Source organism: Prunus mume, linkage group LG4 (assembly GCF_029339155.1).
Source record: "Prunus mume cultivar Tortuosa linkage group LG4, ASM2933915v1, whole genome shotgun sequence".
NCBI classification, from domain to species: domain Eukaryota; kingdom Viridiplantae; phylum Streptophyta; class Magnoliopsida; order Rosales; family Rosaceae; genus Prunus; species Prunus mume.
Window position 1 is genome coordinate 6749551 of NC_142701.1, and position 72089 is coordinate 6821639.

Genomic DNA, 72089 nt, shown 5'->3' on the forward strand with positions numbered 1-72089 from the left:
TTTAAATGGTGTTTCAGCCCAAAGCAATTCCTTAAAAAGGACAAGATCTTACATACGCTGTTTTTAAAGAACAAAGAAGAATATATCATTTAACTTTATGGACTGTTAATGCAGGGGAGCGATTGGGCAACCGAGGCTATTGGTTCCTGTTGTACTAGTCATGATCTTTAACAGGTGGAATGGGTAAGCATCTGCAGTGGCATGTTCCTCTTGCCATGTACTGTACTCATCTTCTTTCTTTAATAGACACTTCCATTGGTGGTTTCTGCGAGTTTCTATTAAATGCTTTCCCTATTTTTATTGGAAAATTTTTACAGTGAAATTGGTATCAAATAACCATTTGTGATTATGCTTTTATCTACAGTGGTTTTGCCTAATACTTCTGTGGATATGGCTGAAGACAAGAAATTCAATAGCCATGACTCTTTTCATTGACTAACAGTGTTGAGTTTGGGTGCAGGCTCGTCGTTCCACAATATGGATTTATGCAACTGGAATTGATACCAATGTTAGTGGGATTCTTCACATACAAGATTGCTACTTTTATCCAAGCTATAGAGGAAGCACTTCCTGTAGCTGAGAAAACAGACACAAGTTCAAGCTAAACCTTCCCATCTTCATAGATCAGCAGAATATCCCATTGATAGTTCTGATGCAGCTTTCAGAGGTTTGTTTTGCTCTCAGTTGTTTCCAGCTGGTTAGCACGCTCTCACTCTTTTGGCTGAAATTGAGAAAACTATACGGCCAAACTTTCACCAACCTAACATTTTTCGAATTTTAAACTATGCGATTGAGTTTCAAATTACAAATTTCCTGAATTTTGTATTATACTCGCATATAATTGATAAATGTTAAGAAAGATGGCCAACTTTCCTCCAATAGAAACTAACTACATAGGAATTACTCTGGGTGGTGTGATCCCATATTTTCAAGTTACAACTTACAACTTGAAAACCATTGAAAAATTATTGTGCATAGTTTCTATTTTTGATTCTATTTTTTTATCTGTTTTTTCATTTAATTACCTGAATGTACAGATGAGCTGCTTGGAAGTGAAGACGTGTAGTGAATTGAACAGAACTCTATACTAGTTAGTTTGTCTTTTGTTCTGTATGAATGTTGTAAAACAAGGGAAAAGAATGTATTTGTCTATAATTTGCCTCATACCATTTGTAATATTTTCAGATAACTACGATTTTTTTCCTTTTTTGAATTTACTGGAGGGGCAAGCATTGAACTCTTGTCGGCAAGCAATACATGTTCCAGTCAGAGCTAAAATCCTCAAGATTTGATTACTTAAACTGTTTCAGCATGAAAAACCTTTATTATTATTTTGATACAATTTTTTTTAGGAAGAAACTTGATAGAGACTTTTAAAAAATATATGAAATATATTATAGATATATTTTGAGGTTTTAGGAGAAGGAACAAATATGCATGAAGGGAAATATAAGTGGAGAGAAAAATCATTATCTAAATTCTAATGGACTAGACATGCCTCAAGAACTATCATCCAATTTAACTGTATAATTCTTCCTATGTCAGGATTTAATTGTCTATGTAGATTTGGATAAAGTCAAGAACAAAATAAAGGTTTTTCAGCAGACATGGTCTTAGCTTCCCCACTCTTCACCCGAGTTCGAATCCCTCCCCTCATAGTCTAAATTTGATTATATTAAAGTAAAATATTACTTGTATAAAATAATAATAATAATAATAATAATAATAATAATAATTGAAAAAATTCACCATTTTGGTATGAAGATTTATCTCGTATTAAAATAGCAATATTTTAGGCTTTTTATCATGAATGGTCACTGAGGTTTGCGAAATTATCACCTTTCACCCTTTATTTTTTTGTGATACTCGAGCACTTCCACCCATTTGTCATGGCAAAGGGCAAGACAATTACTATTCATATAAATAGTGACATTGCAAATCTGTGGTGTTTCTATCCATTACGGCAACTACTATTTACATGAGATATGAGGAGAGAATTTGTATAGAGTTTTGGTGTATGAAGTAAATAATATGACTAAGTATTTATTTTTTTAAAATCTGAAATTTTTAAGTTTTTTGGGAATTTTTTTCTATTTTTTATATAAAAATAAAAATTGTTGGCGACAAACCCTAGCAACAACTCATGCTATTCTTGCCTTTGGGCCTAGGCTTGTGGAGCCCACCAACAGCCATGGCAGCATTTGTCCGAAAACCCTTTTTGGGCCTAGGCCCTCCCCTCTGCCCAAGAAAAGGGTAGGGCGTTGGAATCGCTCTAGTAGTCCTTAAGATTACCCTACGCACATCAAAATTATCCTTTCCTTGGTTTCCATCAATTTTTCTATTAAAATGCTGACATGGCACATATATCAAATCACACATCCAATAGAATAGAGGCTTAAACAAAAGGTATAATATTATATTAAAAAGTGTTGAGGCCCAAAAAAGTCCACGGTTGGGCCCAAATAAGTTTTCGGTCCATATCCGACGCTATACGAATGTATATAAGGCTAAAAATCAAAGAGGAAAGAGAAAATATCTGCCCAGCCCGACCCATAGGTACGAAAGCCCATGGGCTTTTAGTCGTCATAAAATACTCAATAAAGTCACACAACTTAATAAGATTTTCTACAAAAATAATAAAACAAAGTATTATTTTTGAGGTTATTACATAATTAGACCATAATACGTTTTAAGAAATAATTTAAAAAAATAATAAGTATCAAAAAGATATTTTTTTTAAAGGATGGTATAAATAAATATGTAAATGTTTGGTGATGTGTTCAAGAAAAACATGATTATATTTGGTGGTAGTAGTACGATTATGTTTCGTGATATGATTATGTTTAGTGATATGATATATTGTTCATCTTATATATATATATATATAATTGTTGTATTAATAATTGACACAAATTAATGTGCTAATCATCAATTATAAACTAGAAATGAGTAAAGAAAAGTAAATGAAATGAAACAAATTATATATGTGATTTAAGTGATATAATCTTAATCCTAAACTCTTATTTAGCAATAATAATTGAAAGCATCTCAAAGCCCATAGCCAATGGATATGAGCCATATACGAGTCACACCACATGCGCCATGCCAAATACATTATCTTCACAAATCCATGGTAATTATCCCGCCAATAATAATTGAAAGCATGTTGCAAGCGACATATGGAAATCATTATTACACACCCACCACACTACAAGCCTAAGTGGGCCCAAGCCACTCGAATGCCCGGGGCTTGCTTGAGTAAGTTGTGGTATGGATGGTAATAAATCAATATGAGGTCCATTGATGGGCCGAGAAATGGTAAGTTTTGAGTTGCTTGGGAGCCTAAAGACTCAAGCCCATTTCTTAGGCCCAAACATGTGGGTGAGCACAAGAGAGAAAAGTAGCCCAATAGCTTAAGCAAAATAATCTAACCAAAAATAACCCAACCAAAAATAAGCCCAATCAAAATAGCCTATTGACTCAACTAAAAAGCTCAAATGTTTTAAATAGCCAACTTGCTTGATAAACCATCTTGGCCCACCATAATAGGCCACAAAGGCACCAGCACCTAGCTAGAGGAACAAAAGCCAGGAAAGGGAGGTCTGGAGGTTCCAGCACATGGAGGGAGCAGGTTCCAAGCAAGAAACATTCAGAGTACCAAAGAATATTAGCATGCGAGCTGCCAGAAGCACCCTTTGAACCAGCATGTATATTCAATTCCTTCCCTCATCAGACGTAGCCTTGGAAGAGGAAAGAAAAGAAGGAAGAAAGATGGCTGAAAATAGAGTCTGAAGCCGTGGGAAAGGGGGCCTTGAGCTCCAAAAAATCCCTGATTTTGTGCAAATAGGCAGAGAAGATTTCACCAAAAAAGGATGATTGAAGGGATGAAGGGAGAAAGGAAGGGAAAGACTTGACAAAATGGGATGGAAGCCATTAGGGTTTCTTGGGAAGTGATGGTTTCCAACTGCTATAAATTGAGGCCTCTTCAACCCAACGAAATGAACCCACATCTGAGAGCAAGCTTCATCTCTCACCATGAAATCTCTGCAATTTCGTGCCCTATTCCTCCATCTCCTCCCACTTTTCATTCTGCCATGCCATTCTAGAGTATGACATAGCTTTTGTTAGGCTGCTGGAAACTTACCCAAACCACCAAATACTTCACCATTAGCCACAACTCAGACCTAGAGAGCAAGCTTTCTCTCTAACTTACAAAAACCCAGCAATCTTGTGCACTGTTCATCTTATTCTCCATTTTGCTCTTCTGGCAGCTGCTGGAAGAACTCTGCTCTTCATTTTCCCTTTCCTAGCCAAATCTCTTACAAAACTTCTCCTTCCTTACCCTAACACTTCATTTTCCCTCAAAGCAAGCCTAAATTTTCTGTTAGTGCTAAACTCATGTTGATTTTACTCCCATGCCGCATGCCACTCACGCTGAGCTTGAGAGTTTATCTGTAAGCATGAAGAAATTACCTGTAAGCTGTCATTATTTTGGTTGGTGAAGGTAACCTAAATACTTCCTAAGGCTCTACTGCCCTTTCGAGGTATTTTGGTGCTTAATTTTCGAACTCAGGCAAAGAGGACAATTTCATCAATCGCCTTTTACAGAGCTCCACCATTTGCAGCTACTAGAGGAAAAAGTCCCCTACATAAATTGGCGACTCTGCTGGGGATTAGGCCATTATCTTCATCGATCCCTCCAAAGAAGAAGACCAGAAGCGACAACATGACTTCCCAAGACGAGCTGGACCACGGTGACTAGGAGTCAAGACAAAATGTCTCAAATAGAAAAGAAGAACATGCAAGTGAGGGAGCTTTCACCCTTATAGACCTTGTTGCAGCCTTCCATGCCATGGGGAAACCTAGAGGAGGATGGTGAACACAATCAACGAGCTAAAAGTTCAGTCTCCAAGCCAAGCAAAGAAAACAAAGGACCACTCCAAGAGGAATGTGCTGCTGCCGAAAGGGGGTCTGAACAAAAGGGGCCATCTTTTGTCGCCCATGAAGATGTCATCGCCATGCTGGAAAATAAACTAAGCCAAAACCAGGAAGATTGGAAGTATGTCCCTCAGCCGCCATATCCATCATGCCTATTCCAGCAGCCATATCCTAATGGCTATGAAACACCAAGCTTTGTCCTTTTCGACAAAAGGAAAGGGAGCCCGAAGAAGCACGTCAACCGTTTCATTGATTTCTTGGGACCACATGTTGGTGATTATAATCTCCAGCTTCAAAAATTTTCAAAAAGCCTTACCGATCATGCTTGTACGTGGTACATGAGGTTGGCACCAGCTCTGTTTGTTCTCGGAAGATTTGGCAAGGGTTCTCTAAGAAATACGTCCAATATGAAGAAAGAGTTACTACCACTCAACTCAACAACATTCGCCAAAAACAGGGGGAAGATCCTGTGGACTTCGTGCGTAGGTTCCGGGACCTATCTCTAGATTGCTATGATGAGAAGGATGAAGAAGCGCTCGTCAAAATTTGCATCAAGCAACATCGTAGCAGATTACATGAGTTTATTCGGAAAATATTGGCATTACCCAATTTTCTCTCTGGAAGCAAAGTGAGGAAAAAAGCATTTCAGTCAAACTAAATAGGCAGGAAGCTTGGAAGGGTGAAGAGGAAGAACGCCACTCGGGGGCTTCATTTGATCAGCAAGATTATCGAGAGACTGCTGCCGTAACCTCTCATAAGAGCCGCAAATCACTCTTTGATTAGTGGGGTCATGAGTCGCATGCAAGTAGATCAGCAGCTGTGGCTCTGTTAAATAATTCTACAGAGCATGGCAGCCTAGTACAACACATGCCAAATACATGCCAACATAAGCCACAAGCTTTCATGCTATTGCAAGTCATGCACGCTCCTTGGCCCTTTCATACTTGGGGGCTTAATTTGATAGGGGTATTTATCAATGCAAATGGCTCAAAGCCTTACTACTGAGCTGCTTTTGCACCTATCCTTTTGTTTTTGGCTTTTCAAATTTATTTCAAAGATGAACTCCTTTTGTGTTTTCACCATATGCTTTCACAACTTTGGTAGAATGCACCACCATTATTGCATGCCAAGGTGTAAAATGATATTTGCAATGAGAATGGAGTATTTTGGAAAAGAAAAAAACCTCTAGAATTCTTTCCTTACTTTTATCTTCTTCTGTTTTGCAAAACATGTTCTTTGAAAAGAAAAAGAAAATAGACAAGCAAACTTCCCTTTAAAAAGCTAAGCCTCTCAGCAGTAACCATGCCAAGCAAAGTCACTTGAATGGGGTCCCAAACCATCAACAAGCATCACGATTAAGAAAAAATAGTATAAGGCACGAGAAACCGATCTATTCCAAAGAAGCACGCAATCTTGAGGTGCTGGAACAACATCTGGGAGTTTTATAAAACCTTGGTAAGAATCATGCACATGCTAGTTTGGCCCTTTTTAAGGAAGGTAAGAAGCTGCTTTTCAAACCCAAAGGCTAGATAAACCATGCAAAAGAAACTTTAGAAATTCCGCTCCTGTCGAAATTTTGGCAGCATATACCTTGTTTTTAAGGATATCTAACATATCAGAAAATCTCAAACAATTCACAAAGACGAATTTTGCCAACCAAGCTATATATATATATATGAGACATGCGAATTACAACCTGCCTTCAGCATTCAAAAAATTAATACAAGCTTCAGTGGTTCAATGCCAAATTACAAAGTCATAACAACGTAGTCGTTAGAATGTCAAAAGAAAAAAAAAACTACAGTCAAAGCACGATAAAACTATACATGCTAAAGATCCATGCATCCTATAGTCTCAAAGGAATACAGAACCATGCGATGATTTCATGCTATGAGTAACACCATCATGAAAGAAGGCTTTGAACGTCATGAAGGAATTGTCCCAATCTTGCCAAGACATGCTTTTCTCCGATAAATGCCCCACGGAGGTGGAAACATCACCATCCTTATGGCTGTCATCAATAATCTCACCACGAGGCGGCATTGCTGGAAGCAGTGGAGAGGTGCCAGTTGTGTCGATGTGCTTAGGAAATGAGGAGTAGGAGGCAGACTTGCTAGAAGCTTTGGAGAGGTGCCGGCAGTTGTGTCGGATATACTTAGAAAAGGAGGAGTAGGATGCAGCACTACTGGAAACTGTGGAGAGGTGTCGGAACTATGTCGAGTGTGCCCGAGCAATGAAAAGTTGGAGGCAGACCGCTGGAAATGTGAAGAGGTGCCGGCAGCTATGTTGGGTGTGCCCATGCAAGGAGAAGTTGGAGGCGGGGAAGTCTGCGAAGAGGTGCCGGCAGTATCAGTGTCCCAAGGGGAGGGGAAGGAAGCGTATCCTCTGCCCCTTGTGAGATGCTCTTGATCTAAAAGAAAAGAAGGAGTTCAAACAAATATGCAATTTCTAACCCAAGTTCGTGACAAGCAAAGTTCTCATCCTGTGAGTCAATAAGCATGACAAGAAAATTCTCTTTCGGAACAAAAATCAAGCATTGCAAGACATGCATTCCTACTTCTCGCAACCGAGAACAAAGTCTACAATTAATCAAGCATATGTTCACAAGGGGAGTAAGCCTAGGCCATGCACCAGTCTATGCTTATTCCTGGAACATTCAAATTGGCGGAGTTACTTACCAAAAGATTAAAGCAGAAGCCCCAAATATCCAAGTTAGAAGGCTAGAGGATTTGAAGGTTCCAGCAGCAGAAACGTCAAGGTTTCCAGACCTGCCCCACCTATGCCTGAGACATGTGCACTTGCACACACACACACACACACACACACACACACACACACACACACACACACAAACAAAAACAAAAAACAAACAGAAGGTGCTAGAAGCATATTTTCTTCCATTCTTCCAGCTCCTACTCTACAAGCAAAGAATTTCTGGCACTTGCCTTATTTCAAATCTTCTTAGCCCCTGCCTTATTTCAAACATCATGCTAGTGTATATGCTCATTAACCCCAAAAGCTCAATTTATCCTTGCAACAATTCAACAAACTCATTACATCCGTGAAAGTAACCAAAAACTCACCTTTATTCTATCAAGTTCCCAGCAAATCAGTAAGAAAATTACATTCCTCATGCTTTGGAACCTCTCAATCAAGCATGAAAAAGAAACAAGGGAGTACATTGACCAGATTAGGCACTGGAAGGGAACTCGTAAACGAAAAGGGGTTGCCGGAAGCATAATCATTATTGAAGCATAATTTTTTCCAAAGACAAGTCGCAAGCAGCCAAGACTCACTTTCATGTTATCAAAATCCTAGAAAATTAGACTTCTCATGCTTTATCATGCTTTGGAGCTTCTAAACAAGAGACTACGTTAGCCAAAATCATACGTCGGAAAGGTACTTATACACAAAGGAAGGCACTGGAAGCATAAATTTCTCAAAGTGCAAGCAAACTCATCTATCAAGCATTAGACAAAATTCACAGGGCATGATACCAATCCACATACCAATAAATTTCATTTCATTCAAGCATTCTGTTCACCCGTTTTGCGTTTACTCCAATGATGGAAGGGCAAAGTTCCCCACTGCCTTGAGAACCATAGGCTGGTCAACAAGTCAGCTTTCTTTGGTGTGCGAGCGTGCCACTACTAGTAATAAAAATTCTAGCAAACTTAGTTTGGAATGGATAACTTGCGCCCCAAGTTACTGATTTTTGCAAACAAACGATTGTGAATTTGGGTGAGGAATATCTCCCAAGTAAGTTCTTTTCTTGCCTCAGACTGGTGAGGACTTTAACAATTTGTCTCAAAGATAAAGAGGTTGTTCTCGCTGTAATGGTTGATGGAATTTAAACTGTTTTTAGGCGGAACGCTTTTACAAAACTATAAAAATAAATACCAACGCTAGAAAGATAAAAAGATGGTTGGAACTCCATTTTGCCTGGATGGGAGGCTCATATGGGTTGACCGAAAATGCCTGGCCGGATCGAACGCTGACAACTTTGACGCCTTGCTTTAACTATAAATCGATACCAAAGGTTGATTCGCAGAGCTTCAATGTACCTTAAGCTTTTGTGAAGGGCGTATGGGCGAATCGCGCTTCTTCACCGAAAAGGCGTATGGTCGTTCTTGAGGACATCGATGGGCTAGAGACTGCACTGCGAAATTTGTTGAGGTTTTCCATATTTGGAGAGAACTCAAGCTCTACCTATCTTAGTTTCTGCTGAACCAAATTTATAACGGGAGAAATCTCGTTTTGAATGACTTATTACTTAAGTCTAAGCCTTGGGAATTCTGATCTGAAGCTGGTTTTACTTGGAATTCAAGTTACTTGAAATTCAAGTGGGCTTGTTGGTTGATTTTGAGTTGTCTATTTGACTGATGGTTTCCTTGTGTAAGATTTTGTTTGATTGGATGATGAATTTTTTGTGTGTCTCTACCCTGTTCACTCCTTCTTGTATTTATAGTAAAAATGTTTTCTGGAGTAGGGTGATTCTGTTTAATATTGGGCGGCAAAAGATATCTCCCCCTTTTTCTTCTTTAATGGAAAGAAAGAAAATAGGATTTCATCAGTTTTAGCAGATAGGCTTTCAAATAGGCAATCACTTCCCTGTTTTCTTGAAAAAGAACCTAATCTCTTTCCCAATTTCAACTGCCCCTTGTGAGATTTCACCCGTGATGGTTAGTTTGACTTCTTTTCTAGACAGCTCCCTGCTTTCCTGCTTATCCTTCTCTGAGATTGTAACTTGCTTATCTCCTTAGGAGAATTACCCTTTTCTGTAAACATAGAAGAAAAAATCTCAAAATATATATACATGTAAGAGGGATTTGATCTTCAGGGTTTTCAGTGCTTTTGAATAGCTTGATGTCATAAACCTTTCAATCACTTCTTCTATGGCATTGCCATTGTTGACTTTTCTTTATCCCAGATGTCACGTGGGATTGTTCTGCTTTCTGGCTATCCCCTTATCATATCGGCCCGTGAGGCCCATTAGCCTTGTTTGCTTTGATAAGTTTTGGGCTGGGCTGGGTGTGTCAATTTTTAGGCCCAAACACATTCCAAGCAATTCGGGCATTTTAAGCAAATTGAAGAACTCATGCTCTTACGACAATACCATTCCACTTCATGCTCTCACGACAATATTGCTCAAGAACATGCTCTAGCAATGCTTAGATCAGCACTCAATGCCAACAGAAAGGACATGCTAAATTCCCAAGCAAAAGCAACATGCTAAGCAAAACTTATACACAAGCTTTCCAACCATCCTAGCTAGAATATCTCACCTTTAGAAAATCACTATAAATCAAGCTTACAACCAACAAATCCCAGACTTTCCAGATTAGAACTAGACATATCAAGCTTCATTTTCCCAAAATTTCGTTGCATTTCGAGCTAGGGAAGCATGTCAAACAGATTTCTAAGACAGCCCACGCAGCAGAAACTGTACAGTTCCAGCACCTTAACCCTTACTTTGAAATTCCACCGAAAATTCATTTTTTCTTCAAGTGATGCAAGACCAATTCCAACATAACCACTGAGAAGTCCATTTTTATGTCTCAAAAGCTCCAACTCAGATTCGAAAATAAACATTTCAAAAGTTCAAAAAGCAGCCAGCAAGCTACTTTGAGATATTTTGACAAACACTTGGCATGCATACCCAAGTGAGCTTGTTTATTTATCACCAAGCTAGAATCCTAAATCAAAAGCTCAACCTTAGAATTCAATTTCTAGTTCACAAATTCTGGGAAATACAGAGGAACTCAAGCATTCAAGCATAGAAGACAAGCATGCAACAAAGGCATCAACATCAACTCATGAACATGCTTTAGAAAAATGGAGGCAGAGAGCACTAGAATGGGTGGATGATCCTCAATTTTGGATATGTTATAGAAAACATAATTTCAAGCAAATTTTATGAAGCAAGCATAATCATACGAGCATCATAAGTTAAAGACACATGCAGAAGAAAAATCTGCAAAAACTCACCAGCCATGGATGAATGCAGAAGTTGCAAACCAGCTTTGAGGTATCAGAAAAATTCAAAAAATTCTGCAAATTTTACTGGCTATAGTACTCGAGCAGATGAACAACTTTGATCAAGGAAGTTTTCTGATTCGAGCTTCCGAAATATGACTTATGTATTGATGCACAATACCCACGGGTTTGAGTCTTGAAGAAGAAGAAGAAAGAAGAGAATGAGAGAAAATCAGAAAATAAAGCACATCATGCCAAGTTCAGCCTTTTCATATACAAAAAAGAGGTCGGAGCAAGATTAAAGTAAGAAGAGGAATAGGGAGAACCCATACCAACAGTTTTGTTCTCACGGAAATTGGCACCCTTCCAGCAACTCGAGCAAATCAAACAAAAGGGAATCCCAGAAGATTAGTGCGAGCCCTTCCTTGCTAGCACCCACGTTGTAAGCACTCATGTTGCTGCAATAACAAAATAGGTCAAAAGAGGGTTTGGTGCTTGACTACCAAAACAAAGGGCCCAGCAAATTCCTCAATAAATCCAAGAGAAAGCTAGAGAAGGGACATACCTTGCTAAAATCCCAATGGGTGACTTTGAATATACCAAGAAGGGAGCGAAATTGAGAATCATAGAGGAAAACCCACACAAAAAGGTCCCTCCAGCAACAGTAGAAGGGCTTCTTCAAGGGAGAAGGTGAAGGCGTCGAAATCGACTTGGGCTCTTTTCCTAGCTGGAGGCAGATGTTTTCCACTTGATCTTACTCCCTCACTCAGTTTTGAGCTGGGGGAACAAGGGAAAACGAAGAAAAGAAAAGTAGGAAGAAGTTGGGTCTGGTGCAAGAAAAGGGAAGATAAAGAAAGAAAATAATAAAAAAGAAAGGAAGAAGGCGTTTGGTGTTGGGAAACTGCAAATAACCGCTAGGGCCAATTATGACACGCAGTCATTTTGCACTGGAAGAAAAGAAGTTCTCTACAAATACAAATCTGATTTTTTGGGTCGGGTTTAATTATTTGGCACATTCCAGCACCTGTCCCTGCTTTCAAATATCCTTCCAGCACCTGCCATGTTTTCAAACATCCTTCCAGCACATGCCCTATTTCAAACACCTTGCCAACACATGCTTTATTTCAAATATCCTTCCAGTACATGCCAATGTCAAGCATCCAAGCATACAAGCCAAAATCAAGCATACACGCCAATGCTAAGTATCAAGCCAAAATCAAGCATACATGCCAATGCTAAGCATCAAGCCAAATACCAAATATACAAGTCAAAGCCAATCATGCAAGCCAAAATCAAGCATACATAACTAATATTAGATACACAAGTCAATGCAACTCTTGCAAACCACAATCATGCAAAATCAAGCATCTCTAGTCACTCAAGCAAATAAATCACGCAAGCTAAGTAGTTATCTTGGGCTAATCCATCAAGCATTTTCTTCTATATCATGCCACAAAATAGATCAACTCTTGGTAACTTTAGTAAGTGACCTCTAAAATTACAGTGTTTAGGAAAATTCTTCAAGGCAACACCCTCGGTGTTTAAGAAGGACTGGGTTTTAAGCGGGACCATTGCGACCCCTCCAACCTTCCCGGAAAATATCTGGCTGTAATTTTAGAGACCCTTAACTGGTCATCCTTGAGCTGCTCTTAAACTCAAGTCATGCCAAGCCACTACAATTTATTTTGGGCTGAAAATTGATTATTCGGACCATTTCAATACACATTCATGGCCCCAATAATCAAGCGAGCTAATATTGAGGCCCAAAAAAGTCCACGGTTGGGCCCAAATAAGTTTTCGATCCAATTCGCCACTGTATTAAGAAAAATCACATATCTGAGTACACGAAGTCTCGTCATATACGAGTCACACCACATGCGCCATGCCAAATAAATAATTCATCATGTTAGGAATCGAGATTAAGATTATAAAATGCATTATCTTCGCAAATCCATGCTAATTATCCCGTCAAGCATAATAATTGAAAGCATGCCAAGCAACATGCCATGCCAAGCGACATGCCATGCCAAGTAGGAAATCATTATTACACACCCAACCACGCTACAAGCCTAAGTGGGCTCAAGCCACTCGAATGCCCGGGGCTTGCTTGAGTGGGTTGTGGTATGGATGGTAATAAATCAACATGAGCCCCATTGATGGGCCAAGAAATAGAAAGTTTTGGGTTGCTTAGGAGCCTCGAGACTCAAGCCCATTTCTTAAGCCCAAACATGTGGGTGAGCACAAGAGAGAAAAGTAGTCCAATAGCCCAGGCAAAATAACCTAACCAAAAATAAGTCCAATCAAAATAGCCTATTGACTCAACTAAAAAACCCAAACGTTTTAAATAGCCCACTTGCTTGATAAACCATCTTGGCCCATACAACTACCATAATAGGCTACAAAGGCACCAGCACCTAGCTAGAGGAACAAAAGCCACGAAGGGGAGGTCTGGAGGTTCCAGCACATGGAGGGAGCAGGTACCAAGCAAGAAACATTCAAAGTACCAAAGAATATTAGCCTGCGAGCTACTAGAAGCACCCTTTGAACCAGCATGTATATTCAATTCCTTCCCTCATCAGACCTAGCCTTGGAAGAGGAAAGAAAAGAAGGAAGAAAGATTGCTGAAAATAGGAGTCTGAAACAGCCGCGGGAAAGGGGGCCTTGAGCTCCAAAAAATCCCTGATTTTGGCAAATAGGCAGAGAAGATTTCACCAAAAAAGGATGATTAAAGGGATGAAGGGAGAAAGGAAGGGAAAGACTTGACAAAATGGGATGGAAGCCATTAGGGTTTCTTGGGAAGTGATGGTTTCCAACTGCTATAAATTGAGGCATCTTCAACCCAACGAAATGAACCCACATCTGGAGAGCAAGCTTCATCTCTCACCATAAAATCTCTGCAATTTCGTGCCATATTCCTCCATCTCCTCCCACTTTCCATTCTGCCATGCCATTCTAGAGTCTGACATAGCTTTTGTCAGGCTGCTGGAAACTTACCCAAACCACCAAATACTTCACCATTAGCCACAACTCAGATCTAGAGAGCAAGCTTTCTCTCTAACTTACAAAAACCCAACAATCTTGTGCACTGTTCATCTTGTTCTCCATTTTGCTCTTTTGGCAGCTGCCGAAAGAACTCTGCTCTTCATTTTCCCTTTCCTAGCCAAATCTCTTACAAAACTTCTTCTTCCTTACCCTAACACTTCCTTTTCCCTCAAAGCAAGCCTAAATTTTCTCTTAGTGCTAAACTCATGTTGATTTTGCTCCTATGCCACATGCCACTCACGCTAAGCATGAGAGTTTATCTGTAAGCATAAAGAAATTACCTGTAAGCTGCCATTATTTTGGTTGGTGAAGGTAATCAAAATACTTCGTAAGGCTCTACTGCCTTTTTGAGGTATTTTGGGGCTTAATTTTCGAACTCAGCAAAGAGGACAATTTCATCATCTTTTACAGAAATTTCAGCTGGAGGAAAAAGTCCCCTACAAAAAGAAAATTAAACTTTTTTAAAATAAATATTAAAACTTAAAATTATAAATTTTTTTTTCAAAAAACACAAAAGACCTGCCTGTTCTACCACCACCACCTCCCATGATCCCATCATCCCACCCACCAACCCCATATTACCTTCCTCCAACTTACCCCCAGCCGATCCAGCCCACACCCACCACCACCGCCACCGCCACTCTCCTCTCCAACACAGCTAAACTCCACCTCACCCAGATTATCGCGAGTTGAGTCGCTTGAGTTGGCACTTTCATTTTCAACTTACCCAACCCCAACTTCAGCAGAGATGAAAATTGGGCAGCAAAATATTACCAAGAAGAAAGAAAAGAAAAAAGGGCGGCAACAACACCTTTTCAAGATGCCAAGATGGAGAATTCAAAATGCAAATCTCAATGTCCAGAGAAAAAGAGATGGGCGCCGGAAGGGAGGTGCTGCAGGGATGGGTGTGGGGTGCCAGGGCTCAAGAGGAGGGGGATGGCGTGATTACTCTGGTTTTTTCTTTTCTCCATTTTAATGTGCAGAGTGTAACCTTAATGACTATTGGTGTTACAAAAAACAATTAACGACAAAAGGCGATAATTTTGCAAACCTCAAGACCATTCATGATAAAAAGCCTTATATATTTTTCTTTTGAAAAACAAAAGGGGAATACAAATAACAAAAATTTGAACAGATGGAGAAGCACAAAAGTATGAGCATATGGTTTGTATCATAACTGAATGTTCCCTGCTGCTGTTGCAAAAAGAAAACCTAAGTAATAAATTTCCACAACATGAAAGCCATAGAGTGAAAATTCCAGTTCACACAAACCAAAGCGCTATTTTTATTAAACTTAGTACATAAGTTTTTATTCGATAGAGGTTTAGAGCGCTTATAAGCAGAGAGCATCCATTTCGTACAATACTTCATATGTTCCAACATAAGTTACTGAAATACAAGATACCTAAACTTCATCCGGTATTCTGCATGCCAGCAGCAATACCCTTCATAGTCAAAATAAGTGTGTCTTCTAGTCCAGGAGCATACTCGCTAGTTGGATTAAGCTTTACGAGCTCTGCCGCTGGCTTGCTTGTTGTTTCCATGTACTCCTTTGACAAGTGTGGCCTTACTTTAACATGGTAGTTCGGATCACGAATCTGCTTCAGTGTATAGGCTTGGCACACATTAAGTGTGGTGATGTAAGAGTCACGGAGAAGGAGTCTCTGCCTCAAATAAGGATCTCCTTCCAGAAGAGCCCTATGTCCAGCAACCTACAAAATTAACAGAAAATGATATTAGTTTCTTAAGATACCTGCATGTGCAGTCAAACTAATTACATTCGCTCAAAAAACTTTAAACTTGTAGAAATAAGTAATAAAACAACACCAATAGCACTTCAGAAATTTTTTCATAAAATTGATAGTTTACATTTTTAAATTAACATTAGCCTCAGATATATGCTCTTATGGGTTTACAATCAAGTTAAGGAAAAAGTAAAAAGGTGGTTATGGACACAGATGATGAGTAATTTAATTTGTCCTTTGCAGAAGTTAAGTGTAAAGGGCTGCCTAAACTGTATTACCTGGAGGACAAGGCTCTTAGTTTCTTCGTAGTTGGCCCTCAATCTCTCTCCAAATGACCATAGGTCTTCTGACACAAGCAGCTTGTCATACAGAGAGGCAATACCCGGGTCGCCCTTGGCAAACACCATCTCAATTAAATCAATCGACACTCTGAAGAAAGGCCACTGATTATACATCTCTCGAAGCATATGGAGATTTTTCGCATCCTTCTCAATAGCTTGCTTAAATGCTGCCCCAAACCCAAGCCACACTGGTAAATGAAATCTTGTTTGGGTCCAAGCAAATATCCATGGGATTGCACGTAGTGATTCAATGCCTCCACTTGGCTTTCGTTTTGAAGGACGACTCCCAATGTTCATCCGGCCATACTCCATCTCTGGTGTTGCCTGCATTATCCAAGAGAAAATTATTACAGAACAATCTTCATCAGCCAATTCTGTCCTGATCGGATAGGTAGCTTTAAAACTAATAATGAACAAATTTTATGTTAAGGTAGGCAAAGCATGTAAGAGGAAGACAACAGAAGAATGATTCTTGAAACTCAATTTCGGGATTCAACACACTATCTTTCATAAAGGATTAAATTAGTAACTAACATACCACTGACCCAAAAGAGAAACTAATACATTGTTGCTAAAGCGTCAAGGGGGATTCATGTTATTGAAATGGTTAGTTTATACACACGCACACACACACACAAAAGTACATATATATTGAAAGGACGATCACGTTGGATAAGTAGGATACTTACACGGCGAAAGTATTCAACAAAACGAGGTTCCTGGAAAACTATTGAACGGTATTCCTTTGTTGCAATGACAGCCATCTCATCCATTAGTGCACGCCATTCAGGCTTTGGTGAGACAGGAGGATGCATTCCGTGCTCAAGTGTAGCTGCTGTGAAACGCTGGAGTGTTCTAAAGCACAAGTGCTCCTCCCCAAATGATTGTTCAATAACTTCACCTTGAACTGTAACACGAAGTGAACCATGAATTGTGTCGGGTGGCTGAGACAATATAGCAAGATGGGTGGGCCCTCCTCCTCTTCCAACTGTTCCACCTCGACCATGAAACATTGTAAGCTTAACCCCATATTGTTTCGCAACCTTTATGAGCTCTTCTTGAGCCTTGTATAACTGCCATGCTGCAGATAGACGGCCAGCATCCTTCCCTGAATCTGAGTATCCTATCATGACTTCTTGCTTCCCATTGATCCTGTTTTTGTACCAATCTATTGAAAAGAGACGGCCCACAGCAGCAGGAGCAGCCTCAAGATCAGCAAGCTTCTCAAACAATGGGACAACCCTTAGTGGTTTCTTCACACCACATTCACGTTGCAAAAGCTCAACAGCAAGCACATCAGATGCCGCTGTCGCCATTGAGATAATATAAGCACCAAAATTGTCTGAGGGAAGTTCTGAAATGACATGGAATGTGTCCAGCACATCAGCAATTTCTTCAGTCTTGGGAACGTCAGAGCCAAAAAGGGGGCGCTTGCCACTAAGCTCAGACAAGAGCCATTCTTGTCTACGTTCCTCGGACCATTCTCGATAAGACCCAATCTCCAGGTGCCTTGTTATAGCATCTAGGACATCAGTGTGCCTGTCTGATTCTTGCCGTATGTCTAGTCTCACAAGAGAGAGCCCAAAAGTGGAAACTTGCCGTAAGAAATCAAGAAGGCTTCCATCAGCAATTGGCCGATCGCCACAAGAGCAGAGTGACCGGTAACACAATTCGAGAGGCTCCAGGAACTACAAGGGAACAAAAAGACAAAATCAGCTCTAATACGAAACATTGTTACATGAGCATGAAAAATGGGGAACAATCAAACATGATTTCAATACTGAATGTCAATTGTAATTTATTCAAAGACTACCCCAAGTTTAAAGCTGACCAAATCTTAAAATTAGGTAGACTTTGGCAATTAAGTTTGTTTTATAACTCTACAACCAAATACATAATGCTTGTGGTTAGGAGAGACCTGTTCAACATTTGTAAAGGTTGTTTCCTCGGGAATTTCAGAGATTCCATTGGCCAATAATTGGCGAGCACGTTCACGTGTACTGTATAGCTTGTCTCTTACATCACCAAGAATAACGCGATAAGGCTCATTTGGAGGAATTTGCTTCCAAAACTCTGCATCCAAAAAGCATAGTTAATAAATAAATCCATTGCACACTTGAATTTTATAAAAAAAAAGTCAAAAAAGTTAATAGAAGTAAGAGAATTTTCAGCTAGTTTCAATGATTAGGCATGCCATTCTGCTAAAAGTTCAACTTAGTAAGCCAAAGATTTGAAGTTTTACCAACTATTGAAAAACTTTCAGGCAAGGATGATAAAAACATGAAGTCATCTCTATTGCATACCTATATAGTGTTTCGCATCCTTCTTTGAAGACCTATGAAGTTCATGAGCACGAGAAAGAAGCTCATCATTGCAGCGCCACATAGATAACTGTGAAAAAAAAATGGTAATAAGAAATACAATATGCAAAAGAAAAAAAAAAGTATTCAAGTACTCTGAACAGAAGAATCATATAACAAATCTAAGTGGAAGTAATGATTCTTTTGACACCTCAAACATAAGATCCTCTATCTGGGAGAAGTACAAGTTAGCAGCCATCATTCTAGCCAATAAACATACATCCCGTGTAACTTCAGGAGTGACCCTGGGGTTTCCTGCAGTCCATATCAAGCAGATGTTAAGGTACAGAAGCAACAAAATCATTCTAAGGCATGATTTTAGAGTGAGTGCGGAGAGATATGCCATAGAGATTATTATAAAATAAAATAAAATAAAAAAGAATTTTTTTTTTTATAAAAAAAGGCACTGTGTAAGGACAGAATAAGCTCATCCAGTACTAGCATGAGATGAACATACCATCACGGTCCCCACCCATCCAAGAAGAAAATTGAATGAGAGGGGCATTGTAAGGAACACGTTCATTTATCCCTATGTTCTTCAAAGCAGTGTCAACACGACGTAAGAATTTCGGTACACCTTTCCAAATTGTCTCATGAAAGTAGCTCATTCCCGCTCTCATCTCATCTTGAGGGGTTGGAGGAGTCCTTCGGATTTCATCTGTACGAAATGCAGCTTGAATCTACATGAAATGCGAAGTTAAATTATATCAATTTGAAACAAAAGCTTCTTTTGGTTATAAAATAAAAGCTTATTATTATAGAGCAATTATTCTACACTAGAAGAAATTATCAGAGATCAAATTTGTGGAGGCATATGTTGGGGAAGCAATTTTCTGTCGTGAGAGAGAGAGAGAGATACAAAGACAGAGACAGAGAGACAGAGACAGAGACAGAGACAGAGATATGTAAATTGGCATCTGGGTGCAACTGCTTTGGCAATTCCAACAACCTTAAGGAAAACATAAGCATAGTCCAGAGAAAATGAGTTTTTAAATTCTAATTTGGCCAAGAACATAACAAAAATCTACAATGAGTGTACATAGCATCAGTAACCAACATCCCATCATTGGTTTCCACATACCTCTCTTTGTAGAGCCTCATCGAGTTCCTGTTTATCATCAGGTGTAATGTCCTTAGCATACAACTGTGTCAAACAATTTCTTACCCTGAAATGGTCAAAATTACCCAATGTCAGTACCAAAATAACATACCATCAATATAACATGTCTAATCCCACACAGTTTTCTTTTAGCAGTCCAAAGTGGATCTGGATAATAAACATATCCTGGGCAAGTTGCTTAACCAGTGGGCTTCTGCAATTTGTCTTCTTACATAAGAGAAATGAAAAAGGTAAGTGGAGAGTGGACCTTGCGTGCTTTTGAAGCAAGGATCTTCGAACAGACTGAGTAGGATGTGCTGTTAGGACCAAATCTACAGTCTGGTTCTTCAACGCATCAAAAACTTCTTGTGGGGACTTCTTCAGGTCTCCCACAAGCCTCTTGAGAGTCTCTTCAATGTCTGACTCTGTAGTAGCTGAAGCCTCATCAGCGAAGTCTCCCTTCTTCAACTTGATCCTCCTTCGATAAGCAATCTGAACTTCCTCGGCCAAATTGGCTAAGTTAAGCATGTGAGAAAAGGACTTAGCAATGACAATCGAGTCCCCAGGATCCAAACTCGTTAGAACCTTCCCAAGTTCCTCCAACTTTTTAGGGTCCTGCTTTCTTTCATATTCTGCGGAAAGTTCATAACAATCTTGCACCTAGTCCAAATTAAATCACAACAGTCAATAAATTACTCGTTTATCATCCCATAATCTCATGTAAGAAGTGCCCCAGTTATCTAGAATGCAGAACCTTTTGAACGAAATTTCATATGTTAAAATCTAAATCATTATTAAACCAAAACGCCATCGACACTACCAGCGCTAAAGGAGTGAACTTTTGAGTCTTCCAAAATGCAAACAGGACTAAAACGAATGAGAATTGAAAATTTAAACGAAAGAGCAAGTTGGTACACAAGATAGTTTCTTCCACAATTTTCTTTTAAGAATAAAAAAGGAAAAAAGTCAAGATATTCCCAAACAAGCATTATAAAAACAAAGCGATAATATCAAGGTGAGAAACAAAAACATACATAATAACCAAGAAAAACGAAGAAACTTCATCAAAACTAACATGGGTATCCATCAAATTCGCTTAACTATCAAACTTTAGCACACTAAGCTAAAAGTAGTCAAAGATTACTAACTAATAAATTGATAAATTTAAACAAAAAAACAAACCCAATACCGTTTCTCTGAGACTCTCTCCATGTAAATCCTGAAGAATGTCAAGGAAGCGATCCAATAACAAAGCATCATACTCAATCAGTTTGTCATCCTCAGACACCTTCCCTGGTGCCAGCAGCCTCAGCTGTGCGTCAATTGAAGCCATCTTCTCCAAGTTCCTTGAAGCCATGGGCGCCTTCTCTGTCTCTGTCTCTCTGTCTCTGTCTCTCTCTCTCTCTCTCTCTCTCTCTCTCTCTCTCTCTCGGTTTCTGGGTTGCTCTGGTCTGCCTCTGACTTTTTTAACCAACCCAGATATGCATGCTATTAATAATGAAAAAAAGAAAAGTAAATCCGGAGGGAGAAAGGTGTAGAACAAAGTAAGTTTCAGAAGGACTATAAAACCAATTGAAGTAGAATTCGAACTCTATTAATAATAATAATAAATTATATATTGGGGATAAAAAATAAAAAAGAAGAAAAAAGGAGGAACCAAAGTAAATCCCGTGAGACTCAGATGAAGAAAGAGCGGGTAGGTTGCAGGAAAACGGGTTGCTTGCGAATTACGATCTGAGCACGAGAAAGAAAGAAAGTAGAAGGAAGAAGAAGAAGAAAAGCAAAGGGCTTGGTTGAGGGTTCGATCACGGAAGGGTATGAGAGTCCGTGTGTGATGCAAAGCAAGCAGGACTCATATCTGTCTTGTTGGCCCTTTTTTTTTTTTTTTATAGTCAGTGAACCAGTTTACTTTTACGAATCCGACAAGGACACCTGAAATTTAGTAATTTACATCACATTGTGTCTCCATTAATTTAGTTATTTTTATTTACATAATTATGGGGTTAAATACGTGTTTGGATGAAGAAATTTAAGTACAAAAGAATTTATAAATGACGGATATTGATGTTCTAGAATTTATAAAATTTTGTGTTTGAATAATGGATTTAAAGTATAGAATTTAACCTTTATTTCTACAATTATTTTTTTTTTAAATTCAATCTTTCTTGGAATTTTAGACATGACGACTTTTAGATAGAATTTAAAGTTGGGATTTATGACCTCCAAATTCCATGTTTTTTCCCCCACAAAATTTCTAAATTTCTATATATTTTTTTATCCAAATACGAGAATTAGTTCATGTCAATTTAGAAATTCTAACTTTTCTCAAAATTCCAAGTTTATTTTTTGTGGGAAATTCTTTTTCTCTTTTTGTTTCGTTGGAAGTGGGAAATTCATCTACTGTAAATATCAAAGAGGTGGAAATGAAACTAATACCCTAGATCTTTGGTGTTCTTCGATTTTTGGTGGACCTTTGTTGTTCTACTCTTCTTTTGACAAATCTATTGTCTCATATTTGGGCTGGCTTTGGTCATCTTGCAAGGCTACTCTTTAAGGTGTTGCGGCTTGGTTATGGTAGATCAATTGCTCATTGGTGCGTTGAGGTCCTGGAGTAACTAGGTGGCGCTCTGTGTGTCATGTTATAAAGGAATATTAGTGGCGGTTGGCTTTCCTTTTGCCAACATTGTTTTAATTTTTCTTCTTCTTTTGGTTTAATTTATTCAATAAAGTCTAGAAACTCTATGAGTTTTATGAGTTCTTTTTCTTATGATTCCAGAAACTTAGTTGAGTTTGATGGTCTTCTTAGTCTCTTTATAAGAGTCATGTCCGTTATCAGCTAGTTTTTCTCATTGATGTCATCGGACTAGATTCAAGGAAATCATGGTGGTTGGAAGCAGTTATAGAAAAGTTATTTTCAAGAGTGATGATTCTGTCCATGTTGTTTCAGCTTTTTGGCTCACTCACGTCATATAGGAAGTTTTACCCATGTCTACCATATTGTTATTTGGATGGCTTTCTTTACAATATGGGTTGTATGCTTTTTCCCTATTGATCTAATAAAATTGTATCGCATTTTTATCAAATATATATATATATATGTATATCATGTATAGGTGAGATATAACAGTAGGAAAAGTAAAACTTGGTTAATTATAAGGATGATGGGCCATCAAACACATATTAAGGATATTAATGGAATATTAGTGGAATAAGAATCACTTGCCACAAAATCTTAAAGATGGAGAAACAAATTGGAATCAAAGGATTTAAGAATTAATAAAAGTGAAAGAAAATACTTAGGTTGTGATAAATACAATGGAAAGAATATTACAAAGATAAAATAGGAAAGAATAATATTTTAATGGGGCAGAATGCTGAGCACTAAAGTAAGAACAAAAATCAATGTAATGGAAATGAAAATATTAAGAGGGATTATTAGAGTGACTAAAAAAATAAGAATAATGTTACTCTTATCATATTTGTATACCACATTCGCATACCATCTTATGTGGCAAATGAGGTGAACAACCACATCAATTAAAATTAATTTAATATTTTTTTTCTTTTATGATTTATTGATACTTTTTAATTGATGTGGCTTATCCACTTCATGTGCCACATAAGGTGGTATGAGAATGTGATATACAAATATAGTAAGAGTAGCATTACTCCTAATATAAATACAAAGATGATATAGATTTGTGGTGAGTTCGACATTAAGTTGTAATTAGCCCATTGCAGTGGTATACCTTTGTTGTGGAAGAATTATCAAGATGTAACAATAGATAATCAATATATAATAAAGAAACATTAGAAATTCTACCTTTAATGATAAGATCAAATAAAGTAGGTTTAATTATTATTGGCATACACAGCAAATATTTGGATACATCTTTATTTTCTAACAAAAGAAGACTCCTCTTCTGACCAAAAAATAAAAAAACAAAAAAACAAAAGAAGACTCCTCAAGTTTAAAAGTAAAAAATAAATAAAATAAAAGGAAAACAGTTAAAGTAAAATTTCTAAGAGGCAAAATTAAATTGTACATAATTTCGTTATTCAACTCTAAAAATTGTTTAGTACTTGATGCAGTTAACAAGGATATGTTAATTTTTGCAAACTGGAAAATAAGAAAAAAGATTGTTCAACTGTGATCATATTAGCCAAGAAAAAAGTCAGATTTGTGGGATATTAAAAACAAATTAGACCAAGTAGTAATTAGGATCAAACTCAATAGTGAGGAGTTGATTGTTTTGAGGGTTGTGTTTTGCAATTGATTTATTTCATTGGCCAAAAAGAAAAAGAAAAGTTATCTTTTCAATTTAATTGTCCTCACAGACCAGTCAACGCCTATACAGTCTTTTTTTTTTTTTTTTCGTATGGTTAGGCAGTCAATGTATGAGTGAACTGGAATATGCCTTGAAGAGAAGTATATGCTATCGAGATCTCAAAAGAAAGAAAAATCCTTATCAAATAAACAAAAAGAAAGAGAGAGATTCTAATTCCAACCTCACTGGATTGTTTGACCAATAAAAAAACCTCATTATGCTTATAATTTTTTTTTTAAAAGGACAAAAGTAAGAAAAGATGAGTTAATAAAAAAAAAACATGATAAAAAAGAAAAGATGAGAGAATCAAATGTTTTATCATCTTGATTGTTGAGCCTTCTATTTGTAGATTCTCGGCTGATTAGAAATAAAGTCTCAAGTAAGGAAAGAATTAGGAATGTTCATCATGATGGACTATAATTTTTGTTAATTTCCATCTATTATGTAGAGGAGACTGGTGAGCTTTGTTTTGGCAGTTGTCTAGTGGAGTGTGCCTATTTTTGTTAGGGTAGGTTTAGCCAATTTTTCATTGAGTGGGATGAACTTCACATAAATTAGCAGCAAATTTATTTATGTCCAAAAACTTGCATTAAGCTAGAGCCCACCCTAGTATGAGAGTGGTTACGCCCTTGGTCCCAAGGACTCCTAACTTGCATTAGTGTGAGGTACCAAATTTGGAAGTAAGTATATTTAACTTGATAAGGGTTAGTTATAATTATTATAAACTCAATTATCAACACAAACCCTTGTGAACAAGTTATAATGTCTCATTCAAATTCAACTACATATAACCTTTCAGTTATAATTATCTGAATGTTTCTCATGTCGACATATATTTTCCAATAATAATATAATAAATATATTATTTATTTATGAATTGACGTGCGTTTCCATTAGTATGTATATATCAGTGCACCACTTTACATTTCATGGTGCACCTTCACATATAATACACACGTTGTAAGAACCATGTTATCATAATCATATTGAAGGAAACTTTGGTGTTTGATGGAAGGAACTTTTGATCCTTCTTGTTTTGGATACATAGACGTGCACCACCAAATACTGATTGGCTTAAATGGAAAGGGTCGAATTGTTGTGTTTGTGCTTCTGACTTGTAATCAACTGATTGATCGGTCAAGCAGAGAACCTCTTCTTGGCTTAGGTTCTTTCACTTCCTCAACGTCAAGGATGGTTGAGCTTTGTATGTTTATTTTTAGGGTTTGAGGATTTTAGTGATAATGATGTAATTCAATTAAAACTGTGATTAAACTAAATGACAAGAAAGTAAATGTAAGAAAGTGGATTAAAGCGATAATTAAACTTAAATTAAGATAAAGCATAAATAAGAACAATAAATTGAAATAAACTTTATATTAAAGTAAACTTGAATGAAATTCGATAAAGTAAACTTAATGAAAATTCAAGAACAATGGAATCTAAATTTCAAGAAAATAAACTTTATACTAAGGAATTGAAGTGCTTGGAAATGTAAAACCTAAACTAGGAATTCAAAAGTGCAAGAAAAAAGATAGGTTTTGTGTTGATCGGACATGTCCTTGTGTAACACTCCGACCTAATAAATTGTTTTTATTTAATCCATTTTTGCCCTTGAAGGTAGGGGCACTTTAGTCACTTTTGTGGAAAGGAATTTGGGGAATTGAGTATCACCGTTGCATGGAGCTCATGAATACGAGTTCGTAGACAAGCGACAGGCTCAATTCCAATTTAAAATGGAGAAGTTATGATATACAGAAGTGTAGTGGCACAAACATAAATATTGTGAATTCCCAATTTAAAGTTCAGACCCAATTCCTTTTTCTTTTTTCTTTTTTTCTTCTATTTTATTTTTCTGGTTTTCTCTCTTTCCTTGCCCGAAAAATTTCTCCTTCTCCCCCTTGTGAACAGTGGCACCACCGCTTTTATTTCAAATTCCAACGCCGTCGCAACCTTCACGAAATATCTTCCTCTCGTCCTCCTCTACAAATCCCACCCAAAATTCGATTGAGTTAGCAGCTGAAGAGCTCAATTTGACAACGAGAAGAACTTAGGTTTTTCGAGGGTGTTTTGCTAATTTCCGGCAACTTTGGCCACCATTTCCGTCGAGTGAGGTACCAAGACGCAATATATAGCTCAGGATGAACTTGCTTAGGGTTGAGGTAGCATTCGACTTGTTGTGTGTGGACATTTGTTTTTAAATGAGCATTATTTTTCAAATATGGAATTGTTTGCATAAATGTGATTTGATTGAAAATTGGTTTATTTTGGGTTAATGAGGTTGTGGGATTTTATTATCGGGCTAGACTTGGCTTTGACAATATGATATGGGATTTCCACAGATTATTATTATTATTATTTTATTATTAAAGTATATGAATTTCGGTTTCGGACTATGTGTGATATTGGTTCGTGCGTACTGGGGAGCAATAGTCCCCTTGTTGGAATGCTCATCCTTAGCCACATGTGTGATGCAAGATCCCGACATTTGGTTGAGAATAAACAATCCTCGAGTTGGATTGTTTTCCCTTATACATATCTTGGTGGTGTTGAATTTATGGTTTTACAATAAGGATTAAATTAACACGTTTACATTATTTTCTAGAACGGAGGAGGTTATTTATGTTGAATATAAATTATGTTTAACGCTTTCTTTTTGTCCACTCACATTTTCTGTTTTGCGCTCCTTAAGTTTTAGATATCCAAGGTCGAGACCACCATATCGAGGCATCGCTGCTATTTGCATTGTAGGGATTCCTCATTTATCTTTTTCTACTTTCATTATTCCCGGGTTGTAAACTTAATTTTTAGTTGCTTTGCTTGCGTTTGAGTTTGGATAGAGGTCTTGAAGCCCATTTAAAACTAGCTTTTCTTTGCAGGTACTGTAAATTAGGAAATGTTCCAGCCATGGGTTTAGGTTTAGGAAGTTGGCTGGCCATTAAATGGCCAAAAGTGGACTTTGTTCAAATTATTTCCTTATGTGGACGAAGTTCGTCGGATTGCAAATCTGATCACTTGATTTCCTCCTTCATAGGAATATTCCAGATTGACATCAATCCTCTTAATTACTTTCCTTATAGGTTTATTTACTGTAGTGCCCCCTGAAACTTCGGTCAAATCTCACATTACCCTATAAAACTTAAAGTGGCCCATTTACCCCGCTTGATCATGGTTTGGTGACTCACTTTAGCCCCTGACGTCAACTTCATCCAAAACTTTGTCAACCCCATTCATGAATACCTAGAAGATGGTTGGACGAAGGGAGACAGGGGAAACCAAAGGCCTTCAAATTTGTAACGAGGTCTCACAGAGCAGGGCTCCAGTTTCCGAAGGGTAGGAGATGGGTACACGGGTAATGGTGATGGAGATGGGCTTGAAGCTGCTAACCTGTGTGTGTGTGTGTGTGTGTGTGTGTGAGAGAGAGAGAGAGAGAGAGAGGTTGGGGAAGGGGGCTGGGTTTCAAATAACCCATATTTGAAATTGGGTTTTGAGGTTAAGATGGAGATGAGAGCTTGGGAGGCTGAGATAGGAGTGGGATGAGTTCCTTTCTTCCAAGGTATTTGCAAGAGCCAATGGGGGTGGGAATGGAGGCTGGGCGGCTGGGATCTAATTTTATTTTGTGTTTTTATTTTAATTCTTTTAATTAGTTTTCATAATTAGAACATCTAATTATATTTTTATGTGTGTGTACGTGGGCTCCACTTGCCACATCACCCCTCAATTAGTGGATAATGATCTATGTGTATGAAACTACAAAAATACCCTTGCCATGTCATTAATTTTAATAGAGTTTTGGATGGAGTTAACGACAAGGGGCAAAGTGGGTCACCAAACCACGATCAAGCAGGTAAATGGGCCACTTTAAGTTTTGGGGGGCAATATGAGATTTGACAGTAGTTTTAGGGGGTACTACAGTAAATAAGCCTTCCTTATATGACCTCAATCACTTGCATGTAAATTATCCGGAAGTTTTGGGTCTAATTTCATAGGTTGGGTTTGAACCTCAGAGAATTTAGTTTAGCATCTGGTAGAACATCGTAACTTCTAGAGCTCTGGTCTTGGTTGAAAAACCCACTGATGTTGAGTGACTTGGAATTGCTTGACTCCAACTTGAAATCAAAACCTGACTCAGAGTTCTCGACCTTGACTTGGAGTCGAAACCCAACTAATTGGATGCTTTAATCCCGCCTAATTGGAGAACTTATGTTTGCAAGACAAGGTGACCATAGGGTGGCCCAAGGGGCACTTTTTCCAATTGACCAAAAAAGGGCCACTTTTTCCCAATTTTAAAAATCTTTTTGAGATGTAATTTTTTTTTTTTTTTTTTGTAGGATATGTATTATTGTTGCTTTTGATTGACAAAAGTTGATGTCGTGGATTTGTCCGCTAAGTGAGATCATGTGGTCAATTCTTTGCCATGTAATTTTGGTTGTCGATTGTCGACGTCGTAGTGATACTGTTTATTCTTGGGTGGTTTAGGGATTATCAGTGATAATTCCTTAATAGATTAGTCATAATTAATTATTTTTAGTGAAAATCATGCCTCTAATTGACAAAGAAACTTGTTAACATCACTTCAAACTAGTCCAAAACAACCCTGCATGTCCTTCCTTTAGCATTGAGTCTCGATACCTTTTAGGAAAATATTTTTCTCCTTTCCATATAAATAGGAACTCATACGTCCCTGCCAATATCAGTATCCTACATTTTATGTTTTTCTTTTATAACGAATTTTATGTTCAAGTAATGGTCAATTTTAAATAAAGCATGACACAAGCAGCAGTCCAATAAAATAAGCATTTGGGTTTCCAGAAAAACTCCAAAACGAATACAATTGAAAAAATTTATGTTAATTATTTTCTTGCAGAAAAAAAAAAAAAAAGAATTCATGTTTAAAAATTGAGGTGTTGTTAAGGCCCAAAAAATCCACGGTTCAGCCCAAATGAATTCTCGGCCTAGCGCAATGTCTTATTAAGAAAAGACCCAATTTGGAGCACGCAAAAGTTCGTTATTCACGTTCACACGAGTCATAATCCACGTGCAATGCCAAAAAATATGCAATTCGTCATGTCAAAAATTGAAATGAGCCTATAAAAGACACTAGCTCTACAAGCCCATACTAAATTGAACGTCATGTCCCTCTTCAAAGACTATAAAATTAAAGCATGTCAAGCAGGAAATCATTATTTCATGCCCAACCACGCTACAAGCCTAAGTGGGCCCAAGCCACTCAAATACCCGGGGCTTGCATGAGTGGGTTGTGGTATGGATGGTAATGAATTGTCATGAGGCCCATTGATGGGCCGAGAAATGGAAGTCCTGGGTTGCTTGGGAGCCTCGGAACTCAAGCCCATTTCTTAGGTCCAAACATGTGGGTGAGCACAAAAGATAAAATAGCCTATTACTTCAACCAAAATAGCCCATTAACTCAACCAAAATAGCCAAACAATTGATGAAGTTAGCCCATTTACTCGATAAACCAACTTATTGTCCTAGAAGGCCCAAGCAACCCAAGAAAATATCTGCAAATCTCCAACACCTAGTTGAAAAAAAAGCCACGATGAAAGCTAAAATATCCATGTGTGTAAGCTGCTGAGAGGCTCTAGCACATGGGGGGAACAAGTTTCAAGCAAAAACATCCAAAGGACCGAGAGATTTTAGAGCGCAAGGGAAAGGCACCCTTCGAACCAGCATGTATACCCATTTTCTTTCCTTCATCAGATCTAGCCATGGAAGGAGGAAGGAAAGAAAAGGGAACTAGCTGAGAATGGGAGTCTCCCACTGAAACAGTTGCGGGAAAGGGCCTTGAGCACTCAAAAATCCCTGATTTTGTGCAAATGGACAGAGAGATTTTTATCATTATAAGATAAGTCAAAGGAAGGGAGAAGGAAGAAAGGGAAAAGTTTGGCCAAATTAGTAGAAACCATTAGGGTTTCTTGGAAAAGAATAGTTTCCAGCGGCTATAAATAAGGCCTCTTCTACCCAACAAAAGGACAACCTACATCCAGAGAGCAAGCTTCCTCTCTTACTTCCAAAATCCAGCAATTTCGTGCTCAATTTATCCTTTTCTCCCTTGTTTTTCCTCTTGGTAGATCATTCTGATACTTGACAGAACCTCTGTTAAGCTGCCGAAAAAAGACTTAAGCCACCCATTGCCTAGCCTCTCTCCTCTTCTCCACCAAAACCTCTGATAATCCTTTCCTCCTTTTCCTCTTGTTTTTCATAGAAACTCACAGCTCTTTCTCTTTACGGCTAAACTCATGACAACTTTGCTCCCATGCCATGCTAAGATTCTACCTGTAAGCACTAAAAATTCATCTGTAAGCTGTTGTTATTTTTGTTGGTGAAGGTAACCAAGGTGTTTTCTAAGGCTCTATTGTCCTTTCGAAGCATTCTTGGGACTTGATTTCTGAACTTAGGCACATGGGATAATTTCATCAGTTCGCTCCTTCTGCAGCCCATTTGTAGGCCAAGAAAACGCCCCTACAAGTGTATATATTTATTTTTTCTTCCCGTTGATAGTGCGGGTCTATCTATATTACCTGAACCAAATAAACAATATAGCTTATACAAACAGATAATGGTCTCTTTATTTATTTACTTCGATTTTATTTATTTATTTTTCATACTGATAGCACTTCGATTTTATTTATTTAAAAATGAAAGTTCTGTCATGTCACATTTATATCCATACAATAAGCTGAATTTCAACCCAGAAAAGGAAATAAATCCTCACGGAAAAGCTATATCAAATATATCCAAGGAGTTCATGCAACTTGTTTGATACGTAGTGGGATTGATCTGTGGGCATTCGTTTTATAAGTACTTAGAGTAAGCGAAAAGAGACCTCGGAATTAGAAAGACTCAGCACATGCACTTTCATACCACACTTTTCCTCTGTGTCCCTCTTTTGGTAGATGCACACCACAATTTGCAGAACACAACTCACATGTTTAACAATTAAAATAATATTTTTCTTGACCAAAAAAAAAATTATAATTATATTTCTCACCATTTTTTTTCAAGTCAGTCTTGGTAAGAGAAAAGAGGTCAATTTATTAGGTAGTCATTTGAGTCAACTCAAGTAGAGAAGGTGCGTAAATTCCACTCTCTCTTAGAAAGACTTGTGTAATGTGAAATTCAAGAAAGAAGAAAATTGAGTTTTTAACATATTAGTGTTTTGGTGTAATGTGATTCAAAAGACTTCTGATACCTAAGTTAGACTTAGAATAAGCGATTGCAAAGAAGTAAGGTTTTTAGTTTTATTAACAATTAACTTCGTTTGATGGAGGTTTGGCTTTTATACGGTCTCTGGGTGGCTGGTTTCTTGCCTTTGAGTCTATTGGGTATGTTGAGACCCTTTATTCCGGCCATCATGTTCAATTAACCATTGGACTTGGGATGTGGGATGATTAATGAGTTTAATGCACGCATAATATTTGGTCCGCCACTCACGTAACGGCTGTAATGGCATGTGACTAGGCCAAATTGGTTAGGTGCCATTATTCCGGATTGATCATGTTAGGTCTTTTCTTATATGGCCATGCGTCGGCATTATAGGTATTGAGCCGAAGTAGGGCTCGTGGGCTTTAAAGAGGAAAGAGAAAATATCACCCATAGGTCGGGCTTGAGAAAGCCCATTGGGCGGGCTGGGCTAATACTTCATTCGAAAAAAATCATAAACTTAATCATAAGGGCATTTTAGTCTAAATTTGAGATTAAACTCACTTAATTCCAATATTTTCACATCAAACCAAATTTATAAAATACTCAATAAAGTCACACAACTTAATAAGATTTTCCACAAAAATAATAAAACAAAGTATTATTTTTGAGGTTATTACATAATTAGACCATAATACGTTTTAAGAAATAATTTAAAAAAATAATAAGTATCAAAAAGATATTTTTTTTAAAGGATGGTATAAATAAATATGTAAATGTTTGGTGATGTGTTCAAGAAAAACATGATTATATTTGGTGGTAGTAGTACGATTATGTTTCGTGATATGATTATGTTTAGTGATATGATATATTGTTCATCTTATTTATATATATATATATATATATAATTGTTGTATTAATAATTGACACAAATTAATGTGCTAATCATCCAATTATAAACTAGAAATGAGTAAAGAAAAGTAAATGAAATGAAACAAATTATATATGTGATTTAAGTGATATAATCCTAATCCTAAACTCTTATTTATACATAATTATATATCTATGGCCTAACATCAAGGCATCTCATTTTCCTCAGGAAATTATTGAAACGATGTCGTCCACATCGAATCAGCGCATTATTTAGGCGTGTATCTCTTTTCCAAATGTGCTTAAGGGCAGTTTGGTTTGATAGTCTCTCATTGTGTCCTCGTGTGATTATGGTATTGGCAAGAAGTTCTTACTCTTATAATGAGTTAGCTAGAGAATAGAGATTAAGGTTTCAATCTACTATGACTAAAAATTAAAAAAAATAAAAAAATCGCATTAGGTATATATTTGTTTCTCGTCATAGACAAATTTGTTACAAATATAAACTTTTTTACTTCTCTTTTTTTTTAAAAATAAAAATTAGATGCTGGTTAGGGTTTTTTGAGAGGAAGAGAAATTACATCAATAACTCAAGAATATTACATAAGAGTCAGCATGTTAACAACGACCTCATTAAAATCTTCTTAGGTAAACCACATGGGAAAACTCCGAGCGAGGAAAGAGTGTCACACACAACAGGCTAACAAGAGAGTCCAGACAAAACAGAAATCAGAACAGTCGTCTCTAAAACAAAACTACCCACCAACAAACACAAACTTAGGGTTGAGAGTGTTATGAACTATTTTATTTAGGAGTGGCAGGGCGTTAATACGTGTATTGTACATTTGATTTTAAAAAATATGTATTTTCACTACTACATTTTACAGGTTTCCGCAAGCGAAAAGAATTTCGTCACGCAAAGTTACTTTTAGTCGCACAAATTTCTACTGACAAAAATTTCGTCGAGCATAATCCGTCGCACAAAGAGCGTGAAGAAAGATTTTGCGAGACAAATTTTCTGTATTTGTCTCCCAAAACTGTGCAACGGTTAACCATCGTTGCACAAAAGATTTAGGGACGACACAACTGTTTGTTGCGCGACAAAATATGGTTCGTCACGAGAACACTGCGCGACGGATAATATTCGTCGCGCGATTCGTGTCGCAGGCATTTGAGCCATGAATAGTTCTTCGTCGCGCAATTTATGTCTACTACGTTTGCGCGACGAAAAAGTCATTGTCGCGATATCCTTTTCGCCAAAAGACTTCGTCGCGAAGAATAAAGTATATGTTTTTTAAAAAAAATTATGTTTATTTATTTTGTAAAATGTGACTTTGCGCGACGAGAAACGTTTCGTCGTGCAAAATTAATATATATTATATAAATTTAATATTACTTTTTTTTTTCTAAAAAAATGAATTTGGTTTTTCTTTTTTGGTAATAAAATGAAATTGCAAAAAAAAAAAAAGAATTGTAAAGAATACATTTATTATATAAAATAAAATACATGTATACTACAAGAGAAAATTTTAAAAAATAATTATGAAAATAAAAAACTAGTCAAATAATGTTCCAAAATCTACATTGTTGTCTAGCACATGCGGCTCGAAGGTCTTGGGGGTCTCAGGGTCGTGGTCTGATGGGGATGCTCGGGTGGACAGGCTAGGGTCGACGCATCAAAATGCGGGACTGGAATGCGGACCGTGCAAGAGATGCAGAATCACCTACATCGACTCTAAAAGTGGCCACTGTGCTATCAAAGCAGTCCACTGTTGTTTGACTGCGATGAACGGGTCCGCCCCATCCTCGACAATATGTCCCCGGCCTCATCCCAAGAGTCTGATCCAATGTCTTCGTCAAGATCTGAAACTCAGATTATGTGGAGGATCCACAGACTCGATCGGAGTATTGGGAGGAAGTTGGGAGGCGGACTCCTGAAGAACCAACTGGCTCCTCTCCACCATCGTCGTCTATTTAAAAAAACATAAAATATAAATTAAAACATTCATATAATAACCTTTAAAATTGAATGCGTAACATAAGAATTAAAATTAAATAATACTTACATGAAGGGACTCGGCCAACTCATTCCCAGGTAGAACATAAAAGTCACCAAAGACATCGATCTCTGAGAATTTGGACCCCCCTTAAATTGAACAAGAGAAGAAAAATATTAGTACGAAAAAAATAAATTAAGAATAATGACATTAAAATAAATTAAAATTATTTTATTATTACCCGCCACCGAGCATCCAAGGCCTGGAACCTGAATGGTGGAGAAGAGTCTTCTTCTTCCTATTGCCCTTATTGACTTTGGCTTTATTCTGTTATACAAAAAATAAAACGTATTAGTTGAAATTGAAATGAAATATAAAAAATTAAATAAACATTAGTAAGAAATATATAATAAATTTGAACTTCATATTACAAATTACCACAAAATCGGGCGCCTGAAAATAAGCGCAGAGCCACGCCCAACTATCCTCCCACTCCTCAAGCTCCTTTGGGCAACCCTCCTGAAAAGCGACTTTCGGATCATCAAAAGCCTCAAAATGGTGGTGCAAGTCGCTCTTCCACTACTTGTACCTCTCAGAGAAGAATTTGTTGACGTACGCCAACGACTCGTCGTCGAGGTCCTCCAAGTTGTAGTTCGTCTGCAATAAATTAATTACATACATTAAGTAATACAAATATATAAAGTTTGAAAGAAAAAGAATTAAAAGGTAGGATACATACCGACAACTGGCCGCGCACCTCTGTCTTGATCTCGTCAGGCATGACCTTCCAAGACTTCCATTGCATCGGGCAATGGGTCTGCACGACGTGACCAATGTCGTGGGCCAAGGAGCTATGTAACTCCGGCATCGGTGCAGCTCGATGTCGCTCGTTGTATCCGATGTTGATACGACTACTGGTCAACTGAGTGACCTTCACCGTCTTCAACTGCCGACACGATCCTCGAATGTTCTTCTTAGCTGCAAAGAAATATGATATTAATAAATAACAAATTTAACTATAAAATACAAACACAAAAACAAAACAAAAACAAAAACAAATTTAACTGACTGGTTGTGACCCCGACGCATCGAGTCGATGTGGTGTAGGTGGTGTTGGCGTGCCGATGGCCGTCGGGCTAATAGGCTGCGCCACCGATGAAGCCGAGAAGCGAGCAACTGGGCCCCACAAGACCAATTGGCAAGTGGTCCATCGCTTTGGAGTAGTGGCAGCGATGTCGGCTATGCGAGGGCTCGAACTCGTGCGATCGTCACCGCCCAACGACCTCTAATCAGGTCCGACATTTGCACAATTTCATTAGTACACATACAAATTAATAAAATATACGAATATTTGTAAGCACATACAATTTTATTAAATTTTTTAACTAATTAATTAAAAGCATAGCTTGACCTAGGGTTTGTGAGTTCCGATTCACGATCCGTCGAATCCTACACAATCCTAGACCACGTGAGTTTGAGTTCGATCCAACGGTCCGAACATATCAAACCCGAAAATCGCACAATAGGCAAAATCCGTTCAAAAGTCAAATGGTAACCAAATTCCAATTCGAACACACCTACGCGCTGATGACAACTAGGGGATTGCACTGGGACCCAATGCACCATGCTACATATCTCACGTGCCATCACAAGCGCCGGCAGCACGTGAGTGTCCAAAACGATAACAATCACCGGAAAATTCTAAAAACTAAGGGCCAAGGTTCCTGCCCTAGGTTGAAAACATGAATTGGAACCATTTTTCTTCTCGGACCTACCCCGAAAAATGACCGGAATCTAAATTCAAAAATCGGCCAAACTTAGGGTTTAAATTCAAGATACCAAAACTAACAATTACTAAAATCCTATCTAATCATCAGCTAGAGCACAAAAAATAGTCCACAAACCATACATCAACTGTGGAAATTGGTGGTCGGAGGAGAGAGAACCACGGCGGAGGAGAATCTGGGAAAAGCGGGCCACGGCGGGCAAGCTTGAAGGTGACGGTGGGAAGCTCTGGGATCAAGGTTGTGGCGGCCCGGTCCAAATTCGGCGGAGTAGTGGGTTGAGGTGGCGGCGGAGAGAGAAGAGGTTTAGGGTTCTGAAATCTGAAACTCGAGGAAGAAAGAGGCAATCGCATCGTTTCTGAAATTTTAATCGATCTTGCGCGACGAACAACTTAAAGCGTAGCCCAAAATTTTTTAAAATGCATCGTGCGTGATGAAAAATAGTTAATTCCGTCGTGCAATGTTGTGAGTCCGCCAAAATTTGGGATTAGGGTTTAGGGTTTCTGCTATTTTGCTCGACGACTAGCCTAAACCATCGTGCAAGGGTCTCTATTATTTATATTGTGCGACGCAAGGCCAGCTCCGTCGTCGCGCAATGTTGTGAGTCCGCCAAAATTTGGGACTAGGTTTTAAGGTTTGTGCAATTTTGCACGACGAGGACAGGAAAGCATCACGCAACGTTGTCATGCTACCAAAGTTTGGGGTTTAGGGTTTATAGGGGGGAGAGAGAAAAGGTGAAAGGTCTTGTCGATATTGCACGACGATCATATGAATTCGTCGCGTAAAGGAATGTTCTGTACACTTTGGGCGACCGAGACAATTTATTCGTCGCGCAAGGCTGTGTTCAAGGGGAAGAGAGTGAAAGGTCGGATGAGATTGCGCGACGAAGAAGCAATAGTTTCATCACGCAAGCCTGTGTTCTTAACCCTTTGCGCGACCGAGACACTTTTTCGTCGTGCAAGCCTGTGATTCGCCAAAAATTGGACTAAGTGTTCAAGGGGGTAGAGAGAGTGAAATGTCTGGATGAGATTGCGCGAAAGAAGAAATGGTTTCGTCCGTTGCAAGCCTGTGTTCTTAATACTTTGCGTCACCGAGACACTTTATTCGTCGCGAAAACCTTAAACCCTAAACCTTAAACCTAAACCATAAATCCTAAACCCTAACACCTAAAACCTAAACTCTAAACCTAAACCCCTAAACTAGTTTTGATGATCCAACCGGCAAACCTGTCTTTTTTTTTACTTCGAGATCGTATACACCGAAAATCCGAAAGAAACAAACATTCAGGAGATCAAGTAATGGGACAAAACTTTTCGACGGTTATAAAAAAAAAAGTCACGATTTAACGGTTATTTTAACCTCCGATTTTGATGATTTTTTACAGCTACATTTCTTGACCAAATATGAATACAATGGCTAAATTTGATCTTAAATTGAAGATATTGTTTTGATGGCATACGCAAAAAACCACATAATCTTATGTTATGTTTAACGAAAATATAAATAAACTCTTCATTGTTGGGGAATATATTGTTTAGATGGCATACGCGTTCTACGAAACTAGTTTCAGTAATCCAGCCGTCAAACTTGTTTATTTATACTTCAAGATCATAGACCCCAAAAATTGGAAAAAAAATACATTCAGAGATCAAATAACGAGACAAAACTTTCTGACGATTATAAATGAAAAGTCATGATTTAACGGTTATTTGAACTCCGATTTTGATGATTTTTTACAGCTACACTTCTTGACCCTATATGAATACAATGAACCAATTCGATCGTCAATTTCAAATATATACGTGTATATATTATATTAAATTAAAATAATATATATTTGCGCGACGAGAGATATCTATTCATCGCGCAAAATGTCTTCACGCGACGGATGGTAGGTTGTCACGCAAAATTGTAACTTTACGCGATGAGTAGCTTCTGCGTCGCGCAAACTATGCTGCAACGAGGATAGATTCGTCGCGCAAGGATTTGGTGCCATTTACATATTTAGGTCAAATTGTGTATCATTTTCATTTTTTTAAAGCAATTGTGTTAATAATTTTCAAACTTTGTATCAAAAGGGTTTGGATATATTTATTTACCAATGTTTTATAACAATTTTTTTTTTCCTTTTTTCATTTTCTTGTATATCTCAATTTATTTAATAATGTCTCACGTGGTTTTTGTTGCGTTGACCTAAACTTTCATAAACTCATGAAAAGTCAATAAAAGTTAGAATTGGATACAACCCCCTTAGGTCAGATTGTTTATCATTTCATTATTTTTTAAAGTGTTTTGTCAAAATAATGTTAAAAATTATTATTAAAAGGGATTGGATATATTGATTTACCAATGTTTTATAACTAAATTTATTTTAATAATATTTCATTTCTCCACATATATAAGGTATGGATATAACAACTACATATCTTCAAACATTTGTATTACACAAAATCAGTACACTAACATAATAAAATTACAAAAAAGTCATTATTCATCATCTGAACTATAATAACTTTCATTATTGTCGCTATCATCACTTATGGTCTCCCAATCCTCCTCCTCCTCCTCTATAACTACATCATCGTCGTTGCTCGGGCCCACTGCAACAACGTATAGTGGAAGATCACCGAGGTCAATTGTAATTGACTGAATCGGTATTTCGATTGAAGACACTCTTTGTATTTGAAACGGTTCTTGTATAATATTTGTATCTCGAAGTGTTTTCGCATCATTTTCCATTGAAGATTCTAAAGGTTGGTCAGCCACATTGTCGACGTCGTTGTCAGTTGGGTCTAGTTTTGGTATAGCATACACGTTCCTATGATCCATCTTTTGAACAACTTTCCAACCACTTCCAACTTTAGGGTTATCTAGATACACAATTTGTGTTGCCATGTTTGCTAAAATGTAAGGGTCGTCATCATACCAAGTTCTGTTAATGCTCACAGATAGTAAGCCATGGTCGATTTTAACACTTCCCGGCCTATTTGGATTGGTATCAAACCATCGACACTTAAACATGATCACTTGGTATCGATCTTTGTAAAGCAATTGCATGACAGCTGTGAGCCATAGAAATCAATGTCTGTACTTTCGCCTCCACCTAGGACATGGACACCGCTATTTTGCGTACACAAATTATCATCTCATGCAGCCCCCAAAAATTTGATGTCATTAACATTACAACCCGAGAACAATTCAGCGCGAATCGAGCCGAACACCAAGTTATATAACTCATCATTGTAAGTGGGAGGAATTCGATGATTTCAACTTATTCACCTAATATTATACAAAACCATTAACATATTAGTCTAACAAAATTAAAAACTACAATTTATATTTGTCAAATACAAAACACTTATAACTTACAGAATCTAAAAACCATTGTGGAAATAATTCAAGGTGTTTCTGGACAACCAAATGTGATGGATGTTCTCGCTTCATCAATCTCTTTATGCTCATCTAAGTATGCCCTTATCTCATCACAATTGTTCAATACGAACCAATGTGCTACCTCCATGTCATTTCTAGAAAACGACTCTCCTCGTCCAGGATCTCCAAAAGGTCACGCGCTTTGGGCAAAAACAGAAAGTTTTTCATTTCTCATACCTCCGTCATTATTGCGACCGAGGACGATTGAAGCCTTCTCCACGTCTTTTAAATACATTCCACGTAGAAAGTAAGCGACTTATATTGAACCCAAGCCTCTATAATTGAGCATTCGATTATACGCTATTGCATAGTCTGATTTTCAGCTCTCCGAGAAGCTTGCCAAAATAAAACGATATGATACAAATTAGCAAGCCTGTGATAATGATGCATACACAAACGATAAGGATTATATACCTTTCTATTGGATACATCCAGCGATAGTTGATAGGACCAGCAAGCAATGCCTCTTTGGCAAGTGAACCATCACGTACATCATACTTGTGAAGAAAGCTGGAGGAAATATCATCTCAAACTTACATAGGACTTGGACAATGTCATGGTGCAACTGAAACATGTCCGTCTTTCGCAATGTTTTTGCCGTCAGTTGGGAAAAAAATCTGGGCAACAACATGATTGGCTTCACTACATCTTCCGGTAATAGGTGTCGAATACCCACGGAAGTAGGCGTTGCATAAACACATGACAGTCATGGCTCTTACGTCCTCTAAATTTACCCCCGTCAACATTCACGCAATGTGCGATATTAAAGCATACCCATCGGGAAATTTACAGAGCGATACAAACTTTAGAAACTCTTTCTTGTCATTCGGTTTCGTAGAAAAGAATGCAAGATCCCTTCTAGCTTTATCACTGTCCCTATTCATCCATAAACCCCTTCGTATGCTCATTCTTTCCAAATCAAGACGAGCTTTGATCGTGTCATTTGTCTTGCCCTCGATATCTAGAATCATGCCCACCAATGTGTCAAATACATTTTTCTCAACATGCATCACATCTAGATTGTGCCTCAATTTGAGTTTCGACCAATATGGGAGCTCAAAAAACTTAGGCTTGTGCATCCAGTTCATATGTGTAGAAGGTCTGCAGTCCGACTAACTTTTTTCCCGAGCAAAATTCAAACGATTAAGCTGTTCCAAGATCTCAATACTGGACCATTGTATAGGTCTGAGGTGGCACTCTATGTTCCCGTCGAACTCTTTATCTTTTTCCCTCCACTCGTGGTCCCATAGCAACCATCTCCGATGACCAAGGTAACAAACTTTTCCAGCGTGCCAACCATAAGTTACATCTTCCTTGCATACAGGACATGCCATATAACCATTTATGCTCTACCCAGAAACCATTGCATATGCTGGAAAATCATTCACAATCCACATAACTGCTACCCACAAAGTAAGCATCTTCCCAATTCATTTATCGTACGTGCAAATACCGTTTGTCCATAAATCCTTTAGCTCATCAACCAGCAGCCTTAAGTGAAACATCGATTGACCTGCCATGATTCTCAGTTATCAAAACAGTCGTCATCATGTATTCTTTTTTCATGAATTTCCAAGGCGGCAAATTATATGGGAATACGAAAATTGGCCAAGTGATGTGGTGTTGGTTTAGAACCCTATACGGATTGAATCCGTCAATGGCAAGTCCCAATCTAACATTTCGGGGATCATAAGCAAACTCGAGGAACGTTCGATCGAACTCTTTCTATGCCTCCCCATCTGCAGGATGCCGCATCACATCATCGTCTACCCGTTTTTCCTTATGTCATCTCATGTCTGTGGCAGTATGTGTCGACATATACAATCGCTGCAACCTAGGTTTCAGGGGTAGATAAAGCATGACTTTTATGGGATCTTAGTCGTTCTATTCTGAGATGTCATTTTGAACCTCGACTCATTGCATATAAGGCATGTATCCAATGTTTCATGCTCTTTGTAGAATAAACGGGTAGTAATTAGACCAACTTAAAGATGAGGAGGAGGATGATGAAGGTGAGGACCCTCTGTATGTGAAAGCATTCGGTAAGTACATAGGCATGCATACAGAAGACAAATGTACGTGGTTCACCCGAATAATGGGCTATGTCCACGGAGAAGTATGTTCTCATTATGATAAAGACCGTATACATTGCACATAGGCTGAAGGCTGAAGGTCACCCAAGAGGGCTAAAAGGAGGGCTGAAGGCGGATGCTGAAGACCGGAAGCTGCGAAGGCCAGGCCAAGTGAAGAGCTCAAGTGGCTGATCAAGTGAGCTTGTAAATGGGCTCAGGGGTAAGCCCATGAGGCCCTTGTGAGCCATATGGTGCCCTAGTAGCCCCTCTGACTCCCTTTTCTTGAAGGAGGAGGTCTCCTTTTATAATTGAGGGAGAGTCCCTTCTTCTTGTTTTATGTGGGACTCTCCTCCCCTTGTGCTTGGGTGGCAGGAGCTTGGCCAGAGTCTCAAGTTCCGATTAAAGGTATTTCTTCTTGTGTTTTAGCATGTTGGTAGTAGTTATTGAAGGGCATGGAGCTCGATCGCAGGACTCTCCTCTGCAATAATATGTATCGTCAATAGGTGCTTTTTTCATTGATTCCATGCTGTCAGGATCGCTCAAGCTTGTCGTTCGACATGTGACCTGAGGTTATTCCATAGCTTTGGTGCCGAAAAGAGAAATAAAAGTCTCCATGAGGTGTCGTTCAGGCCAGATGTCTCCATGAGGTGTCGTTCGCATTAAGCTTTAGAAGTTGGTGTCGTCATGTGATGGTGTTTGTAAGTAAGCACAAGCCGTATTTTGCAAGCAAGCTTAGGAAGCTTAGGAGGCTGCCGAATTTTAGCAAATGAGTAGAGTATTTAGAAAAGGAATAATTATTAAGTAATGGATACCACATAATTTTGGAGTGCCTAATGATGATTGGGGGATGTCAGGCATCAGCGCCCAAAAACATGTATGCGAATCATTGGGGATGTGAAGACATGACGTGCCTAATGTGCCTCCATGATGCTAGAAAGCGGTCATTAGGGGAATGGGATATTGCAAGGGTGCCAATCAACCGATGACCCTTAGCAGATGTATTGGGGATGTGAAGACATGCCAAAGGCATGCGTATTGCGAATCATTGAGGAATGGAAGACATCGCATGCAACCAATAATGGGTGCAAAGGGTGCCAAAGCATATGCGAATCATTGGGGATGTAAGACATGATGCGGTGCCATGGGGTGCAAAATCAAGAGCATCGAAATTATGCGAGGCATATGCGAATCGACCGAGGTGTGCTATTACTTAATGTAAGAGTGCTAAAGGGGCACTTGTTGTAAGGTGCAAGGGCAATCGAATAACCTCCACCAGTGCCAATATGTTGGGGTAGGTAAAAACTAAACTGGTAGTAATTAGACCAACTTAAAGATGAGGAAGAGGATGATGAAGGTGAGGACCCTCTGTATGTGAGAGCATTCGGTAAGTACATAGGCATGCATACAGAAGATAAATGTATGTGGTTCGTGGTTCACCCAAATAATGGGCTACGTTCAAGAAGTATGTTCTCATTATGATAAAGACGTATATAATTCGTGAATTTGAAGGTCAGTCAGGGTTTCAAGGCCAATGATTTGAAGGCCATGATCCATGAGCTTGTAATTGTTGTGAGCCCCCATAGAGAGGTCTCCTTTTATAATTGAGGGAGAGTCCCATCTTCTTGTGTTTTGTCGATGTGAGACTCTCCTCCCCTTTGCTTGGATTGGCTTGGGAGTGCTTGGCCAGATATTGTACAAACACAATTATTTTTGCAAGCATGAATTTTCATTCCAAGACCATTCAACACCTTCTGCGTGTGTTTATGGTCTTTCGGTAAACAATTGTCCGTCAGAAGCATTCTCTTAAAAACCCCTAAAAAGTAATCAAACACATGTTCCACATACGATACTTTATTTTTCTGTGCATTAACTCCACAATGGCCTTGAGAACGAAAAAGCTCTCGCACTTACTGATATAACTCTTGGTTTGCACATTTTTAACAGTTTTTCATATTGTTCAAACTCTACACTGTCTATTGGTGTAGGCACATCGTCTTCCCCTTCCTCATTGATGTTGGTCGATGCAAATAGAAAAGCATCCTATATAATATCCATGACTTGATCATTAGGATCCACAATAGGTTCAACATTGTCCACTCCTGTGGCATTTGAAGACGAAGCATGGTCTAATTGTTCCCTGTGAAGGTTCCAAATACTATATGTCTCAATCATTCCATTTCTTACTAAATGAAATCCAACATTTTCAATTGTCTCCCACAACGTGTTGTTACACCTCCGACAAGGATAACGGATTCTAGTTGCACCAGGTTGTGTCTACATGCAAACTCAATAAAATCCTCGATTTCATCCAAGTATTCATCTGCGCATCTATTCGGGTTATGTATCCACCTTTTGCTCATAATTCCTGAAACCACAATTACAACAACTTCATACGAAGTTATAATGTCACCTTATGCCTCCGGTAAGGCCTATCCCATTCGGAATGCATAGTCCTCTCACGTAATCCTACGATTACATGAGATTAGATTTGACGTGGATGTATTTGGTAGCATCTCGATACAGTTATTGAGGTGGGCATAGGTATAAATACCTACGTACCACCCGAAGAGCGTACACGAGAGACACTGAAATCTCCACAATCGAAACCTAATCATGTAGTGTAGATTACGTGACAACCTATGCATTACCAAACTATCCAAATAATGGGACAATCCAAGAATTAATTGGACTGCAATCATGCTTTACGCATCCATGCACGAAAATCCAACTAATTTCGAGGAAACTAAGTGTTACTAAACACAAAAATAAAATTACGAAGTTAATTTCAATTAACTTCATACATCACAACACATTGTGCTACGTCACGCACAATTTAACAACATAATACAAATATAACTTCACAAAAAAAAAATATAAACATAACAAGCTAACTTTAACATTTTTAATATATAAAACGAATAAATTATATTCTCAATCGTTCTCCACCAATCGCTAATTACAAATATCCCTAACGAGAACGAAATTAATAGTGTTAGTACGACTTTACATTAATACTTTTAAACTAACGAAAAAATATACTTACCCAATGAACGTACTGAATTCCCGGAAGAGGCAACAGAGAGGTTGAGAGAGAGGCGAATGCTATTTTTTGCATTACGCCTTTGCAATGGCAGAATTCTAATATGAAGAAGAATGACTTTATGTGACGAATCATTGATTTCATCGGGCAAACTACCGTCGCGAAAAACCACTTTTCCGTCGCACAAAACAACTTTTTCACTCAAGCACGTGTCAACATCACACTTTTGCGCGATCCAATATATTTTTCGTCACAAAACTTTCCTCGCAAAAACAACTTTCCGTCGTGCAAAATCAATCTTTGTCGCGCAAGAATGTACCGACATCAAACTTTAGGCGAAGAACACTATTTCCGTCGCGCAAAAAAATCCCCTGCAAGTATTTTGGCGCCAAAAACAAATATCCTCGTTTTCTTACGCGACGATAAATTATGTCGTCGCACTAAGTTGTCTTTTACGAAAAACTATCGTCGCACAATTTTTTGCCGTCCAAATAACGGGACCCACTATTTTCTGTCCACCTTTATGCGACGGTGTCCAACCGTCGCGCTAGATTCTCTTACGCGATGCTTTTTCTCGTCGCGCAAGTGTTTGCCAAAAAAAATCAGGGTTTTTCACTTTGGCGACGCAATAAATTTTCTGTCGCGCTAAGACATTTGCGAGACGAAAAATTTGGTCACGCCAGTTTTGAAAGTGGTTTGTTCGACGAATATTTTTTTCCGTCATTGTAGTGCATGTTGCAACAACACAATTCATGTTAAATCGTCACAAATAGTAAAACGTAGTAGTGTTTACAAAGTCTGTTAGATGTATATGAAAAACAGAAGTTATTTTTTTGGGTATACAATGCTCAAAACAAATAAAATTATATTTGTTGGTTTTTGAATTCTTTTGTGGATGCACACCACAATTTGCAGCACACAACTCACATGTTTAACAATTAAAATTATATTTTTCTCACCATTTTTTTTCCAAGTCAGTCTTGGTAAGAGAAAAGAGGTCAATTGATTAGGTAGTCACTGGAGTCAACTCAAGTAGAGAAGGTGTGTAAATTGCACACTCTCTTAGAAAGACTTGTGTAATGTGAAATTCAAGAAAGAAGAAAATTGAGTCTTTAACATACTAGTGTTTTAGTGTGATGTGACTCAAAAGACTCCTGATACCTAAGTTAGACTTAGAATAAGTGATTGCAAAGAAGTAACTTTCTTAGTTTTATTAACAATGAACTTCGTTTGATGGAGGTTGGCTTTTATACAATCTCTGGGTGGCTGATTTCTTGCCTTTGAGCCTAATGGGTATGTTGAGAACCTTTATTCCGGCTATCATATTCAATTAACCATTGGACTTGGGATGTGGGATGATTAATGAGTTTAATGCACGCAATATTTGGGCTACCACTCATGTAACGGTTGTAATGGCATGTGACTAGGCCACTGTTAGAGCATCCACAGTGGGGATATGCAAATTCAGAGGTGTAAAACCTCTTTTACAACTCCTTTACACCTCCGGGAGATACAAATGTCATTTTTGCTCCAATGAGTTGGATGCAAATTCAAAGATGTAAATCTGATTTTTTTGTATTAATTCGTTTGTTGTGTTAATTTTTTTTTTTTAATGTTAATTTTGTGTGTGTTAGGTCTAATTATTTTTTCTAAACAAATTGACCTAAAAATTTTAAAATTCCGATAATAGATAATTTCATTCAATATGATGTAAATAAAATTAATTTGAACCATCGACTTTGATATGAATTTATTCTTCAGCATTTATCAGTGTAGTTGTTAGTTTCATATTTCAATTTGAATGAAATCTACATTAGAGAGTTGTTGGAGAAGAACTTTGTATATTTGCATCATGTTAATAACTTCCCCATTTTAATAAATCTCAACCACGCCCTGGGCCCACCATTTTAATAACTTCCTCATCTTTTAGGTAGTTTCCTCTCTCCTCTCTCTTGGCTTTTTTGTTACGGGGCCCATTTGATTGGGTGTAAAATTAGATGTACATTTGCATCTTTTTTCTCATCTCATGGTTGTTTTACAATCATATACTACCTCCCCGTTACAAGATATATTCCGACAACCAAATGTGTATATTTGACATACACATTAACACTGTGGATGCTCTTATAAGCGCCAGCATGTTAATAGTGGCCGTAAAACCTTCTTAGGGAAACTTTTTTAGGTAAACCCATATGAGAAAACCCCGAGCGAGGAAAGAGTGTCACACATGTAACAGACTAACAACAGAGTTCAGACAAAATAGAAATACAGAATAGTCACCTCTAAAACAAAACTACCCCACCAACAAACACAAACTTAGACTTAAGAGTGTTATCAACTATTTTATTTAGGAGAGGTAGGGCATTAACCACATAGAGAATACTCAAGTGGAAGGATTATCTAAATAAAAGAGAGAATCCTTTGTCGCATGCTTTTTAGTTTATTTGCAGTACCTCTCATGACTCATCGCAATCACAATTAATTAACAGATAATAAGGCTTAGTGCATGTTAGTATTAGGTGAAAGGTGTGCATCAAAACTATTCATGCTAGCCATGGGCACGTCATGCTTGTTTAGCAACAGCAACAACAATAACAAATTAATTCCTGACAAAAAACAAATAAATTAACAACATAAAAAATTATTTTAAAATAATAATAAAATATAACAAATGGGAGCATACAGTTTTCTCCCTCACCACGTCAGAAATCATATAAACAAAATATTGTACTGTTGCTGTTTATGACAATGACAATCAAACCCATGAACGGAAAAAAGATGCTAATCAATTTATTTATTTATTTATAACTTTGGTTATAAAGTATATTTTTTGAAAACCAATAGGGCCAGTCGATGCCTACGATATAAAAAGTTTAGTGTTTGTTATATGATTCATCGACTCTTTAAGATTTCAAACATGACCTTCTTCTGACTTTTGTACACGTAGATGTAATGTTTTGTTGGAGAGTCGACTGTAAGGCCTTCTCCAACCCATGAGGGGTTAAACCCAAATTTTCTCCCTCCAAAAAGTGATTATTTGGGTTTTGCCCGGACTCAAATTGTTTTTTCTCCCAACCCTCCGGACTCAAATTTTAGATCCGCAACTTTATTAAATTGTTTAAGAATGGTTTAAGTCTATTTTTTTTTTTTTTTATGAATAACTTTTCTTCATTCAATCTTTTTAAATAACTTCATAATTAAATTTTTTGAACAATTTGACCTAAAAAAATTAAAATTCCACAAATATAATTTTATTTCAAAAGAAAACACACAACATAATTCTAAAAGAAAACACACAATACTTCAAATTCACCATACATGAATGCCAATATGAATAAACTAATAACCACCATCGTGGGGGCTTGGATAATAGTCCCCTGAATTATCTTCAGGATTAACGGTAGACTGTTGACCCCTGCATGTTCTTGCATAATTTCATCTTGTTTATCCCCCCAATACTTCTTCTTTCTTGGAGTAAATTTGGACACATCCATGGACATTATTTTTTGTTCTTGGGCTTCCTTATCTTGTTGCTTCTGATACGCATAAGCATCAGCTTGATCTTGGACAAACTTGTCAAATATGTTGAGCTTTCGTCTCCTATCATCCTCGAAAGCAATACCTTGCTCCACCAATGTTTCCAAGTACTTATCCTTTTTTGTTGAGAAGGGTCAGCCATCTTCCCTTTTTTTTGCAGCCTTTTGTTTATCTCGCCCCTCAGGCCTTGGACTAGGCATGGTGATTTCGTCTGCATCATTATCCAAATTCACCATACTTGCACTAGCTCCAGAAGAACGTTGTGTGGGAGGCTCATTTATATCGTTCCACTTTGGGCAATCTTTTAACATTTCCCAAGCATGATACAACTTGAAAGGCCTATTTGGAGGCTTATTATCATTAGGAAATATTTTTTTGCATACACATCCTACACATGAAAAAATAAATTTAAGTTTGGAGTTGAATAAAATTACAAATATAAATTTAAAGCTTTAATAAGAATGGTTACTTACCACATCATGTAAATTTGAGCCACTTTGTGGGTTTGTATTGGCCTTAGTCAAGCATGCCTTCCAAAGAAAACACTGTTGGTTGATAGTCTTGAACTGAGCAGCAATGGCTTGATATGTTCATCGCTCGGGTCCACTAATGCCCGGATCATTTTCTAGAAACTTGTGATATACACACTTCCAAAATGTGTCGCTTGCTTGATTGGTGCCAATAGCCCCATCTTCACTGACAGAAACCCACCCTTTGCACAATGCCTCATCTTCTTCGGGCCTCCAATTCACACCTCTTTGAGGTTTTGTGGACATCTTCAACAAGAATGAAAGGAGATCGATGAGATTGACAAAGGAAAAATAAATTGAGAAATAGAAATAATGTTTTTGGTAGATTAATTGAGAAATGGATGGGTATTTATAGAGTTTGGAGTGAGTTTTGGGGTTGGATCTCATTTGGATTAATTTAAAATATTATTTTGACCATTGGATTTAAATTTCAGCCGTTGGATCTTTTTTTTTACCATTAAAATAACTTAGATTTAATCTAGATCGTTAATTTAAAGTTACTATTAGAATTTGAAAAAAAAAAGGGAATAGTTCTTTGCAACGGCACTTTTAAGGTTGGAATGAGCCAACAGTGAGCCCAACCTTTTTAAAGTTATTTCTTGATTTGTTTTTAAAAAAAAAAAAAAATGTAGCCATTTGAATTACAACGGCTACAAAACCAGCGCCGACACGTGGCATGGCAAAAGTGAGATAAACTCCATCAAGTAAAATGTCAATAGCACGGTCCCACCAATTTTCAAAATCACATGGCCTCGAGCCACCTCAGCGTGGGGTCCAAAAGCATTGGGTCAAGCAGGCAATACTTGGACCCATATTTGGGTCAAATTTGGGTTTCCAAATTTTGGTCCTTCATTTTGTTGGGTTGGGAGATTTTGGGGATAATTTGGGTTTGAGTCCTTGCATTGGAGATGGCCTAAGGCAAAGCTTAGCTACAGTAATAATCAGAATTTTATAGTGAGGGCCTTATATGTGGCCCTTAAGTGAAGCCATATATCTTAATTGTTAGATTAAATTGGTTGCCTGATCTAACGATTAAGAAATATGACCTTACCTAAGGTCATATATAAAACCCTTACTATAGAATGACTCTAATAGTAATAATGTGTATCAAGAATCAAGATGTATACACTCTCTAAAATTTAATATTGTCCAATGCAAATGGTAAAACTACATTAATGTGAAATTACGAAACTACCCTGGGTAGGGTCTTCGGTCATTTTCTTGTCCTGAAGGATTTTGGGACCACAAAGGTTTGGTTATGAGATGGTTCTGAGAGGAATTGTGGATGGTAGGTTGAATCGGAGTTATAACGAGGTTTTACGATGAAATTTCTTTCGGTGGCAAAATCGTAAATAATTCAAAAGGTATTTTTAAACAAAATCAGATTTTCAATTCATTTTCATTTTTTTCCCGCCTTCTCTCTCTCCCACGCACTCTCGGTTTCTCTCTCCCGACCCGACTCTCTCTCTCTCTCTCTCTCTCTCTCTTCGATTCTCCCAATGCACTACACGCAGGCCGACTGTTCCGCTGGCTTCGTCTTAACGCTCGTCAAGACCCAATAGCAAAAACTCAAAATAGCCGCAGCTTTCAACTAGTTCGAGCCGGACTTTTCCTCGTCGCCGCCGCCTTCCACCGTCCCTTTCTGTAAAATTGGCTTTCTCTTCTTTTATCTGCTCTAGTTGCTCGCTGTGTAGGATTGAAACAATTTTGAGGTTTTGGAAGTTATTTTCGAATTGAGTTTTGGCCGGTTTTCAATTCAAAATTCGCCAGCCCGGTGGTTTGGGCTTGGCCGTAGTTGAATGAAGTGCTCCCTTAGTTGAGTAGGACCTGGAGGGTGACTTGTGATTTGGAGATTTTCCGCCGTCGAATTTCTCTCGCACACTGGCTTGCCGACGTGTGTGTCGGCGCAAGGGGCAAGGGTGGTGGAGCTATAAATCATTCCAGTGTGATCCTTAGGTTGTCACGAGCGCATAGGATTTCGCGGATCTCGATTCCGAGGTCGTTGACAATCGAACGAATTATCATATTGTGCGTATTCGGTTCGATATGTTCCACCGTTGATCGCTTTCAAACCGAAGTATGTTCCTTTAGATACCCTTAGATCATGTTCCTTTAGATACCCTTAGGATCGTAGGATTCGACGGATCGTAAACGGAGTCCCTGATACTCGGAAATGCCAACCCTAGGTGAGGGTTTCAATAGTCCAATTGTGCGATCGTGAGCGATCTAACCATCCGCTTGACAAATGTACAGGACGTGTATCCTAGGCCTCGTAAAACCTATAGGAACTCCCGGAAGTTAGGTTTATTTCAAAGTTCTGTTTTGAAGTGCTTGATATTCATCGATTTTCAGATTGAATCGTGTACTCCGATCCAAGATACGCAGCAGCGGGACCCCTAAGGGTCGTGGGACTACTTGAGTGGACTTTTCTTTTGACACTCAGATGATTTCATTCATGGAAATATGGCATATAGTTTTATTATGTTTATCAAGAATTTATATATGCTCGAATGAAAGTTCGAGGTTTTCATAAAACTTATTATAATAATTGACTTTTGAGAAGCTATATTTACATGCATCTATGCGCGTGGTGGTTGATATGAGCTATAGAAAGGTAATATTTGATCTGTTAATTGGAGTGTGTTAAGCACTAATTCATGTACCTCCCCTGATCTGACTTTGGTTACGGATATTGAGTACTTTTGAAATTATGAGAACTCAACATCCTTGAGGGATGTTGCTGTGGACCACTTTGGGGTAGTCACGCGCGTAGGGTATTTCAGCGCATGCTTTGGTGTCGGCTGTACGTGCTGGCCGAGAGTTAGTCCCCGCTGACGGCTCGCTCCTAGACACATGGTGAATTGAGGAATGGCTCGCCATGGACTAGTCAAACAGTCCCCTGGATGGATTGTTTCCCCTTTACAATTAAATATTGGTTATATCCATATACTATTATTATTAGTATTATTATTATTATTCTGTTACATCATATATTTAGTATGTATATAATTATATGTATATATGAATGTTCTTGGTTCTATTTCTAAGGATACTACCGGTCGCATTTTGAGAACGCTACGAGAGTCTAACCTCGGACCTCTTAAGCTGAGTGGTGGGCTTCATGAAGTATTATTCACGGATTACGGATTTGAGATCCGTATATATATATATATATATATATATATATATATGTTAGTATCTGTTTACACTCTTATGATGGTTTTGTCATGTTTATGGTTTCATTGCATGTTTTAATAATTGGGGTTATACTACTTTGATTTCACTTGAAGACTTGATTTCCCACTCACAACTTTCTGCTTTTGCTCCCAAAAAGAGTGACTGAGCTTTGCGCTGAGCTGACCGGGTGTATCTTGAATTTTAGTCTCAGAGATACTCTTGGTACCTTTTCTTTTTAAACGATACTGTTGTATTTAATTAGATATACTCGCCCACGAGGGTTTAATTTTGTGAGGCCTCGAGGCCTTGTTTGTAAATTATTTCATTACTTGTAAAGCATGCCGCGCTGCGAAAAGTTGTATTTAATCAGAATTTTGAATAAAGTTAAATTTGGAAATATTCAATTTATGTGGGAGACTCGCCAAATTTTGTAGAAAATCGCCTTTAGTGTTGGCCTGCATCGGGTTGATGTCGATAATTAGGTGGGTCCGTCTCGTGTTCCGAGAAATTTCGGACGGGCCCTCGCTTTGTATATATGACCGTTCTTTGGTTCTATTTCTCGTAAGGATACTTCCTCGCGGTCGTACCTTTGAGAACGCTTACGAGTCTAACCTCTCGGACCTCTTAAGTTGAGTGGCTCTGAAGTATTATTCACGGATTACGGATTTGAGATCCGTATATATATATATATGTTAGTATCTGTTATAATCTGCTTATGATGGTTTTGTCATGTTTATGGTTTCATTGCATGTTTTAATAACGGTGGGGTTATACTACTTTGATTTCACTTGAACTCAACTTGATTTGGCCCACTCACAACTGCTTTGCCCTAAACAAGAGTGACGAGCTTTGCACCGACCGGTTCATCTTGGAATTCGAGCCTCGAGAGACTCTGGTACCTTTTCCTTTCAGCTAAACGATACTTCGGTTGTATTTTGAATTCGTAGATATGCTCAGACGCCTAATCGAGGGTTTAATTTTGTGAGGCCCGAGGCCTTGTTTGTAAATTATTTCATTACTTGTAAAGCATGCTTTGGTTGTATTTAATCAGAATTTTGAACAGTTGAAATTGGGAAATGTTCATTTACATCAAATTTTTGTAGAAAGTCTCATCTTTAGTAAGTGGGCCTAAGGATCGAATGATGTCGGTAATTAGTGGTCCGTCCCAGTTCCGAGGAATTTCTGGACGGGTCCTGTCAAGATGATACCTCCTCCTTCAAAATTATGAATATATGTCTCCTAATTATCGGTTTTTTTATTACTATCTTATAAGAAAAAAACCATGGTGACATCTTTACTCTTCCTTTTCTAGGTCATGAACTTCGTCAAAATATACAAAATATTAAAAGTTCTTGAAAAACATAGTTATAACTTATGTTAATTAGATGACGAGAGCTTTGAGATTAAATACTAAATCCAACATTCTTTTCATTTTAAGTACTAAAAGTTTAGCATACAAGTAATATTTTACTTTAAACTATTCTAAATTTCAAGGAAGGGAATTCGAACTCGGGTGTAAAGTAGTAAGGGCATGTTTGGTATTCAACTTGAATCCAACTTTTTAAACTCAAAAACAGAATTTGAGTCCAAAACAAAGAAAACCTATTTGATAGCCTATTTTTAAAAACTCAAACTCAAAAACAACAAAAAAAAACCCAAATTATTAAAAATAAAAAATATTTATTTTTTCAGTTTTTAACCCACAAGTTCTCAAATTTTTAAGATTTGAAAACAGTTTTCAAGTTGCATACCAAACAAGTTTTTGAATCATAAAAATAGATTTAAGAACTCCTTATTTTTAAGAAAAATCAAAGTTTTTTAGTTCCCTATTTGAATACGATACCAAACGTCCCGTTAATATTAATATGTAATTTGATTTAGTTACCAATTGAAAAATCCAATAAGGAACAAATGTTACTATAATCCGATGTTCTTGCGTCAATAGCCACCTAAGGAATGACATAACTCTGCCTCAGCTTTTAGTTATTGCTTCTTCAAAGTTGAATGTTGTCTTTTGTCCAAGACACAATGTGGATGTAGCACGATATTTATATACTTTAAAATTTTTGTAATTTTGAATTTTCCATAGCCTAATGTTTAGTTTGAAAATAATAAAGAATAACTCAATATGTATGTACATGTAAAAATCACACATACACTACACATATTACGTCAAAAATTAGCATGTGACTTTATTAAGAGGATGAATTAACAAGTGCAAAATAGATTAAGCTCTATAGGATTAGACGACCATTTCTATAAATTAGGTTTCGGTCATCAGACCAACTCGATAGCTTACTATCTTCCCGCATAGCAATCAGAGAGAAATTTTCCCCTGATAAAGCGCTCCCACATCTCCAAAGGTCCTGAGCCGTAAAAAATAAAAACAAGTTACAATCCTCAAAAAGAACATTTAACAAAATAGTTAAGAGCCGAATAGAGAGAAAGGAGGCAACATGGGAAATGGTCAAGCCCAGGTACACCAAAGAGGCCAATAATGAAAGCCCAGCGCACATCCAAACCCCTTGGATCAGGGATAAAGCCTCAAGCAAGAGCAACTCCGAGTACAAAATGGGGTAAGACCATATGGTCTCACAGGGGTAAGACCAAAACGCAATTCCTGGCCGAAACCTTCGCTTGGCATGGACCATCCATAAAGGTGATGCCAAACACAAATATTTCTCCCAGTGGGTGGACAACCACTAACAAACAAGAACAGGGATAAAGCCTCAAGCAAGAGCAACCCCGAGTACAAAATGGGGTAAGACCATATGGTCTCACAGGTGTAAGACCAAAACGCAATTCCTGGCCGAAACCTTCGCTTGGCATGGACCATCCATAAAGGTGATTCCAAACATAAATATTTCTCCCAGTGGGTGGACAACCACTAACAAACAAGAACAACAAAATAAAGCAGTGGGTGGACATCCACGAACAAACAAGAACAACAAAATAAAACTCTCATAGGGGGAGAGGAAACTCTCCCAAAGGAGAGCGATGGAGGATTAGCAGACATGAGAGGAAGAGAGTAGAGGGAAAGATAGAGAGGAGAGGGGAGGAGGAGTTTCTAAGGGAGGGGGCTAAAAAAATCAGCTTTGGTTATCAAATTTCAACTATATCGGTTAGAATAATCAGATTAATCGAACTCAAACCCTAGAGATTCAGATGACAGTGACAGCAATATACATACTGCACTGTCCAAAATTCATTACTGAACATATATATATGTACGTTGGTAGTCAGCAGAGATCCGTTTTGGTCATTGGTAGTGTACGTTAAATTCTTCTCTGGGTCTCTGTCATATCTGAGGGATTAAAAAGAAGGAATTTCTGAAGAGTAAAAAATGAAGAAGATACACACATACATTCATCAGCCGATGGAAGAAGCACAAGAGTATAGAAAGAATCCCAACTAACCAGTTTGTTGAGTCCCGATCAGGAAGCAGCAGTTAAAAATAGCCTCAAGAACAGAAGGTAATGGCTTCCAACACCTCCCAAGCAGGAACAAGCATAGTTGATGAACTCCAGCATCTGTAAGGGAGCCACTTGTAGTCGATTTCAATACATCTCATTCCTATTTTGTTAGCAACTTGAATTATCATGAACAGGATTTCCACTGGAGAGAGACCAGATAATTTTGAGGCTATACAAATTTTGTTTTCACAATGCCAGGCTTGTGATAAATTTGGATTAAGATCAGACAGTGAACTTTCTTGAATAATTTATGTTAGGAAAAAAAAATTCAATTATAAGTTCCTATAAAACTAAATGATAAATAACCAGAAACTAAATTTTCATTTACCATAGTCACCATGTGGAGTTACCTTGCACGATATTAACTTGAGGTCTGTTTGAGAGTGCTTCTGGAAGGAGTAAAAATGTTTTTAACTGCGTTTAATAGAAAAATTTAAAACTCTTATGGTTATATAAGCACATTCTAGAGAAACAAAAGCACTTGAATTTCTTATGAAAATTTTTACGTTTTTATGATGATAGTGCTTTTTCTAGAAGTGCCTATGAGGTATTTCGAAGAAAAAAAATAGTCACAAAAGAGCAGTGTCCATAAAAATTTACAACGATGCTTACAAGATGCAAGTAGCTCTTTGTTTCTCTGTCTTTCTGTCTCTCTGTCTAAATAAAAGGGTTAAAGTAGCTATAGATAGGGGCCCTGGAGGACAATGAAAGCATTAATGATGAATAATTAAGTCGAAGAAGACCAAATAGTGAAATTTGAGTTTTGACAGCCTCATAATCCCGTCCATTGTGCCAATTTTAGTCCAATCATGCAAAAGAAAGAAGGAAAAAAGTGGTTGATGTATGCGCATGTCGACTGTCTGGGACTCTGGACGAAGAGGCCCTTCACTATCAACAAAAAGGAAAAGGAGATTCGTGGGGTAAGTTGTCCTTTAAGAAATAAGACCCTACACCCAAAAAAAACTTACCAGCTAGCTTCATGCCAAGCCACAGCCACAACATATTCTCAAGGACAGCCCTTTGTTTTGCCAAAACATACAGAAGAAAAGCACTCAGCCCATGCAACAATACGACAAGTCTCCTGGGTTGTCCATTAGTCGGCAGAGGCAAAGGACTATTTGATGTAATAAATCAAACATTGAAGCTCATTGCGTTCAACAACACCAAAGACAAACATAAATTTACATGTACTAGTCTTCACTGGTACTCTTCAATTCAAATGCATGTGTGTTTGTGCCCTTGCTAGTTTGATCACGTACGTATACCAACTATAATTTACCATTCTTCTCTAAGTAAATAAATAATTAAACAGGATTTTAGGTTGGTAAAAAATAGCATTGACTTGCATACCAATTGTCTTAGGTTTGGATTTCCGTGACACCTTAATAGAGTGTATGTGAGAAACTTCCTTCCGTTTATAATTTAGACCATCGACATATTAAAAAATAATAATAATATTGAAGATGTTTTTACATTTAAACTTTCCCCGAGAGGCTTTAGATTTAAAGAAGAAAAGAAGGAAAAGAGATAAATGTTTCCAAGCTTTTTGCACTTGCTAGAACAATTATGGTGGTGCACAGGGAAGGCTTTAAAGAGAAGTTATGATTATCTTTGGCACACGTTTGTATGTTACCTAACGACAAACATGTCTGGCGTCATTCATATTTTTTGTAGCTACTAACTTCCCTAGTGAGGTGACTTGATAGCTCGCTGAATATTGCACTATGTTGGGCACTAAGCACAATAAACTTGATCAGCTTTATGCTTTTCTTCTTAGGGTAAGAAAACATTCAACCTAGCTAAGTCATCTAGCTATAAGTCTAGAGCTTACTCAATTCTGAACATCACCGATTTGCTGCTCATCTATATCTTATTAATTGTTGTCTTACTGCTTTGTTAAGAAAAGAATAAAAAATTATGAACAAGGTGCTTGGCTTTATCCTAAGGGATGTTGTTTGAAAGTTTTTGGAAGGAGATGAATTGCTTGAGATTCCCTTTCATCTTTTATCTTCAAAGTTTCCGTAGATTTGAAATAGTGATTGAAACGCACTCTTCATCTCACCATTAGGTGTAGCGTGTATAATAAGCATATTGGTGGGGCGTCATGTCACGAATATTAATCATAGCTGAATATGTCGCTAGATTCAAATATGATTAATGAGTGCATGATTGTGACACGATTCGCCGGAGATAGTAACTAGAATTATTTTTAATGTCGATTAGAATTATTTTTTTGTCGATTAGGTCCGTGATTAGGTGGTGAAATGATAACTTAACCACATAAATAGTACTGAATGAAAACGACGACAATGATGAGGATATAGTGTGGATGGTAATGAGGGTGAACATGTTGTTAGATTCAAACTTACTCAAAGATGTAGAACAAGTAGGAGATGTCAAAAGTTTGTGTAAATTTTCGTTTTCTTGGTATACAAAGCATGTGCAGCTCTAAACATAAGGCCTTTCTAGCTTCATTTTGGAAACCACTGGGTTAAGTCCCAGATATACAGTCATACATTGGCTCTTTCCACTAAACATCTGAAGAGTTTGGAATGGAAAGGGTCTGAAAAGGGTCTTTTTTCAGTCAACAAATAAAAGGAAGGGCTTTGAATGTGGACACTAGAATGATTCCCATTTCGTCCAAAAGTAGAAGTCTGTCAATGTAGAAATTCGAAAATTTCATCCTTTCTAGCAGGTAACTCAGATCGATCAAAGGGTGAAGTTATTTTCTGTTTTCATTCTCTCATGTTCTTTTTTCTCTTCTGTTCTTCATAACACCTGCTTTTCTCTCTCAAACTTGAGACATCTAAATTGGTACTTGTTTCTAGACATATTCATGGGTCCATCCTCCCAAAACAATTGTATTTCTGGGTATCATATAAATCATTTCAGTATGAAACAAAATGGGGAAAATGTAATTCATACATATCTATATGGTTTCTTAGAAACGAATCTTAGTTAAGAAAATCCAGGTCTTCATTCTCACATGTGTAAATGATTTTTTTTGTTTTGAAATTTCTTCGAATGAGAACAATTATGAACAGTCGTGCAATCTTCGTACACTGGGTATAATATAAGGAGGCCCTGCAACATGCGACACGAAACAATGGTGGGAGTATCAATTTTTGGATGCGATGGCATTCACCCAAACCCTACGAATGCAATAAAAGACAGGTACAGCTACGTATATAGTAAGAAACAAAAGAGTACCAAGGACAGACAATTGGCAAAAACCATACCGACAAGGTGCACGTTCATGTCAATGCTGAGCCATAAAACTGGTGAGTTAAAAGTTTAAACAAGGGCTCGAGGAGCATGTATGCAAAAGGAAAGGAATGATTAACAACGACAACCAAAAACATGGAATCTTTCCCATTTTCAGCATTTTCTGTACAATGCCAGGGCCTAGAGAGGACATGCAATAGTCCCAACTATTATTTTATTTATATCACCCTAGAGCTTCTTTTTTTTTTTTTTTTTTTTTTTTTTTTTCAAATCACCCAAGAGCTTTGAGATTGGATATAGTCTCCGAATGGTTGGAACACGGGCTAAAATTGATTTAAATACTTCTACAAAGCTTAGGAAACAATAGGGAATTAAAAATGGAAATTAACAAAAGTTTCTAAAAACTTGCAAAATATTAAAAGGCTCATTTGGGCTGCTATATGATCTCAAACGTCTGAAAAATCTCATACGTCGTGATAGAGTGATGTGTTTTACTCGTGACACCATTCTTTTAAAACGGTGGGCCATGGGCCCAAATTAGAGATTGGGGCCTAAACTTGTAACTTGCTAGTTTTACTTTTGTGTGCTCGACATTCCAACTCTTCTTCTATCACTTTAGCCATCTGTTTCAACTAGAGAGGGGTAGTTATCCAATCCCCATTCCTTGGGATATTTGATTAAGATTTTTAGGTGTGACCCACATATTTAATGGTTTCTTAGGTATAAGTAAACGTAGTGTACGTGAGGAATGTAAATCATTCCCTTTCTTCACACTAGAGCGTGTGCCAATTGGTTCTTTTAAAATTTAAAATTTAATTTTAGAATTAAAAACGGATAATGGATAGTTGTGTTCCATTAAAAATAGGGCACATTATCTTATTTTAAATTTTAAATTTTTTAAAATATGAAAAAAAATGTAAATGTATCATATTATCCTTATTTAATTAATAATTTCAATTATTAATATTTGCATTAACAAATGACATTTTCTGATATTTTAAATGTTTTACTATTTTATGCCTTTTGTTTTATATGTATATAAATTCCCATTACTTGTAAGTAAAATATTCTGTTAATGCCCAAATTGGGGGTCAACTTAAGTGGAAGAAGTATCAAGTCTTTGGCTAGACGAGAGGGTTGCAGATCTTCGGTAATGAGAAATCCTGCAAAAGAAATAGGGAAGAAGCAATCGTTAAGCTTTGGGTACCAGTGTGATACTTGGCGAAGGCGCTCCGATACTTAAGGCAGCGAGTGTGGGATGTGTGGTAAGTTTGGTAGAGTAACAGTAAATGTGAAAAGCAGTTACCCCTTTTTGTCTAAGTATTATTCCTCTTTTATAGGAAAGTGAAGTGAGAGTTTGCATAAAGTTTCGATGTAGGACTTTATGCAAATTTTTGTGGTGGTGACAGATGTCCGTGGTTCTAGGTTTTGTAGCTAAGAGCATTGGCAGCCGTCTTTGGTAGGTGACTATCACTTCGGAAGGAGGTGTTCCTTCGGCATGCGAGGAAGATGTAATCAGTATTTTAGGGATCACCCAAATATCTTTCCTTTAGCAATCAACGCGTGTGCCTATTACCTAATGCTGAATATACTTGATTGATTATGGTGTAAACACATCCTACTTTGATTTTTTCATCCGTAGGGCTCACTGCCTAAGCTCTAGAGTTTCAAGAATGATAAATACGTTTACATTTTACCTAAACTGTGAAGGACAGAACTTGGACCCCCACCCCGAATTCATTTTTTTATATCTATAAAGGTGGAGGGGGAGTTTTCGGGGGGTGGGCAGAGTGAAATGTACATACATGACTTCTGTCAAGATGAAAAGTCCTACTTTTGGCTGGTCAGGTGCAAAGCCTGCTGCATTAACGCCATTTATAAAGTTGCAATGAGATCTTTATGTGATTTCACTAATTTTGTCCTACCCTTGCAATCATTCGTACATAAATTACAATTTCTCAGCTGAGTGTGTCACATTAACTTGGCCCAGAGATACGATACACATTAGCTAGGGGTTTCAGTTTGAATATGACTTGAAATTTGAGTTCTATTTATAGCAATTGAGCAGAGCTGAGAAGATGCCAACCTGAGACAACCTAAGAAGGGACGAAACCCAAAGTCCTAATACAATTAGCACAAGAGAATAAGACTCAAAAGTACATAAAAACCTAAGAACTCATTGTAACCTTATTATTTCAAAATTGAATATTGTATCGGCTGGTAGACCTAATTAACCCATTTTGGTGTGTGCATTCTTGAGTTAGGAATTTGGTGCAAAATTCTAACAGCGGATTAGGTCATTATTGAGAACTACTCAAGAGAATTCGAAAATCTTCAGTTGGACTTTCTTTCCTTCCTTCTTTCTTCAATTTCAGACATACATAATAGAATCGTACAGAATTTATTAAATTTTGTATTAACTTCCACAAGCAAATAATTTAGCTCGTGAGCTGTATTCTATTACTTTTGGGAAAATTGTATGCTTTTATGATCATTAACGAATCATTTAGAACAGTTAATTAAACATGCATTATAATGATCAATAAATCGAACGGTGATAATTAATTTATTATTATTAATGACATGTATATATCAAAGGACTTTGGGCAAAGGCATCTAACTTTCCGCGTGGGACCCATGAGATTGGTCGGCTGTCATCTCTGTCAAATTGACGTGTACCTTAGGTTTCCTTCCCTCTCAAATCATGGCAAGTAGGAATTTAATTGTAATGTGCGCTGAAACAAGCACAACACATTAGGTTTAGTGCCAAAATTTGATCACATGCCTAACCTAATCTTTGTTTTCAATACAAATTCACAATAATTAAGCGAACGATCTGTGATTTTAATTTTTTTTTAGGGTTACAACTCATAAACTTGTTGTTTGTTTCCTTTAAGCAGCTTAGTTAAATACATTTTTGGCCATTAGATTTAACACGAAAAATTTCAATTTTGTCACTGAAAAGAAAATTTAGCCAAAAGCCATGCAAATGCTGTACTCTTTCAACTTTGTTATGACTTGTTTTTGTTGTTGTTGTGAAATTCATGTATTGACTTAATTATGAATTTGAATTTTCGTGAATGTGGGAGTACAATAATGGTTATGAGTGGAGCTTTTTATTTTTATTTTTAAAGAGATGGATTTGCCTTTTTTTGGAAACTATTGTTGAGATATGAACTTATTTTGCTATTGTTTTTATGTCGTATACCCTGACTATTTGAAGAGATTGTTAAACCTCATTAACATGAATAAGTTAAAGCTTAATTGATGCTACGCCTACCATAAAATTTTAGCTTTAGAACAGCTGGTGCAAGAGCATGGTATATATATGCATGACTTCTAGCTAACCTTTTTTTTTTTTTTTTTTTTTCTTCAATGACCAAATTGAAATTTCATGTTAAACCCAGTGATAAAAAATGTAATCAACCCAGCCACTTAATAGAAACTAACGATATGTCTACAAATTGTAAATTTTGGATAATATAATGACAAATTTGACTTTTTTTTCTCTCAGTAATCAAATTTAAATTTCACATAAAATTCAGTGACAAAAAAAAAAAAAAGTTAACCCTATGTATAAAGAGAGGATATGTTTATGAGGGAGCTGGAAGCTTTTAGTTAAAGTTCTCAAAACTCCTAAAATGTCATTGGTTAACCAAAATGTTTGACAAAATAAATTAATTTGAAAAGGGTTAAAAATAGTAGGAAAAAAGAAGAAGAATAAAAATGTAAAACTTAAATTTTAAAAATCAAAAATCAAAAATCAAAACAAAGTTAATTGCCACACGTGTGTGCCAAGGGCGTTCTTTACGGAGGAAAGAAAGAGAAGGAATGATTAATCACCACAGGGAAAACTAAGCACTGAACACTAAACTATTAAATTGTAAATTTAATGCTTAATCCAATCTTATACAGACACACACACTAGATGATGAACAGATAATCTCATTAATTTCAAACTAAACTAAGAGAAAAGTTATGCGTCCCCTAGTACTAAGCTACCAATGTTATTGTTATTACTGTTGTTTGGGGAGGTGTGAGCATGTCCTAAACCAATCTCTAGCCACTACACGTGAGAAGTATTTTGCTCATCAACTTAACCAAAGGTGTATGCTCACCACCATTCTTAAAGAGTGACATCTGTCATATTATTAACCTTAGTTAACTTTTATATGAGAATAAATAAATAAAACTTTGAAAAATGGCCCACAACAAACATCCCGATTTTCTCCCCTCTTTTTTCTTCTTTTCCCCCTTGTTCTTCTTTTCCTCCCCTCTTCCCCGCAACCCTCTAAGAGGAAAAAAGGGGGTGAGAGAATCGGGATGTGCGTTGTAGGTCCTTTTTCAAATTTATTTATTTATTATGACTTAAAAGTTAATGAAGGTTAATAATAGGACAAATGTCACCCTTTAATAGTAGTGTTGGTGAGCATACACTTTTGGTTAATGTGGTGAGTAAAAATGCTCCCTTACACATGCAGCTATTGTTTATGGAGCTATTAATAAAAGGGTACTATTAGCGAGAACAAATTTATTTACCAAATAATATGACAATGTTAGATTAATTTAATTTAGGTCGACTTAAAATTTTACTTATCACTAAAAAAAAGTAAGACATTGATAAATACACCAATACATCATTTTCGTGAGTATGTTTGGAGAATTATTTAGTGACTCAAACATTATTGTTAAAATAAAAGGAGAAAACAATGGCAAAAGAAGGAGGAAAAAAAGGGGAAAAATAACAGAATGAAAGAAACAACTTGTATGCATATGTATCCAGACAATTTATGAATTAAGACATGAGTACTTTCTAGAGTAGGCTTTTATTTTTCATTTAGGGTTCATTATATGCTTATTACTGTTTAATATTTGTTTGAAAACGACATCTTATCTGGCAACAGTGAGTATAGCAAATCTCATTCAAATCTATTCTTTCCACTGAATAAGTCAAATTTAAACAGTAAGATAATAAAATGAAAGACACAAACGAAGATTGTCTTTTTTCCCCCCTTAATATTTGAGAATTACACTTGGAGAAGTCTAGATGTCGTGTTTATTTTCTGGGTTGGCCCTAGCGAATTATATCATTTATAGTCTAAACTAGAATGACATTACGAGATCTGCGCATCTACAATCATACTCCCTACTTTTTAGTTAAACAACCCTATTATCTTTTCGGTGCTCATGATATACTAAAATATTGATCAGGTCCTTCACAGTGAAGTGGCAACCCTATTAGGCTAAGATTAAAACAACTTAGAGAAGAAAAAATAATTAATGTTTTTCGTGGATCTAATTTCAAAGTGCAATGAGCAGTGATTTTGTAAGTGATGACAAGATTCAAGGTAATATTTTGGTAATTAGGCTGAGTATAGTAATTAGTTATTAAATAATACGGCATAAGTTGACAAAAGACAACAATTTTTGTATGCTTATTGGGAGATAAAATGGTAATAGAAAAGGAGAATAAAATTGGACAGATGAAGAAAAAGATGAACAGAAAGCAACTCATATGGCCCTGGCCCCATGGGAGGTCTTCTCACTGGGCCCATAATGTGATCTCCATCGTCCTTCTCTCTTTAATTTTTTTCTCCCTATTCCTTTCACCTCTCCCCCCCTTCATTATTTCTTGCTTTATTTAGCAAAAACAAAAAACTTCAAAAAAATCCATTACTTGATCATCCACCACCACCACCACCATGTCTGCCGAAAGAGGCAAAGATTTCGCCGATGGATCATCGTCTGCCGGGTCCCCAGGCGATGATCATCAGCAGCCAGCCACTCCGAGCCGGTATGAGTCCCAGAAGAGAAGGGACTGGAACACGTTTGGTCAGTACTTGAAGAACCAAAGGCCTCCAGTCCCACTTTCTCAGTGCAATTACAACCATGTGTTGGAGTTTCTTAGGTATCTGGATCAGTTTGGGAAGACCAAAGTTCATCTCCAGGGCTGCATGTTTTATGGGCAGCCTGAGCCTCCTGCTCCTTGCACATGCCCTCTAAGGCAAGCTTGGGGCAGCCTTGATGCCCTCATAGGGAGGCTGAGGGCTGCCTATGAAGAAAATGGAGGGTCCCCAGAAACCAACCCTTTTGCTAGTGGTGCAATCAGGGTTTATCTGAGGGAGGTGAGGGAGTGTCAAGCTAAGGCAAGAGGGATCCCTTACAAGAAGAAGAAGAAGAAGCCAAGTCCAAGCAAGGGAGGAAATGATGATGAATCTAGCTCTACCATGCACTTCTCTTGATCATCATGCTCAATTCCTTGGCCCAATTTCAGAACATCATATGGTAATTAATTACAATTTTAATTATAAACTTCACAATTAGTTGCTTGCTTATTGCTTTTCATGTTTGACCAAGTTCAAATTCTGTCTCATCTATTAATGTTCAAGTACTTTCACATCATAAATACCCCAACTAATTGAAGAACAAATGTATTTAATGCCTAAAATCTGCGATTGATTTGTGTCAGTATTTATATGTAATAAAACCCCAAAAAGACAGAAACAGGAAAGTTACACTTCATCAAGACAAGAGCAGTCAAAGTTCAGTAAAGATTAGTTTCAGACTTGTACTATATGACAACAAAATATCCTACTACATCTCTCTTTCTGTAATAATACCCAAATTAAGCCACCCAAGAAATTAAAACCCTAAATGGCAAAATTGATGTGTTCTAATCTTTACTCTTGGAAGTAATTACATCACAGAGCTTCTTGTAATAGCATGAGAAACACAATCTCTGCATCTCCCCTCTCTCTCTCTCTCTCTCTCTCTCTCAAACACACTCACTCACAGACACATTCACTCACAGACACACTCACTCACAATGTAAAACCCCACTGTGATTGTCGTACATCAATTAAAAATTGTTATCTGTTTCGTAGCTTTTCATTAATTCGGCTTTTTTAGGATTCTGCAGATTTTGTGCCCCCACGATTATTTCTTGTCAAGTGAGATATCATCTCAGGACATAATTCAAATAGACAAATGATTGACATACATATGATTAATTAAGGTTTAAGGTTTTCACAAATCTTCTTAATTCATATTTTATTAGTTTTTCATGTTTTTTCATCTTTTTATGTAGCTTTTTCTCTTGTGCTGTTATATATTTCCATTTTAAATTTAAAAAGGGCCATCATTGAGAATCTCTACAACGTAGAGCGCCCGTGATATGATTAGTGCCACCACTACTTGTTCTTCTTTAATTAGTACTGCAAGAGATCTATACAATGTCAGTTTAATAGGAATTATATATCTCCAATTCATGTTTTCCTACTACCTTCATCTTTGCCTTCTGTGTTTTCTAATCTCATTTATATATATAATATATATATCGTATGTATGGCGATGTACCAACGTTATTATCATATGGAAGCCATGTGTTTTCTACTATCCTTCCCCTGTTTTCCTCCATGTTTACAATAGCGTCCGTACAATAATAGCGTCCATCCGGATATATATATATAGATTCACTCAAATTTTGTAGTGAGCATACATTGTCTGAGCTTTGATTTTAAAAAAAATTAAAAATTAAAAAAAAAAAACTTAAGAAACCACTGCTATATGAGGCTGGTATTTGGCCTGTTTACCCTCTCGATTTATGAGCAGAATTTTGAGTGCTTATGCTGCTCAAAGTCTTATTATCTCACATGTCGTTGTCGGTTCTTCATGGGCAACTTGATTATTATTTTATGTATTAGGTTGATATTACCTTTTATAGATGATAGTACTATATGCACGTGTTTCTTCTTCACACATTGCCAACTTAATACAATATTTTTGCTTCCATATTTAGCACCATATATAATTATGATTATGCAAAGCATTAGAATTAAGACACAGCTTATATACATATTTTTATGTGTATTAATAATCTGGCCTAATGGAGATGACAGAAAACGTGTTCAGTCTCCAAGACCAAGGTGTACTAGGGTTTGGTTGTGTTGCTCTCATATCACGACACGTTAGTAAAGAAACATTTACATTACGTACTGCCCACAAACATACCGTACGCATAGTTCAGATACCAACAAAAAAACAATGTAAAAAAGATGCATCAATGATATAGATGCATGATGAGTCCTGGCATTGTTAGTTTAATTTACCTTTTCTGTATGAATCCATAAATTCGTCTCCCCCCATCTGACTTGATTGGTAATGTGTGGTTATTATATCTCTTGTTTCATTAACTCTGTCTAATTTAGTTGCATATATATATAGCTCTGAATACGTTCATGGACAAATTAATGCTCATCTCTTATATGGCATTTGAGATGGACACGATCGTTAGTTTCTTTTATAGCTTTTGCATGCCCCTCGCGTGCAGGGATATACACATACATATATGTATGCATCTAAAGTACATAAGCGCATAAAATATACACAAGACACACGATAACATTCTAGCAGTAAGTAAATTGAGAACTTGAGCAGTTGGATCTCAACCATCAGATCGTATATAGATGGGTAATATGGGCACAGTGAGGAAATTCAGTGAGATGCATCTCAACCTTAATTTTACATGTAGTCTAGCAGTTGATATACAAATCCTAAAACTGAGTCCTCAACTTTACGTCGTTGTTCGCCATGGGAATTCTAAACCTTGCACCATGGTATATAAGACACTAGCTTTCTTCACCCGCTACCAACTGGTTTTGTAAGGCTGGATAATCTACCTTTTTTACATGGTAGTGGCCGCTTGTAAGAACTAATAGCTTATTATATTTTTTGAGGATCTTTCTATTGAGAGGGGCGATATATAACATACTAAACTCACACATACTACACCGATGTTATGGTTCATTCATGAAGGGAGTATTTTCTCCAAACCACTACACTAGTAAGTCCTTTGTAATAGCTTATTATATTTTACACGAGGAGTTAGAAACTTTGCATCACAAAATATAATAATTTGAGCTCTACGTACTCATTGATATCGCTTTTAGGTTGGATGTTCTACCTGTAATATACTCATTAGAATGCGTATCTGTATGTGTTTGTGTACAAGTCATATGCTTTCTTTCTAAATTATGTAATATGTTACTTTGTCAAATTGTATATACAAAATACAATATTTAGACATCGCACATGATAAATAATTCTTATATTGACAATCTAATAACGTGTTAGACTATTTGAAAATAGTATATATATAACTAACAGAATTTTTTCAAAATTATTGGTAAAATAGTTATCACATTGTCTTATTTGTTCTAAACATTGATGCATTCCTTCAGGTGCTAATGAAAGAAAACAAAAAGATATCACATTGTCAGGACACTCAAATGCCACCCCAGGCACGTACCCTTGAAATAAAAGTTGATCATCAAACTAATAATTTACTTCCGTGCAGGATATATCATATGGAAATTTGAACGAAATGGAAGGAATTGTTCCAAGGAAAATTATCTTGAAGGTTTGAATGATTTCGAATGTTGCTTTATTCAGTCAAAATTATATAAGGAATTTGATCTCTAAATGTATCGATCGACCTCTTATGGCATGGTGGCATGAAGCCGGTCTTAATTCATTTTGTTTGTAGTGTGGTGGGAATTTTTAAGCATGTAGTGGATCAGAAACCCTTTATATATAAATATTGGTTTATGCTTGAATATATTGTATTCCCTAGCTACTTCTTGTGTCCATTATTGTCAACAATGTTGGACATAAAATCTATCAGTCTCAACAAAATATATTTAACAGAAAATTATATATATGTATACACAACGAATTTAATATGCAAAATTAGATTAACAGACAAATATGAAAAATAGAAAAGAATGAAATCGAATTCATTGACTTGTGTATGAGATAGAAGCTTGCAGATTCTTGCGATGTCCAATAAAATCAACTATTCCACTCCACTAGGCTCACTTTCCATTTAGAAAGTGTGTGAAGACCCACACTTACAAAGAGTAGAAACTTTCTCTACTCTTGAGTTATCTTGATCACGTTGAACTTATTTTTTCTCTGTATTAAGATTTCCAGTTGACAACTTCTGAGTTATCTTTTCATTTTATTGTTCTACCAACACTTGGTATGATTCCTAGTTACTAGGCTAGTTTCCTTTAAGTTCATCAATTTTCCTTTTAACTCTTTCTTTAATGGACTGAATATCGAGAAATCTTCATTTCCAAGTTGTATTTTCATTTGCTTTTAGGTTTATAAATTGTTCATTTACCATTATATACTTGTTCAAACTCACACTGAATTAAAAAATAATATTGCCTACATCAAAAAAGCTGGCCTGATATGCATCGAAACTGTAACAAATCTCATTTTACTAGAGCATAAAATAGAATATTGAAGTTCTTAAGCATACAAGGCGTTAAAAAGAACTAATTCGAGTTCCCCACTTGGAGCACAATGGCTTGATTATAAGTTAAAATTTTGACCGCAAATCCTTACTTTTCAAATAACAAATCAACCAAACATATTTCTATTGGGCTTAGCCAAGCACCAATAGTGGCATGTCTATCTACCATACGACTAGGATCACTCCGAGGCCCATTACTTGGTCCGTAAGTAAACTCTCAGTTCAGTTTGGTTTAGTAAAGAGAAAATACAGTGCCAAGATGTAGTGCACTTGCATCACCCTTCCTCTTTTCCCTCTAGGGTGAACAACATTCCAACTAAAATTGCAAACTCAGAACAATAAAAATAGATAAAGCTTGAAAAAACCAAGCCATAATAAAACAAATAAAACAAATAAAACTCTCACAAAGGAGAAGTGAAAAACTCTGACAAAGGAGAGGTCAAACTACACAAAAAATTCGAAGAGAGTCTATACGACTTATCCTAAAAATAAAGAAACTTGGATTGGAAATCTATTGTCATAAAAGCCAACCCACTGTATCCAAGCACCAAAAGATAACATATCTCCACCAATTGACTTTCCTCTTGGGCAAATAGAGCAGATACACGGAAAAAAGACAGCTGAGATCTGTTGTAGAATTACACCATAAATGAGCCAACGAAAAAAAGCAGGAGACTATGTGGGAGGGGAAAACAAAGAGGATGAGAAGAAAGGAGGTGGAGAAGAAAGAAAAAAGAGGGAAAAATGGGACAAAAAGTTTGGTAGTCACCACCCCAAAAGCAGTAGCGACTAGGAGTTTTCTCTCTTAGGGTTTCTCTTAGTACTTTGGACCTTGATTTTGTTCATTTTGGCCCATCAAACCGTTATAAGAATCAAATTATTGTTTAAGAACCTCATTATTGAAAAATAACTCTTTTTTTTTTTTTTTTTGGGTCGAAGATTGAAAAATAACTCTATATGTTTGATTACCACACTTATTATTTCAATATATAGCTAGCTTGCTAGCTAGTTATTAAAAATAAAATCAGATTATCATTAATTATGTTTTTCGACATACTTCTTTCATGACAGGAAATATAATTTATTTTGTCTTCGGTTGTTCGAAATGAGAAAAAGAATCACACCTCTCATATTTGAGTACTAGCAAAGATGCAAAATGTTGTTCACAAGACGACGTGATAGTATTTGATTGAAACAAAATTTGGGGTTTTTAGATTTAATGGTCCCTGAACTTTGACCTCATTCGCATTTTGATCCCTCAATTTTCAAAATTGTTCCCGTGGTCCTTTAACTTCACTTTCGTTAAGACAAATGGTTCTGCCGTCAAATTTGTTATATTTTTTGTTAAATTCAAGGACAAAATGGTATTTTTGTATTATTATTTTTTTGCTTTGGTGGAATAAATATCAATAAAATATTTAAATTCAATTAAAAACTATCAAATAAAAATCAAAACAAACAAAATTTCAATCCCTGTCTCCTTCCAGTCCAGCCCAGCATCTCTGCAACTCCAGCTCTCCCTCAATTCCCATCTCTGCAACTCCAGTTCATCCTATGGATTAATCAATTCCAACGATTTGTACTAAAAGAAATTATAAGAATGGGTTTTTAATTGGGAAACTTGGGATTTTGGGTTGAAATTGATTGAGTTGGAGGAGGGATTGTTCTTGGGTTGGGTGTGGTGGGGTGGTGCGAGAGGGGAGGATAGGTGGGGGTTGGCTCTAGGTAGGGCAATGGGGGGATTGTTAGATGGAGATCGATGATATCAAATTCCCACTTTCTATTCTAATCAACTCCTCGTTGCATAATCAAAGACTAGCTAATTAAATTCTAGTTAAAAGCAAACAGACTAATTATCAAAGATGGGCTAACTGCAATCAAATTTAGACTATAATTAACCTTACTGTTAAAAACGTAGGCAAACAAAAATACCTTATACTATAGATGCAATTTGCAACTCTAACAGTAAGCTGCGAGCCTCATCCAAGGTAGAGATTGCAGCAAAGAGTTAGAGAATCACCAATCCAATCCAGGCCTTATAGGAGCTTGCAGTGAAGCAAACGTAGGTTGAAGCTGAAGAGAAGGGAAGAAGACACATAGTTGGTTTATGGTTGGGTTTGCGTCTGTCTCAGAAAGGCATGGGCATGCCATTGCAAGTAACTCTTGCCTGTCCTCCTCGAACTACTCCAATATTTCATGTAAAATTTATATTAAATTTGTAATTGTTGGGAAAGTATTGAAAAATCTATTGATCATGGATGATATCATGTTGGAACATGAGAAAGATTACGATTCTTCTGTAATCTTATTCTTCTCTATCTTGGAGGAATTTATAGGGGTAGACAAGACTTAATCTAGAAAAGATGTCAAATTCTTGATTATTAAAAAAGTAAGTAAATTTTTGGGCTTTTTTTTCCTGTTTAAAGACAAAAATCCCATTCTCGCCTTTTGGTCTTATTTTCCCACCCACATTTTTTATATATATAAAAAGACGACATAATTTTATTCAATCAATATGAATAACAATACAAAAGACACAAATTGTAAAGAGAGCCATCCCAATAAGCATATGGCAGACATGGGTAAAACTTCCCTGGTAACATGAGTCAGCCAAAAAACTGAAATGATCTTGAGAGAATCACTCTTGAAAAATAACTTTTCTATAATCCCTCTTAACTGCCATAATTTCCCTCAATCAAGTCCAATGACATTAAGGACAAAAACTAGCCGCTAATCGGCATGACTCTCCTAAAAAGACTAAGAACACCTAGCAAACTCAACTAAGTGTATGGAATCATTAGAGAAAAAAAAACACAAAAAACTCATAGAGTTTCTCAACTTGATTGAACAAATTAAACCAAAATAATAAAAAAACTTAAACAACACTGGCAAATGGAAAACCAACCATTGCTAATCTTCCTTCAGGAAATGATATAGAGAGCGCCACCTAGTTACTCCATGGCCTCAATGCACCAATGAGTAGTGGGTCTACCATGACAAAGCACCAACACCTCAAAGAGCAGTCTCGAGAGATGAGGCACAACCAAAGCCAACCCAAATGTGAGACAATAGATCTGTTAAAGGAAGAGTAGATCGACATAAGTCCACCAAAAGCTGACGAACATCGAAGATTCGACGGAATCCTAAGGAAAACCCCCCCGGATCTAAAGCTCTCTCTCTCTCTCTCTCTCTCTCTTAATAAATACTTTTAATAACCAATTTATCCTTTTATGAAATGACCTCCAACGACATAAGCTATAAGTTGAAATAAATAAATAAATAGAATTATAAATTTACCTAGCCATCCACCTCCTTACACTAAACCTTTTAAATTCATCTTCTCAGTTAAACACTCCACTCACCTCTAGGGCTCGGATTTTCACATGAAAAACCTACCGACCCAACCTGAAAATTTGGGTAGAAAAACCGGCCTTTGCAGTGTTGGTCGATTTTGGGTCGGTATTTGGGCCCGACTTGATGGCAAAGGTTGCCGGTTTATCAAACCGACCCGATATAATTATATATATATAATTCTTCTCCTCATTTTTGAGTTCGAGCGAGACGACTCAACGTCTCCATATCTCTCTCTCAGTCGACTCGACGACAACACCACTACCACACTACTTCCAAATTGTTGTCGTCAG

At 37.2% G+C, this 72089-nt stretch overlaps 3 protein-coding genes, 2 long non-coding RNA genes and 1 pseudogene across 8 annotated transcripts in view; 2 read left to right on the top strand and 4 right to left on the bottom strand.

The window, feature by feature from the left end:
* LOC103328477 (ATP synthase protein I-like protein) overlaps nt 1-1254 on the top strand; it is a 4191-nt gene extending 2937 nt beyond the window's left edge. For all 4 annotated transcript variants that reach the window (XM_089050780.1, XM_016794071.2, XM_089050779.1 and 1 more), the window contains 3 exons: nt 115-183; nt 461-667; nt 1038-1254. Coding sequence is in view for 3 of the 4 variants with exons in the window: in XM_089050779.1 (XP_088906905.1) it covers nt 115-183; nt 461-605 (214 nt within the window). In the remaining variant the exon portion in view is untranslated. The remainder of the gene's footprint in view (nt 1-114; nt 184-460; nt 668-1037) is intronic.
* Nucleotides 1255-7289: 6035 nt separating this feature from the next.
* LOC148917795 (uncharacterized) lies at nt 7290-11818 on the bottom strand. The gene is made up of 4 exons (XR_016125839.1): nt 11480-11818; nt 11247-11372; nt 10927-11109; nt 7290-7348 (listed from the first exon to the last, which is right to left on the bottom strand). It is a non-coding gene; the product is annotated as an uncharacterized LOC148917795 (long non-coding RNA).
* Nucleotides 11819-15217: 3399 nt separating this feature from the next.
* On the bottom strand, nt 15218-21364 carry LOC103328478 (phosphoenolpyruvate carboxylase 2). The gene is made up of 10 exons (XM_008230870.2): nt 20691-21364; nt 19770-20161; nt 19484-19568; nt 18860-19082; nt 18554-18657; nt 18346-18433; nt 17961-18115; nt 16732-17730; nt 15980-16366; nt 15218-15668 (listed from the first exon to the last, which is right to left on the bottom strand). Exons 1-10 carry the CDS (start codon nt 20856-20858, stop codon nt 15369-15371), a joined length of 2901 nt encoding a protein of 966 aa, XP_008229092.2. The 5' UTR covers nt 20859-21364; the 3' UTR covers nt 15218-15368.
* Nucleotides 21365-33522: 12158 nt separating this feature from the next.
* On the bottom strand, nt 33523-35994 carry LOC148917796 (uncharacterized; annotated as a pseudogene).
* Nucleotides 35995-53596: 17602 nt separating this feature from the next.
* LOC148917797 (uncharacterized) lies at nt 53597-55529 on the bottom strand. The gene is made up of 2 exons (XR_016126266.1): nt 54846-55529; nt 53597-53795 (listed from the first exon to the last, which is right to left on the bottom strand). It is a non-coding gene; the product is annotated as an uncharacterized LOC148917797 (long non-coding RNA).
* Nucleotides 55530-63726: 8197 nt separating this feature from the next.
* On the top strand, nt 63727-67659 carry LSH10 (LIGHT-DEPENDENT SHORT HYPOCOTYLS-like protein (DUF640)). Its single transcript, XM_008230871.2, has 2 exons — nt 63727-64412; nt 67483-67659. The coding sequence occupies exon 1, from the start codon at nt 63830-63832 to the stop codon at nt 64367-64369; it is 540 nt and encodes a 179-aa protein (XP_008229093.1). The 5' UTR covers nt 63727-63829; the 3' UTR covers nt 64370-64412; nt 67483-67659.
* The last annotated feature ends 4430 nt before the right edge of the window (nt 67660-72089 follow it).

What these genes read in the sequence shown, in the direction of transcription:
- LOC103328478 (XM_008230870.2), bottom strand. Translation starts at nt 20,858, where the DNA reads ATGGCTTCAAGGAACTTGGAGAAGATGGCTTCAATTGACGCACAGCTG. An exon ending in TTGCTTCAAAAGCACGCAAG is followed by an intron (nt 19,569 to 19,769) that starts GTCCACTCTCCA and finishes TGACCATTTCAG; the next exon opens with GGTAAGAAATTGTTTGACAC. An exon ending in TAGAGGATCTTATGTTTGAG is followed by an intron (nt 18,434 to 18,553) that starts GTGTCAAAAGAA and finishes TTTTTTTCACAG; the next exon opens with TTATCTATGTGGCGCTGCAA.
- LSH10 (XM_008230871.2), top strand. Translation starts at nt 63,830, where the DNA reads ATGTCTGCCGAAAGAGGCAAAGATTTCGCCGATGGATCATCGTCTGCC.